Source organism: Paroedura picta, chromosome 11, assembly GCF_049243985.1.
Source record: "Paroedura picta isolate Pp20150507F chromosome 11, Ppicta_v3.0, whole genome shotgun sequence".
Taxonomy (NCBI): Eukaryota; Metazoa; Chordata; class Lepidosauria; order Squamata; family Gekkonidae; genus Paroedura; species Paroedura picta.
Genome location: NC_135379.1, coordinates 63,469,569 through 63,532,474, shown reverse-complemented (window position 1 = coordinate 63,532,474; position 62,906 = coordinate 63,469,569). Strand labels below are relative to the sequence as shown.

Sequence of the window (62,906 nt, the reverse complement as noted above, 5' to 3'; positions counted from 1 at the left end):
GCGGGAGGGAAGCTGTGAGCACTGTGCTCCTTTTGCTAGAACCAAACCAAGATTGGGCATTATGCACACGTTAAACAGAGTTGGTGGTGGTGAATGTTGTCCCTCTTAGTATCAAGATGTTTCCACCATGAGTTGTCCCATCTCACTAAAGCTTCTTAGAAGATTTCCAGATAAAGTTTTTTGTTTTGTTTTGATACTGTTGGGAGAATATATATTCACAAAGTAGACAAAAAGAGAACACATTTCCCCCTCCCATATTTGGAATGTGCAGCCCAATTTTCCAAGGACGAACTAATGTCACTTTTGGGCTGCAACCCTGGTCAAATGCCATGGGAAACTTCTGCTTCTCTTGTTCTCCGGTTGAGTTTGCCGTTCCCTTTGATGGTGAAGTCCTTCACACTGGTTGCTTACTGTCCTCTTGTGGCCACTGTAATATTGAAGACTGAATTGCAGGGAAATGTCCTACACATCCTCCTACAATCGAAGCCACACATCTGAGTAAACACAGACCACAGTGCAAGGCAGCAAGACCTGGGGCTGAATCGTAAATGCCTAAATTGTTGACCAGAGCAGGGGTAGTCAAACTGCGGCCCTCCAGATGTCCATGGACTACAATTCCCAGGAGCCCCTGCCAGCAAATGCTGGCAGGGGTTTCTGAGAATTGTAGTCCATGGACATCTGGAGGGCCGCAGTTTGACTACCCCTGGACCAGAGTAATTGTGCTCATGTGGTGTTGTGGTCAGAGTACTGGGGGATTCGGGTTCCAATCCCCACTCTTGCTGTAGAAGATTGCTGGGGGGGGGGGTAAAGGAGTCAGGCAAGTCAAACTCTTTCAGCCTAACTTGTGTCACAGAATCATTTCTTTTGAGAATAAAATAGAAGGGAGAGCGATTCCATAATACGCTTTGGGGTGTTTTTGGAAGAGAAAGGCAGCATAGAACAGTCTACATCAGGCTTTTTCAACCAGGGTTTCATGAAACGCACCCCCCCATCCTTTCCCTAGTGCCATGTGAGTCATGTTATTGCAGTGCTGAGTAATTGCAGTGGTTTATTTCTGGAAGATGGAGCAGTTGAATCTTTTGTGCTTTTCTCATTCAAAATATTCCATATTTCTTATCAGAGCTTTGGTCTTCCTTTGCACAAATCTGATTTTATAGTTTTTTCTGGCTCTAATTAAGAAGGGGGGAAAACATTAGTACAGGAGAATCTGGCATAACATTGTCTGAACTTTATGTACCTGATGGGTGACGTGATGTTCCCTCCATTTAATTTTTAGTGACCAAACTTCCTGATCATACAACAGAGTCCTAAGCAAAGTGATGCTCTTCCAAGCCCATGGATGCTACTGGAAGGGCATTGGTCTGCTTAGGGATGTACTGATATTCTCTTTATGAATTAGGTAAATACATCACCAGGATGGATCCTATATACACAAGAAGAGCCTTGCTGGATCAGACTAATTCATCTAATTTAACACCGTGACCAACTCAACTTTTCTGGAGAGCCCACAAGAAGAGTTGGTTTTCTCTACTAGCAGGACCTCTTCCGCATGACAGATTAGGCTGAGATCACCACGTCTGCGCGTGTAATTAATTTGTGCTTTCGCATGGAATCAGGCTGTCAGGAACCAGGCAGAAAAGTCAAGTCCTTGCAAAGCCAGTCCTCGAGACCACAGGGTTTGTGAAATCGAAAAGGAAGCTTAATTCTAACAACTAGTACAAAGGCATCTACAGGCAAAGTTCGGTGACCAATCTCCTTGGCAGAGACAAAGGATCAATAGCCCCTGAAGGGGTAATTATACAGAAGACCAAATAAGGGAGGGGGGAAAAGGGGCAAAGACAGTACACTGATTCTCAGCAGGGCCATCTGGTCCCTACTTTGATCTAAAACATTACTAGTGTTGAGACTTCACAGATTCTAGCAAGGTCATTGAGAGCAGGATGAGATAAGGTGTTCTGGCGGTTAGACGCTTTGGTATACAAAGGGAGGACAAGAACCAAAAGGCAATTGATGGCTTTATGACAACCACTCGGGACTCTCCGGGAGAACTCAGGTGAAACTTGGGTCAGGAACCGGGGTTCATGACACAGGCCTGGCCTGACTCAGGTCCTCAGTTGCCCTGCAGCAACTGAGATCCAGCAGTTGTGGATCTGCAAGCCATCAGTGTGTATGTTGGGGCATAGGGGGGAACACTCAGGCCATCTGCAGTGGAACATTGCTCCCACCCTCCCCACCCAGCATCACTTGTCATATACCCTCGCAACCTGAAAAAACAAACAAACATGTCTGATTGCGTTACAATGCAATTCCAAAGTATTGAAATAGCAACCCCCCCTCGCTAACTTTCCTTCTATTTTTTTCGTGGTTTAAGTGAGATCGGGGACAATCTGCATGTGTGTGTTTGTGGGAAAGGTGCAATAAAACAGTCCACTTCTTTTAACCCCTTGTTTGTGTTGTAATGGTTTTGTATTACAATGCAATCATTTTTTTAAATTGTCAGATTGGGGGGGGGGGGTGCCCAAATGGCACTAGAAAGGGTTTGGGGAGTTTTTGCCATGTGAATGATTTAGGAGTAAAAGAGATGGTCCCTTGACTAGACTGTCCCTTGACTATCCTGTGCATACACAAATCCTGGGGCAAATGGGGGAGAGCGGGCAAAAGGCTGCCATGTGCTTATCAGAGAAGATCTGGAGAGCTGGCCCACAGCAAAAAAACAGGCACCAGCATGGCATAATGCGTGAGTAAGCCCTCCATGTAGTAGAGGTCTAGGAGGCTTCCAATCGCCTTCCCTTCCTCTTGCCATAACAGGCAGGCTGAGAGAGCCCTGATGTTACTGAAGAAGAGTAAGAGTTGGTTCTTATATGCTACTTTTCTCTACCTGAAGTGGCTTCCAATCGCTTTCCCTTCCACTCCCCACAACAGACACCCTGTGAGGAAGGGGAGGCTGAGAGAGCCTTGATATTACTGAAGAAGAAGAAGAAGAGTTGGTTCTTAGATGCTGCTTTTCTCTACTTGAAGGAGTCTCAAAGTGGCTTACAGTCTCCTTCCCTTCCTCTCCCCACAACAGACACCCTGTGAGGGAGGGGAGGCTGAGAGAGCCCTGAGATTACTGAAGAAGAAGAAGAAAGAGTTGGTTCTTATATGCCGCTTTTCTCTACCCAAAGGAGTCTCAAAGCGGCTTCCAGTCGCCTTCCCTTTCCTCTCCCCGCAACAGACACCCTGTGAGGGAGGTGAGGCTGAGAAAGCCCTGAGATTACTGAAGAAGAAGAGTTGGTTGTTAGATGCCGCTTTTCTCTACTTGAAGGAGTCTCAAAGCAGCTTACAATTGCCTTCTGTTTCTTCTCCCCACAACAGAAACCCTTTGAAGGAGGTGAGGCTGATGATGATGTTATCGTTCAGTCGTGTCCGACCCTTGGTGATTCTATAGGTAAATCTTCGCCATGCATCCCTGTTTTTGACTGCTTCTTTTAATTGGTTCATAGTCCTCCCTGTATCGGCTTTGATCGTGTCGAACCAGCGGATCCTTTGGCGACCGCGTTTTGCCACTGACCATGCTGAGCATTAATTATTTTTCTAGCGAATTTGATTGCATGATGTGTCCAAAGTAAGTGAGCTTCAGCCATAATATCTTCCCTTCTAATTACATATTTGGTTTGCTCCTCTCTAAAATTATCTTGTTGGTAACTTTGGCTGTCCATGGTATTCACAGCATTTGTCTCCAACACCATAATTCAAAGGCATCTATTCTCCTCCTGTCTTCCTTCTTCAAGGTTCAGCTTTCGCATCCATAGGTTGTTAGGGGGAAGACAATGGCGTTGACTAGCCGGCACTTTGTATTAAGGCTGATATCCTTACTCTTCCATATTCGGTTCTTGCCCAACATTGTGTTCCAGCCCAGTGCTGTTCACCGTTTGATTTCACGGCTGCATCCACCACTTTGATTGATCATAGTCAAGAAAGATGAAATCATCGATATAGTCAATGTTCTTTTGTCAGTCGTGACTTTGGTGCTACTGCCAGTAGTTGTCATGATCTTGGTCTTTGTGATATTTAGGTATAGTCCCATCTTTTCACTTTCTTCTATTAGTCTCTTTATCAAGGTCTTCAGATCACCCTCCGATTCAGCAAGGAGTGCTGTATCATCTGCATAGCGGAGATTATTGATCTAGCTTCTTGTGATCAACACAGTCAAAGGCTAGAATAATCAATAATGCATAGATGGTCTTTTGATATTCATGAGTTTTTTCAGGAATCTGGCACAAATTTGCAACATGGTCTCGGATGCCGCAACCATGTTGAAAAGAAGCCTGGACATCTGGTAGCTGAGCATCAATGGTTGATTTGAGAAGGTTCTGGATGATCTTCAATAAGATTTTACTTGCTTGGGAGATCAGGGCTATAGTTTGATAGTTTGAGCAGATGCAAGCATCACCTTTCTTTAATAATGGGATTTAAAAAGACCTTTTCCAGTCTATTGGCCATGTGCCAGTTTCCCAGACTTTTTGGCATAATGCTGTGATTGCTGCTGGTGGAACAGATATGAGTAGTTCCACTGGAATGTTATCTATGCCAGGAGCCTTATTATTTGGGAGCTGTTTCAGAGCCCAGATCACTTCTTCTTCCAGTATAGGCAGTTCCAAATCATGTTGGGTGTTTTTGGCTGGTGACTGAGGCAGCTTGGTGTTTGCATAAAATTCTTCTGCATATTGTTGCCATTGATCCTTGATGTTGGTTTGGTCAGTCAAGTCTATTCCATTCTTGTCTTTGATGGTCACTTTACGAGCAGTGAAAGTGCTCCGAACTTGTTTCACCTGAGCAAAGAGCTTTCTGGTGTGGCCTCTAGTACACTCTTCTTCCAGTCGCTTGTATTGTTGCGCCAAATACGCTTCCTTATCTTGCCTGGCAGCACGTTGAAAATCTGCACTGAGCCTCCTGAATTCATTTCTCATGCTAGCAGCTTTTGCTACTCTCGTTTTTCAGCAATTTTGATGGTGTCAGTTGTTAACCAATTGCATCTTCTTTCCGGCTTTTTGTATAGTATATCTTCTGAAGCAGCTTCTATGATATTAGACTGAAATTCTTGCCACAATTCCTCAGGTAGCTTTTCAGTAGTATTAAACAGTTTGAATTTGTTCTTCACTTTTATGGCATACTAGTAAAAAAGCCCATTGTATCAAGAAGACAATGGGCGCTAGCAGGCGGGGACCAGAGCGAGGGGCAGGCGAGGGACAGAACGAGGGACAGGCTACCTGAAAGAGGAGGCGGGTGGCAGCTCCTCGGCATCTCGTGGTTTTTGGCGGGGAGTCCCAGGCGTGGTGCGCTGGGCTGCGGTGGCTCCTCTGCGTTTTTTTGTTCTTCTGCGGCTGGGGGGGGTGGGTTCTTTCTGCTGCTTCTCGGAGGCGCGCCGGCTGGAAGCGGCGAAAGGCTCCTCTGGGGCAGTGGTCCCCAACCTTTATTAGGCTGGGGACCGGCAGGGCATCGGGCCGCGCCCGCGCGGGCCACGCCCACGCTTCGGGCCGCGCCCGCGGGGCCGTGCCCGGCCGCACCCGGCCCTGATTCCCTCTCCCTGCAGTAAGAAGCTTCCCGGGCCGCAAGCTTGCGGCCTGGGAAGTTTTTTACTGCGGGGGGGGGCGGGGAGAGGGAGCCGCGGCCCGGCGCCATGGCCTTTGCCGCCCGGCTGGAAGCGGCGAAAGGCTCCTCTGGGTTTTTTTTTTCTTTCTGCTGGAAGCGACGAAAGGCTCCTCTGGGGGTTTGTTTTTCTTTCTGCTGCTTCTCGGCGGCGCGCCAGCTGGAAGCGACGAAAGGCTCCTCTGGGGTTTTTGGGGCTGGGAATCAGAGGGGCCAATCGGAAGGCGCTTTGCGCCTGCCGATTGGTCCCTCCGGTTGTCTGTCATGAGGAAGGGTCCAATCCGGACCCTTCCTCATCCCGGACACATCCCGCCCCAGAACCCCTTACTGTTTTATTTAGTCCGTGGCGCCCGCGGCGCCACGGGCGGTGTACAGATGTTGGCGGAATCTTGGTGACATCAAGCTTCTTTGGGGGTACATTTGTCTTGATATTATGTAATCTAACTTTCAATTTGGCCAGTAACAGTTTGAGGCTAAGAGAGCCCTAATATTACTGAAGAGTTGGTTCTTATATGCTGCTTCTCTCTACTCGAAGGAGTCTCAAAGCAGCTTCCAATCCCCTTCCCTTTACTCTCCCCACAGCAGACACCCTGTGAGGGAGGGGGGGGGGGCTGAGAGAGCCCTGAGATTACTGAAGAAGAAGAAGAGTTGGTTCTTAGATGCCGCATTTCTCTACCCGAAGGAGTCTCAAAGTAGCTTACAGTCGCCTTCCCTTTCCTCTCCCCACAACAGACACCCTGTGAGGGAGGTGAGGCTGAGAGAGCCCTGATTTTACTGAAGAAGAAGAAGAGTTGGTTCTTAGATGCCGCTTTTCTTTACCTGAGGGAGTCTCAAAGCGGCTTACAGTCCCCACAGCAGACACCCTGTGAGGGAGGTAAGGCTGAGAGAGCCCTGAGATGACTGAAGGAGAAGAAAAAGAGTTGGCTCTTATATGCCGCGTTTCCCTACCCAAAGGAGTCTCAAAGCAGTTTACAGTTGCCTTCTCTTTCCTCTCCCCTCAACAGACACCCTGTGAGGGAGGGGAGGCTGAGAGAGCCCTGATATTACTGAAGAAGAAGAGTTGGTTCTTATATGCCGCTTTTCCCTACCCGAAGGAGGCTCAAAGCGGCTTACATTCGCCTTCCCGTTCCTCTCCCCACAACAGACACCCTGTGGGGTGGGTGAGGCTGAGAGAGCCCTGAGATTACTGAAGAAGAAGAAGAGTTGGTTCTTATATGCCGCTTTTCCCTACCCGAAGGAGGCTCAAAGCGGCTTACATTCGCCTTCCCATTCTTCTCCCCACAACAGACGCCCTGTGGGGTGGGTGAGGCTGAGAGAGCGCTGATATCACTGCTCGGTCAGAACAGAGGAGCTGGTTCCTATGTGCCGCTTTTTCTCTACCCGGAGGAGTATCCAAGGGGCTTATATTTGCCTTGCCCATCTTCTCCCGACAACAGACCCCCTGTGAGGTGGGTGAGGCTGAGAGAGCCCTGCGATTCGTGCTTGGTGAGACCAGCTTGATCAGGGCTGTGAGTGGGCCAGGGTGCCGCAGCTCTCTGCATGTGGAGGAGGAGCGGGGCCTTGAGCCGGCCTCTCCAGATTCAAGCGCCGCACCAGGCTGGCTCCCGGCAGGGCGTCGAGGCTTTCCCCGTCCTTCCCGTGAGGCTGCCTCCCGCCTGTCCTTCCTTTCCTCCGGGCTCTGGCCGGGCGGGCGGCACTAGCGGGCCTACCCCCCCCCTTCTCCATGGCAGGTGGGCTTTCTCCCGGGGGGGGCGGCCTCTCGGGGGTCTCCTGCGGGGGGGGGGATGGGCGCGGGGCGGGGCGGGGGGCGTCGTCGGTGGTGGCGGCGGCGGCGCAGAGCGAGCGGGCGGGCGGGCCGGCGATGGCGGCGAGTGATGGGGGCTGGCTGCCGTGGCTGCTGCTGCTGCTGCTGCTCGTGGCCGGCCTCTCCTTCTCGGCGTCCTCGTCGTGGGCCGGGCGGGCGGAGGAGGGGGCGCGGGGGGCGCGGGGGGCGGCGGGGGGCGGGGGGCGCGAAGGCGGGGGGGGCCCCGCGGGGGAGGAGCCCCGCCCGCCCCCCCACGACTCCTCCTACGGCACCTTCGCGGGCGAGTTCTACGACCTGCGCTTCCTCTCCGACGACGGTGAGCCCGGCACGGGGGGAGGGGGGGGGAGGGGGATGCTGCTGCGGCCCCGCCGGACCCCCCCCCCCTCCGCATCCCTTGCCCCAGCCCTCGGCCAGCCCCGCCTGTCCCCATCCTGCTGCCCCCCGGTGGGGATGCAGGCGGAGGGTCCGACCCTGCGGGGTTGGTGGCGCCTCCTCCGCGCACCACTGACCGCCGTGCAGCCGGTCTCTGGGCATCCTCTTCTTCGGGGGGGAAAGGGGCAGCCCCCTCCCGCCAGCCCGCTCCGTCGCGTGGGAGGGAAGGGCCCGGGGCTCTCCGCGGAATCCGCGCTGGCCAGCTCCTCCAGGGCTTGGCTTTTCGCCTTGGCTAGGGCACAAGCTGTAGACTCTGGGAACTCCTCGACAAAAGTTAAAAGAGATCTGCTCTCTCTAGGGTTGGGCCACCTCCGTCGCTGTGGCTGCTGCCTCTGGCTTGTCCCCCGGCTGTTGTCGAAGCCTGTCCCTTTTCCTTGAATGCGCTGCCTACAGTCTCGCCTTCAATATTGCATTTCGTTATGTGCATGCCCTTGGCCGGGTTCTGGCTCTCAGGGCAACAGCATCATCGTCATCATCATCATCATCATCATCATCTCTACATCCTAAATGTCTATGCCACTGGACTCTAAATTTATTCTGATGCTTCAGACCAACATGGCTACTCACTTGAATCTATGCCATAGCCCAGGGGTAGTCAAACTGTGGCCCTCCAGATGTCCATGGACTACAATTCCCAGGAGCCCCTGCCAGCGAATGCCACAGCCTGTAACATTCTCTATGTTTGCAACATTTTATCAGGTTTCCATTTTCCATAAATATGTTTAGGACAGCCTTTCTTTTTACCATTGAGAAACCACTGCTGTGAATTTCCTGCAACATTGATTTGTTATGCCTTTGAACATAACATTTAGATTTATAAATAACCTTCAATGAGGAATATGGCTTCAATAAATAGCCTTCAATGAGGAATATGGCTTCCAATGATCAAGCAGGGAAAGTTTTGTAGATTTAGTTATTTATTTTACTTTATGGTCCACCTTTCTCACTGGGTCTCAAGAGGGGATACCCAGAGTGCGTTGGTACAGTTAACAGGAATGGGTGTGTTTATAAATAGCTTATACTAATACTTGTGTGTGGGCAGGCATTTTTATAGATTTCTGTAGGCTTATTTTTTTTAAGGTCAGTCACCTTCCCCAGAGATGCCTGTTTGATCAGAGTTTGTTGCGTGCCTCTGCCTCTGAGCAGTATTCTTCTGTCTAGATGACTCTAAAGGAAAACAAGAGTTCCTTGTTAACTGTAATATGCATGACCCTGCACAGATTTGATTCCCAAGAGGGGTACCATCTGTCATTTAAAAGTTGTGTCATGTTGCTTAATTATTTTTAATTTTTTTCTCCCTGAAAGGTTATCCATTCCCTACTGCCCCTCCAGTGGACCCCTTTGCAAAAATTAGAGTGGATGACTGCGGGAAAACAAAAGGATGCTTTAGGTTGGTATTAAATGATGGCACAAGTTTGTGTGTAAATTTGTAATGTCAATAGACTGAGAACTAACAGGGACTACCCATTAATGGTTTTATTAAACATTTTCCATTTGTGTGTGTGTATTTATGTTTGCTGCACTGCTCTCCAGAGCTCTGTGGCCTGCGATTTTACTGGAGATGTACCTTCTGCAGAATTCTTGCTTACAAGAGATCTGCAGAATTTAAACCAATTTTGTTAGGCATGTTGTGGTAGTCAAAAGGCTGCCCCGGATAAGTGGCTTTAGTTAGTAACAGAGTGACATTGTTATTTGTTGATTATTGTTATTAGAGATACCAATTATTCACTCCTTCAGGGGAAAAAAGTACATTTAAAAAGTTATGTATGTTCATGAATTGACCAAAACATGTCTGGCAAAATCCGGACATACTGAAAAAAAGCCGGCAGAAGTATTTAGGACTGCAAAACTGTATACATGATGTAGGACTAGAGAAGTAAGTTTTAAAAAATGTTGAAACCATTGGAAAACTTTTTTTTTCTTTACAGACAAAACCTAAAAGTTTTGGGGGGGAGGAATAGAAAAATATGCAATATTTATGTTAAGAATGTATACACTTGTGCAATATGTTAAGAATGTGTATATTTGTGAGGAAGTTCATGTATTTGAGCATGGAAATTCAGTTGAGAGTCATTAGGTAAAAATAAAAGAAGTGGGAATTAATAGTGGCATTATGGTGGGGGTCTGCTATAGACCACCAGGCCAGGCAGAGGACTTGGATGTGATGCTTCTAGGCCAGCTTACAATGTTCTCAGAGAGGTGGGACACAGTAGTCATGGCTGATTTCAGTTACCTAGATATCTGTTGGAAGACCAACTCTGCTACAAATGACAAGTCCAGTAAATTCTTGACTTGTTAACTGACAGCTTCATTTCCCAGAAGGTGGAGAGGGCAACAATTTTAGACTTGATTCTCACCAATACAGAGGAACTGGTTGATGAGAAAGTAGTGGGCACACTTAGTAGTAGTGACCATATGATTTTGGAATTTACAATCTTGAGGAAGAGAAAAAATGTACACAGAGCAACATATAGGCTGGACTTCAGGAAAGCAAATTTTAATAAACTTAAAGTTATGCTGGTAGAATCCAATGGTCAGAAAAACTTAAGGAGATGGGATAGATTCAAGTATTGTTTCATGTATTGTTGATTAGTTTAATGTAAACCGCCCTGAGCCTTCGGGGAGGGCAGTATATAAATCCAAATAAATAAATAAATAAATAAATAATAAGTAGGTAGCTGTGGTGGTCTGAAGTAGCACAATAAAATCAGAGTCCAGTAGCAACTTTAAGACCAACAAAGATTTATTCAAGGTGTGATAATATGACTGTAAGGTAATGGTAATGGAATGGAATTTTGAGGGCCATTCCGCACGACTTTAATGTAGCACTAGTCTTACATTTTGTTTTCGCCACTAAAACTACGTTCCGCATGACGTCATGAGCAATCTGCAACACTCCTGCAACACTAGTGCCAAAATCGCTTCGTTGTAGCGATTTCCGGGGAATTGGGAAAAGTGGATTCACCCTCAGAAAATCGCTACACTCTTGCCAACAACCTGCAACACTTGCGAAAAAGACCTGTGTGTTCTCAATGTAGCGGTTGCAACAGTCCCTTCCCCTGGCTCTCTCCTCCGAACCTCAGGCGAAGCGATCACCATTTTTTCCCTCGGATATTTGTTGCAACATGTGTGTATGTGTGTGTGTGTGTGTTTTAAAAAACCTGTGCTTAAAGGGAAAGGGGCTTTTCGGGAGCATGATAACAAACGCCCATTGGCTGTTCCGTTTGATTGACGGCCAGGGGCAGGACCAAGCACAGAAAAAATCGCTTCCTTTCTAGTGATTCCTGCGAGACCGGAAACCTGTGGGGAACGAATGAAACACTACTGGATTCCACTACAAATGCGTAACGCCGAGATGCCACTATTTAAAATAGCGTTTCCGCTTTGTGAAACCAATTGGCAACATTGGTCCTCGTGCGGAATGGCCCTGAGTTTAACTTCCTGGTCTTGGGATGAGATAATTGCCAGCAATTCCCTTTACAGGAATGTTTCACACTTGTATGGGCAAACAGCAAATGGTGGGGTGGGAGCCTTTGATCACTGACCTAGTTTTATTTTTCCTATGTTTTTGTGAACTACAACTCAATTCCAGGGGATTGATTGGCTGTTTTGCCAGAATTATCATATGGCTGTATTTGGATGTGTGACACAGTTTACTAATTTAACAAAATTAATTTTTTCTATATATTCCCACTGTCTTAGTCTGAGGAAGAGTGCTTGCACTCGAAAGCTCACACCTTGAATAAATATTTGTTGGTCTTAAAGGTGCTGTTGGACTCTGATTTTTATTAAGGGGATGGGAGTTTCTTAAAAGAGAAATACTGAAGGCATGATCACAAACAATTCTGTTGAGAAGGAAAAATGGGAGGAGCATAAGGAAGTCAGAGTGGCTCCATAAACAGCTTTCAAAATATTTAATAAAAAAGACTATTTAGAAAATGAGAGGTGGGCCTTATAACCAAGAATGAATATAAACAAATAACCCATGCTTGCAAGGAGAGTGTAAGAAAAGCTAAAGCTCAGTATGAGCTTAATCTAAAGAGAAATGCTGACCACAACAAAAAAGAGTTATTTAGTCATGTTCAAAGTACGAAAAAGAGTAAGGATATGTTAGGACCATTGCGGGGACAAGAAAATGAAAACCTAACAGGTGATGAAGAGGTTAATTACCCTTCCAAATGTTTTAATTTTTTTTAACAAGAAGCAACAACTCTGTTTTTGCTTTGTTTACCAGGGGAGGGGGAAAAATTCAAAGACTTCTCTTGTAAGATGAGTGGAAAAAATGCTCTTCATTCTCCCCCTTACTGGGGAAAATAAACAGCTGGAAACCTTTTAAACAATGGGTTTTCTAGCTGTGCCAGTAGGAGACATGCAGAGTTGTATCCTCAGTAGACAGAGTAATAATATAGGACTATCATAGCTTGAATACATTTCTGTAATATATGAATTCAAAGGCATTTCTGAAATCTGCCACGTGTTATTTTTATTACCTTGCTATGTTTAAGGGTGCATTCTCAAACATCAAACTATATGTTTCATTTTATGGATCTGAGCTGAATGAAAAGGTAAAAGATGTGCTGGAGAGTGGTCTTGCCACCCTAGCAATTAGAATTGTGGATGTCAGGGGGATTCATTTAAGGTCCATGTCATTAGCAAACTTTTCTGTTGGATTAGAAGCAGAGATGCGTTCAGCAAGAAAGCTCCCTCTTTATCTCTGAATTGCAGGCAGTGACTTTCCCACCCTTTCTCCTCTGTAGGTATGGCAAACCAGGATGTAGTGCAGAGACTTGTGACTATTTCCTCAGCTATCGCAGAATTGGAGCGGATATAGAGTTTGAACTGAGTGCTGAAACGGATGGCTGGGTGGCCGTGGGATTTTCCTCGGATAAGAAAATGGTAAGATGGTGTGAACTGTTCAAGTAAGCTGTTCATCTGTTGGATAGAAGAGATGACGTTACTCTGCTTCTGGAAGTGGATATTCTGCGTCCGGAAGTGGATCTTTCCCTGCTTTTGTATTGTTTTGTGTCACATGCCCTGTGACACCCCAAAAGCTAGTGCTATCCATCTAGGGTTCCTTACGTTGGACATGCCAAATGATATGCAGGGCTACAATAAGGAGGGGGTATTGGTTAGAAGAAGAAGAGTTGGTTCTTATATGCCGCTTTTCCCTACCCGAAGGAGGCTCAAAGTGGCTTACAGTCGCCTTCCCATTTCTCTCCCCACAACAGACACCCTGTGAGGTTGGTGAGGCTGACAGAGCCCTAATATCACTGCTCGGTCAGAACAGTTTTATCAGTGCCGTGGCGAGCCCAAGATCACCCAGCTGGTTGCATGTGGGGGAGCGCAGAATCAAACCCGGCATGCCAGATTAGAAGTCCGCACTCCTAACCACTTCACCAAACTGGTTAGAATCCATTTCCATCCTCTAGTGCATGCTGCTCCTGAAACTCTGCCATTCAAAGTTTTTTCCTTCCTTCTCAGTCTGACAATCTGATCCAAAACACCTATGTTCTCCCAAACATTTACTACCATTTTGTGTCAGGGATGTCACAGACTGTTTGTTCAGACTTCAGACTCCTCTTCAGGCATATAGTATTTATCTATATTCCAGCTTTAAGAACATAGGAGAAGCCATGTTGGATTAGGTCAATGGCTCATCCAAGTCCAAAACCAGGGGATCCACCAACAGGGCCAGAACTCCAGAAGCCTTCTCATTGTTGCCCCCCAGGCACCAACAATACAGGGTGTCACTGCCCCAGATAGGTTCCATCCATACATTGACTCGATACAGAGTCAGTGATGGACTTCTGCTGCACATGTGGATCCAGTCCCCTCTCTGTGTATAGTTGCCACCACTTCCTGTGGCAGTAAATTCCATGTGTTAATCACTCTGAGTGAAGAATTACTTCTTTTTATTTGCTGTAGGCCTACTGCTCATTCCTCCTTAGTGGGGTCCCAGAGTGACTTACATAGAACCATAGAGTGGGAAGGGGCCATCCAGCCCACCTAGTCCCACCCCCTGCTCTATGCAGGATCAGCCTGAAGCATCCAGGAGAAGGATCTGTCCAGCCGCTGCTTGAAGACCACCAGTGAGGGAGAGCTCCCCACCTCCTTAGGCAGCCCACTCCACTGCTCAGCTATTCTGACTGGGAATCCCCCCCCCCCCTATATCTAGCCAATATTGTTCTAGGTTGTTCTCATCTGCTCCGTAAAGCATATCAGGTTTATCATACCATTTGGTCCTCACAATAGTTCCATGCGGTAGGTTAGGCTAAAAATGTGTGAATGGCCAAAGACTATCAAGCAAGCATCCACAGCAGAGTAGAGATTCAGACCTGGTCCAACACTCTGACCCACAGAGTGGGTCAGCTTCTGTGACTGACAAACCGTGTGAGTCTCCTGGATTGGCTGGGCTTGGCATGAATAGTAGGAGCCTGGCCTGTTTTTGCCTGGGCAACAAACAGGTACATTCTGCATGTTGTGGTTAGGCCTCAGCACAGAATGCTGAAGCTGGGGATACTGAGCCACACCACACAACCATGCGGATTTTCCATTTGCTTGATGATCTGGCTGCCAGCTGGAGGGTGGACAGGTCACTCCCCCTCCAGCCATATCATTTGATCACTCCTAAAAAAAAATTCTTCAATTTGTTAATGGACAGCAGTCCTCCACAACTTATAACCCATCAGTTATATGCAGCCCAGCAGCTGTCTGTGGTGCCCCACCGCAGCTTTAATGACCCTCTCCTTTGGACTCTGCCTGGGACTAAAACAACAGCTCAAAGCCCACAGTACCTCTCTGGTGGTCTGCAGTCAGCTCAATGTATCACAGACCCTTATGATGCTTTGGCATAGTTCTCTCCTTGAGATGGAAAATTACTTGTCTCTAACGTAAAATTACAAATTATTCTTACCAGACAGTGTTACAAATATTAAGAACAGGGTTGTTGTTATTGGAGCTTTGGTTTCTGAAAGGTCAAATATTTCAAAATGCAGAATACTGGCACATTTGTTCAGCCATAGGGTCAAACTGGATGGGATGGGAGGCAGCCATGTTCATTTCCTCATTATCTCCCCACTGCTCCAGGTCAAGGCTGAGCTGGGAGAAAAGTGTCTGGGGCAAGTAGAGGTGTGAGAGGTGGAGACAGAGCAGCCTTCCCCACTCTGGTACTCAAGACTGCTTCTGCTACTTTTTACAGTACAGGACAGACATCCGAATAACTAATATAGGTGCCCCATCATGTCTGGTTTGGCTTTTAGAGAAGCCACCTGGAGAAAACCACCTGAAGTGCCTCTTTTTCCAGTCTTACATTTTATTATCTCAAGGACCCACATATGTAGAAGAATTATAGCAATATGCAGGATCTAAACAGGGGGATAATACTAAATGGTTAAGCCGTACACAGTGATGGCCTGCCTTTTCTACAACCTCTGAATATTTGTTTTTGCAGATAAAATTCATAGTTCAAGGTGAAAAATATTTGATCCATGCCAACACAAAGGGGGAATTAATGAAGAATATGCATGGGGATGGACTTCTAAGAAGCATGGTTATTGGTGTACATGTTCTACAGACTGTTTTATGTATGGTTCTCTGTTATAATGTAAACCGCCCTGAGCTTCCGGGGAGGGCGGTATAAAAGTATGATAAATAAATAAATAAATAAATAAATAAATAAATAAATAAATAAATAAATAAATAAACAAACAAACAAACAAACAAACAAACAAACAAATAAATAAATAAATAAATAAATAAAAGAGCCAAAGTGGTTAAGAGTGTCAGACTAAAATCTGGGAGAACCAGGTTTGAATCCCTACTCTGCTGTGGGAGCTCACTGGGTGACACTCTCAGCCTAACGTACCTCACGGAGATGTTGTGAGGAGAATATGGAGAAGAGAATAATGTAAGCCATTTAGGGTCCCCATTGGGGAGAAAGGTGGAGGTATCAATGAAAATCGTTATCCATGGTTCCTCTATATATTTGTGAAACAACCTGGGGGGGTGGGACTTGTCCGGCTGTCCAAGTAGAATAGTTGTAGCCCTGCCCCTACAGCTCCCTCCCTGAATGCTAGCCACATTCCTCTCAGATGCACCAGCAACAGAGAGAGACACAGAAAGCCCTGCCAGACAGAACACAAGCCCTCATTCCCTCTTATCGCTCCTGCTGCGAGGGAGGCAAAGAGAGTTACAGAGAGAGCTGCCCCAAGCTGCTGACAGAGACACAGAGAGGGCTGCCCCTGCTGCAACGGTGGGAGAGACAGACAGACAGAGCTGCCCCAAACTGCACACCAGCCCTCCTTCCCTCCTAAGAACGAGCCCTAATTACCTGCTATGCCTCCTGATGCGAGGCACACCAAGATACACAGAGAGAGGGAGAGGGAGAGAGAGAGACAGAGAGAGAGATCTGCACCTCCCGGTGTCCCCTGGGTCCTAGCACCCATTGTATTCCTGCTTGCAATGGGCTTTCTTGCTAGTAAGTAACTCCTCAAAGAGAGGAGTTAAACTTTAATTAGCCTAACAGCTTTGTGAAGGGATGGGGATGAACCAGACAAATGGGGTTCATGGTAGTTTGTACCTGAACAATGACCCAATTGAGAGTTGCGTTCAGAAACTGAACTAGTTTGTGGTTTTTGGACCCGCAGCCCCTTTGAAAAGGAGTGCAGCCCTTTTAAACAGGGTTTGCAGAAAGTGTGAAAAACCTGAGCAGTGAGGAGACTGCTCCCTGCTGCTCAGCTGTTTTTAGGTTATCAAGGTCATCGGGTCATCTTAAACTTTCAAGAGACTGCCCAAAAAAGCATGATATAGCCAAGCTCAGTTGTTTTTGCAGCTTTCATGAGAAACAGACAGCAGGGGTCTAAAGAGACTCAGAGTCCCTTTGAATCCCTGCTCTCTGATCTGTCCACGGAACTTATGGACATTCATGACAGGTCAACCACAAACAGTGCAAAATTCATGATAACTTATGTGTTATGGTTTGATTTGTGCCTACCCATAGCTACGTTTGGGTATGACAAAACACTTGTTTTCTCAAGTAGCGCTAATCCTGACTCAGTAACATCATTTAGGGTGGAGATGATGTCATGGCCTGTGTTCACGATGACAATGGAAGAGTCCGGATACACCACTTCTATAATGTAGGTCAATGGGCAAAAGAGATCGAAAGAAATCCTGCCAGAGATGAAGAGGGTATTTTTGAAAACAATCGTGTAACGTGCCGATTCAAGCGTCCTGTGAAGGTTCCCAGGGATGAAACTATTGTAGATCTTCACCTGAGTTGGTACTATTTATTTGCTTGGGGCTCAGCAATTCAAGGTAAGTTGATCTTTTTGGTTTCCATAATTACAGCACGGCATTGGTGGGGGAAAGTGCCATCAAGTTGCAGCCAACTGCTGACAACCATGTAGGATTTTCATGACAGGAGACGTTCAGAGGCGGCTTGGCATTGCCTGTCTCCGTAGCAACCCATGACTTCATTGGGGGTCTCCCATCCAAGTACCAACCAGGACCATCTCTCCTTAGCTTCTGAGATCTGATAAGATTGGGTTAGCCCGGGCCACGTAGATGAGGACTAGCCCCACTGTGTTACTGTAAACCAAACAGCTGTGAAATTGGCAGCTCTGGACACCCTTTTGTTTCAGGTTCAGTCAGGTCATTGGTTTTCTAATTGCATCCATAGAAACTATCTTAAATACAAATCCAATCAAATAATAGTTAAAGGCTAAAGTTTGTAACAGAGGCTGCTAAGAAAAGGCTAGAGGGGGTCACCCCAAGGGTCAGACCTGACTTGGTGTTTGCACAGGGGATACCTTTACCTTTAACGTGTACCCGTAGTTCACTGAAGGCAGTAGGACTGCATATGAATTGCGCCCTAGAATCCCACAGAATCCTGTGCAATGAATTGGAGTCCCAGAGCAGAGAGGGAGGTGTGTTCCTTTGGCAGCCACACTCAGATAGCCTCTCCCTGGTGACCCAAAAAGTTTGAAATTTATTGCTGTGCAGTAAATCCAGAGAGCTTGCAGAACATTCTCAGTTTCTGCTTACAGTTTTGCATTTGGAGCAGACAAGTAACAGTGACAATATAACCAGTTACTTGTGAATTGAAATAACAGACATGTTTTAAAAATCCATTTTGAACCCTGTCACATGTCCTTGTATTAAACACACATAAAGTGTTCAGGCAAGACCGTGGTGCCTCGTAGGAGCACATGGTAGGAGGAGAGGGGTGGGTTTTGTTTTTTGAATAGATTTGGCTGCCCATATTGAATGCTGGAAATAAATGACATGACTAATATCTTTTCTTCCTCCTCGTTATCCATTTAAGGTTCTATAACGCGGCATGACATAGACTCTCCCCCTGTCTCTGAGCGCGTGGTCAGTATTTACAAATACGAAGATATTTTTATGCCGTCTGCTGCCTACCAGACCTTCTCTTCCCCATTCTGCTTGCTTCTTATTGTCGCGCTGACATTTTATTTACTGATGGGAACCCCATGATGGCAGCTGCGGCGTGCGTAGCGAACCAGGAGGAGATGGCAGTCAGTGAGTGCTTGCCTTTGCTACTGTGGCTTGTAGGACTGGACATTGAGCTGTTGTTCAGCGTGGGTTCTGTGGGTGGCAGATCAGGAGCTGCGCTGCTGCTTGAGCCATAGGGATATGCCGGTGGGAAAAAGCAAGGGGCTGTTCTAATTTGACCCAACACTTTTATTAGATGTATATTGCTTGTTTCATGGCAAAACAGGATGTAATGGATTCATATTTTGAGTAACATATTGTTTTGCTTTCTGAGTTTGGATTGCCTTCAGTCAAGAGAGAAAAATAGGGGTAATATTTTGGTAAAATTAACATTTGTAATGTAGACTTGGGATGCCAGAATGGCAGCGGTTCTCTTCCCAAGCATTCTGGACCTAAAAAGCATTGTTGATAGGTGCAAATGGCCCCCAAACCAGCCCATTTCCTCTGCAGAGGAAAACGTCTGGAAATTGAAATAATCGGCTTTCCTGCAAATTACGGGCATAAACCGCTTTTCAGAAAATGACCGGCTAGCTCTCCTACTTTCACAAATACACCAAAGTAGTGCAATTGAAAAGCCTTTCCCTACATACATAATGTGAACAAGAAGAAATGATTGCTAACTTTCTAGTATTTAGAGCACATTTTTCTTATTTCCCCCCAAATAGCACTATATGAGATGTCCCCCAAAGTAGCACGTAAAAGGAACATATTTTCTGTAGCTGTATACTTTGATGCATAAAAATGAACCGGGTATGAGAAGGAAGAAAAACAATTTAGTTTGCATTTTCTCTTTGTCGGAGAAGGTAAATATAGTTCATGCTAGATAATTGAATCAGTGGTGAATATATGCTTGAAACGACTTTACGTTCTGTTCTTGGAAGTAGGAATAACATAATGCCTAAGTATATACAAATGAATCAGTATATTCTTAGGCAAAATAATGAATACACAAAAAATGTAAGGATGGCCATCAGAGTGTACGCTGTGAAATATGATGAGTAAACATAACATTTAACCCAAGTTTGCATTTTACTTTTATTAGGCTTATATAGTCCACAAAATCGTGATATGACTAAATTTGTCATAGTAAAACCTCAGTACATGTCAAGCATCATCTCCATGGAGAGTATTCAAATGATTCAGCTATGTTGCTGGCACAAATTGACTCTATGTGAAAAAGTATGCATTCACTACTAAACTGTATTCCAGGAGATATCATCATCATGACATTTCCTTCCTCTAGGATCGATCCAAACCCCTCCCCCCAATATATTTTAATTTTTAGATTTTTCTGTAAACCTGGTTGTTCCCCCAAGTTTGGAGAAAAATCTCCTTTCTGCCATTGTGAACCTGGTCCACAGATCTAAATATTCGCAGATGGGCCCTCCTATTGCTATTAGATACAGAAGGGTAAGTGAAGCTTTTCATGGAATAAATAATACTGTTTTTATGAAAGGCACAGGACATACTTGCTGTGAAGCAAACTCTCCCAAACTCTTTTTCCATTAAAAAAAAAAACATGCTTGTAACATGTAAATGTAGTTTGATCCAAAATGATAATCTGGAATTGCTCCATTTCTACAAAGCAACCCCCCCCCGACCCCCCACCCCCGGTGCTACACTTGAGCAAAGCAGCTGCCTGGGCTCAGTTGCCACACGAGCTCCACCTATTCGAGATGTTCCAACTGAGTGTGCAGTTCACATGTGATGCTGAACCCATGCTGAGTTGCACAGTCTCCCCCCCCCCCATCTAAACAGCAGCATCATGTTTCAGTCAGACCCCAGAGATGGCTCTTGAAGCATTTGCCTTGGATGTGACTCTGTGAAATGTTTTCTAGTACTTCACGACTGGTAATTGTGGTCATATCAGCTTTTTTGTATAACTTTTATCATCGTTGTTATATGTTATTAAGTATTTAGCACTACCAGGGTGCAGAGTGTTATGCAGAACAGAGAAATGGGCTTACAAACCTGATAGTAAAACGTTAAATTCTTTCTTTAAAGGAATGGTATCCAAAGGAGATTATTGTGTGAGACAAAAACTAATTTCTTTTTTTAAGAAACTGCTTTTGAAGAGTGGATATTTGAAACAGCAAAGTAAAGTAGGCTGATTCTAGAATACAAGTGGAAATGAATGATCTTTAAAAAAAAAAACTGATAAAAATAGTATTTGGCAGTGTTGCATAAGGAACACTTGGCAGGATTTCTAAAAGCCTGGGTATAAAGTAAGAATAAAGCCATGAACAAAAATAACCCTAATTGTTGCAGAATAATTTATTTCTCCATGTAGAAAAAGGCATTAGCAAAGGAAACAATTAAGAAAAAAGAGGCAAGCATTCTTTCTACTTGACAGTGGTGGAGACAAAGCCAGGAAGTAGATCTATACTTGTTTGTTCCAGTTTAGATGGAAGTACTCAGCTACACAAGGGGGCAGGTTTATATATACCTGTGTCAATACCTGTATGTTTTGCCAGGGATAAACAGCAGTTCCCTGAAGACTTTTCAGGGAATAAAAACTGTAGTGTGGCAGGGGAAATATAAGCCCCCCCCCCCCCCTGAATCATAGACCCAACTGGAATTGGGCTCCTGAATTCCTGACACCCCCCCCCCAAAAAAAAGAGTGTTTGGAACCCCGTTATCACATATAGATGAGCTCTTGTGTGATCAGATTCTTCAGTCAACATCAGACTATTGATCCTTCCACGTCATCCAGCTTGCCCACAGCTGTTTTCAACTTAACCCTTTTTACCATGGCTGCGTCTGTGAGAACTTCATCAAATACATTCTGCAAGTTTTTCACATTTCTAATCCTTGACTTGCTTTGAAGGTCACTGCTATCAAAATACTTGTTTTAGAAGATTTTGTTTTCTAAAACTGCCATGTACATATTCTGGTGACTAAGGTGTCTGCTTCACATCCACACACATATGGAACAGTGGCAATCAGCCCCACAGCTGTCACTCGGTGGAGAGAACAAGGTCTAGACAGCCAACTTTTGGGTAGAAAGCATCCTGATTTCAGAAGGGCCGTTATGCAGATTGTGTTCCATTTGCCCCACCAGAAGTGCTCTGGGGCCTCTCATTTTTGACATGTGTGAAAGACCAGTGTTATGTTTGTTTGTATTAGTTTTCTCATATTGACTGATAATCTGCTGTTCTGCAGAACCTGCCATTGCTATTCAGCTTTTGTGCCAGCTACAAACATAAATGTTCTATTTGTGACCAATTGCTCCCAATAAGCAGAACTTGTTGAAGAAAATCTCTTTATTGAGGAAACATCAATGCTAACATCTCTAAACCTTTGCTAAGACTAACACCTAGGAACCGTTACTTTTACTTAACCTCCAGCCCTCAGCTTCCCCCACCTACCCATTTGGGTGCAAAACTCTCCAGATGCCATCCCCCACAGCCAGGCTGGGAAGACACAACCAACGTCCCTGGCTGCAAGGTCCAGGAGAGATAACATGTTACCATACATCAGGCAGCATTACAGCCGGATTTCCCAGTACAAGCTACACCAAGGCACACCTAAAGCAATCATTTATACGGGATGAAAAGCAGACAGAAACAGCAAATGACAAAAGCTGGGATACATGGTTTTGACATGTTTTGAATCATTCATCCACCACCATCTTTCCATGTGTTGTACATACTTGGGGATGGCTTTTTCCATTTCCATTTCTTTGCTGTATCCCATCAGTCACTGTTAACAGACACCCTATACATTATTCCTCTTTTGTGGTGAGGCCAATAGCCCCCAAAGAAACGAACAGTCGAGCACACAAAATCTGCTCAAGGTCCCAGAGAAGTCAAATTGGCTTTAGCCAGGGCCCAGTGGAACACTGCTGAGCAAAATCAGTAAGACTTAGCTAGTCCAGCAGGCCGATGGTTAAGGCCTATAAAGACAACATCAATAACTGACCTCTCTTCCTGTCAACAAATATCTGTACACTATCCAGAAATTATTAACAATGCATTGTACCCCCACCCACCCGAGAGAAGGTGGTGACTTTTGACTGGTTTTAATGTGTTAATCAGACTGTTTTAAATGCTAAATTTATGGTTTTATTGATTTGTTGTGAGTTGCCCTGAGCCCTCAGGGAAGGGCAGCATGTAAACTGGAAAGGAAATAAATCAAACACAAACACAACCCATTTGTTAAAAATGGCATCTGGAAACATCTGGAGAATTCCACGGATACCAGTTCCCCTCACTCACACTCAAGCGAAGCAGAGGCTTCAGTGGAAACCAGCTCCCCACTACAAGACCCAGTGAGAATGAGCCTTGCCCACCTGCATGAAACCTGGGGGCAGGTGCCACATTGGGGAATGGTGTTCAGAAGAGCCATGGGTGACTCCCAGACCCACTGAATGCCACTGCTTTAAATGGTCTGCACCCCCTCCCGTTCAAATGGAAAAATGGTTGTCTTGAGGCCCTGTTGAGTTTGCCGCGGGTTTTGAAGGGAGGCTTGGCAGCTGGGAGGATCGTGGCATTTTGCATGGGGAATGCCATTCCCATTCCAAAAGGGGGAGAGGAAACCCATGGGGCCAGAACTGGAGGGATTCAGGTTGGGATTCCCACCCACTCGGGAAGCTTACAGGCACTGGGTGTGTGTCAGGATAAGAGGGAGAAGCTCTGATCAAACTACCACGGATGAATTCGAGGTACTGTGTCCGCTGTGCTTTCTTTGGGATGAGAAATACAGTTCTATTCTGGACTTTCGGGGATTAATTGTAGGCGCACAGGGCTGCATTTCTCAACAGCTTCGCTGCTGCTAAATGACTTCCGCACTTATTTATATCTCGCTGCTGCTCCAGGGCAACTCCAGTTATCCTTAGCAGTTTTTAGTACTTAGGTGGACTTGGCTTTCTTGAACGCCTCGCGAGGCTGAGGGGACATTGAGCGAAGCGAAATAAGGGTGTGAAGTGGCCCAGGGGTAGTCCAACTGCGGTCCTCCAGATGTCCACGGACTACAATTCCCAGGAGCCCCCTGCCAGCGAATGCTGGCAGGGGGCTCCTGGGAATTGTAGTCCGTGGACATCTGGAGGACCGCAGTTAGACTACCCCTGGCCGTTAAAATGCGCCCTAGAGTTTGAACCTTGAACGTGAGGCGGCGCACCGCTCTTAGGCAGGCGGCTTTCGACCAATCAGGGAAAGCCCTTAAAGGGGGGGGTAATGAACGCGCAAGAGGCAGGCGCCAAACAACTGGCTCTCCAGGCCTCCTCACAAGTGCCGTCCGGGCAGCCCCACTTCGGCCTTGGGAGACGAAGGAGCCCCTCTTCTCCCCTCCCGCGCGGCCGGCCGCTCCTTATATGGCGCTTGGGCTTCCCTGCCGCTGCCGTGAGGGCGGCCGGAAGGAGGGCCGGGCTTGGCGCGGACTACACTTCCCGGCAGCTCCCGCGCGCGGCCTCCTCCTCCTCCTCCTCCTCCTCCAGCTGCTGCTGCTGGGCCGCGGGGATGGCGGAGAGCGGGGCCGAGAGCGGGGCCGGGTGCGGGGGGGCGCGTGCGGGGCCGGGTCCGGAGCGTGCGGCGCTGCGTCGTCCGGGCGGGGCGGTGCTGGCGGCGGCGGGGCTGTGCGCGGGCGCGGGCGCGCTGGTGTGCCTGATGCTGGAGGCCTTCGTGCGGCCGCTGCTGTGGGCCGCGCTGTGCGGCACCGTCCTGCACCCCGTCAAGAGCGCGCTCACGGCCGCCGCCCGCGCCTGGCTGAGGCGCCTCCGCCGCGCGCGCGCGCCCCTCCTGCCCGCCGCCGCCCTCCTGCCCCTGCGCGCCGCCGCCGCCCTCGCCCGCCGCCTCCCGCCCGCGCCCGGCCACGCCCGCCGCGCCCGCGCCCTCCTCCCGCTCGCCCTCCTGCTCGCCGCGCCCGCCGCCGCCCGCGCCCTCGACGCCCGCCGCGCCCCCCTGCGCGCCGCCGCCGCCGCCCTCCGCGCCGCCCTCGACTGCTTCGCCGGGCCCTGGGTGAGCCACGGGCAGGGGGGACGCAGCCCTCTCGGGGTCCGGCCTGGAGAACCAGGCAAGGCCCCCCGAGGCCCAGAGGACGCCGCCTGCTTCAGGGGACCCAGGTTCAGGGGACCCACACCAGTGGTGTGAACTCCGGATTGCGTGTCTGATGCACACAGGCCTCTTTTTTTGGACGCCTTTGGGCCATCAACGCCAGAAGCAACCCGTTTGCTTACTGTGGTCCCAAAACGCCTGCCTCTTGGGACTGAAGATGCTCGTGCAAAGGCGTGTGGTGCAGGCGTGCGCTCCAAGAGAGAAATCACTTTCGGACATTTAAGGCTGGCCCTCATCTTGCCGCTAGGGACGTTTAGAGGGACCCCGCTGGCCTTCCTGCTGCTAGGGGCTCTGAGGATGGGTGTGACTGCACCCAAGGACTGGCCCTCCTGCCCCGATAGCCTCTAGCAAGCCTTCGGTGTTGCTGCTTCCAGCACAGTTGTCACACTCTTTTCCTTTGGCCTCAAAACACACTCCTCAACATTGTATCGTGCACCATTGTGAGGTTTTCTGGAGGCTCTACTGCAGGGGTAATCAAACGGCGGCCCTCCAGATGTCCATGGACCACAATTCCCAGAAGCCCCTGCCAGCGAATGCTGGCAGGGGCTTCTGGGAATTGTGGTCCATGGACATCTGGAGGGCCGCAGTTTGACTACCCCTGCTCTACTGTATTTACTGCACTTTCTTAGGAGTTCTTGCAAGCCGCACTTTCTGCAGATCACTCCGTGAGGTGGTGGTTGATCCACTGATATCTCCCCCCTGACCTGGAGGGCCCAGGCTGACCTGACTGTGTCAGATTTTAGAAGCTAAGCAGGGTTGGCCCTGGGCGGGAGAGCAAGGCTCCTACACAGTGGCAGGCAAAGAAACCACCTCTGAGCATCTTTTGCCTTAAAACCCCCAAGGGAGGTCACCATAAGACGGCTGCATTCTGACAGCATTTTTGCCACACGCCAGTGGTACCTTCAGAAAATTGCCATGTAGAGGTTGCTAAGCCCTTAAAAGAAAGAGGGGAAGAAATTAGGAATAGAACCTTCTTTGGTTAGGAACTGCACATATATTATTATCAACTCCCCCTATACTGTGACACTCAGTGAAGGATACAAGCAGGAAGATGATGCGTTTAGCATTAACGACATCATTTTGAGTACAAGGTTTTGAACTCTGCCATGGCATCACATGCCGATTTTTTTTTTTAAGTGTTACGTATTACCTTAAATTGAAAGACATTTTTTCCGTTTATTTTTTCTTTTGAATGAGATTCAGCCCAATTTTTGCCATGCTTTTGATCAGCAACAAAGTACGGCAGGCTGATTGCTAGTTGGTCAGATTGGCCTCTTTTGACCTGGAATGCGTGTTGATTGGTATTTTTTTTCTCTCTCCACCCCAGATATGGACCCTGATTGTGGGCTACCTGTTGATTGTAGTATTCAAGTGGAATTCAAGCACTGAACGCTATTTGAGAGCGATCTCCATTCCTGTCTGGATTATATTGCTCCTCCATTTGGGTGAGTCACTGCATAGCAGTATCTGCATAGAATCATAGAGTCCATACAGGCCATCTAGTCCAACCCCCTGCTCAACGCAGGATCAGCCCAAAGCTGATGCATCGGATATTTCTGTGGACCATCGAAAGAAATACCAGATTGGTTAAGAGTCTCTCAGAAAATATGTCTTTGTGCTGTGTGCGCGTGTGTGTTACATGCCATCAGGTCACTTCCGATTTACAGTGACCCTCTGAATCAATGTCTTCTGAAACGTCCTGTCAGTGGCCTACAAATTGAGGGCCTTGATGTCCATCTCATGGTGGGTCTTCCTCTTTTCCGGCGGCCATTGATTGATTGTATTATGCTTCTTTAGGGGTGGGGTAGTAATTATGTTATTGGCTGTAACTGAAAATTAGCACATTGGAACTATGCAATTAAGCCTCGTGTGCATTTTTTGCTCTTCTGTTCGGTAGATGAGGACAAACTTCTTACATTGAGTTAATGGGAAGGGGTTTTTTTTGTAAGGATATGTGGTAATTTGGAAGTAGCAGTGATTTGGCGGTGCTACCCTGAGAATGCTTTCCAGTAAGTCCCACTGAAAAGAGCTGCTTAGAGTTGTTTGGCTGAACATGGATTTTATTCCTGGAAATAATTCTTAAATCATTAAGAAGTTCTTAGAATACAGCACATTGCCTGAAAGTAACAATGGGGAGACATTGGACTTGGCTAAGAAGTTAGAGAATGGCTCCCCACCCCACCCAAGCCCAGTTGGGACCACATCATGCTGTAAAAAACCATAAATTGAATCTCGACAGGATTAGAAGCTTGTTCCCATCCCTTCCCCCTTCTTCTTGTAAATCCTCATTTGTTTTGCTTCCTCTGGTGGTTAATTTGATATCGGAACATTTTAAAATCCCGCATAAAAACCTGCATTTTAAATTTGCAGAGAGCTCTGCTGGACATAAACCAGTGTAATATTGAATCGACTGTTAGAAAGACCAAAACATGTGTACCACAGATACTCCTACCCACATACCCAAGAAACAGGAATTTACATCCCAGGAAAATGAGAATTCAGATTTCCTGAAAAGCTAAAATTCATTTAAATGTGCATTCAAAGTGAAAATAGCCATCAGTGAAAACAGACAGATGATGCCATGTTTGGACTGGGTCAGCTCTGTATAGAGAGTTTTTTTCAGGACAAGAGGCAATTTAGGAGTTCTGCAAGCAGTAACTGAGAATGCTTTAGAAATCGAGGAAGTAAGCATGTTTTATTTGAATGTTTGGTATTAAGTTTGTGACCCTTCAGCAGGATACTGTGACTACTCCATCTGCAGTAAGCTCTGTAAATATGATGATTCTTCCCAGTACTTCCTATATGTTTCATTTTAACGGAGCATATTAATGGAAAGACACTGATTTCTCCCACCCCTCCATTCCCCCAGCTTCTGCAGCAGGCTCCTGGAGGATTCCGGTGTTTCTGGTGATAGTTGTCTTGATGATTGTGGGCATGCTTCATGAAGAACCAAATGGGAAAGGCCCTTCAGGTAAGAGATAGGCTTCTCTCATACTTCCGTTTAAGGTGGTTTGTTGAGCGTCATGCGCAGTATGCTTTGGTGTGGCCTGTTCAGGTGTGCAGGCACCCTTGGCTTCCACCTGAAGTCGCTGCAGAGTCCTGAGGTGCTCTGGGGATCAGTAGATTGAATCATTTGTGAGGAGCAGCCGTTCTGGGATCCTGGGGTAGCTCCAAGTGCTCTGAGTCCATCAGTCCTAACCAGAGCTTCGCTCTGCACTTTTGAAAGTGTAGCCTTGCACTGACGGAGACCCCTGGTGTGTGCAACCCATTAGGGTCAACAGTGGTTCTGTAGCCCTTCCAAGCCCTGCCGCCTGAGGGCCTCCTGGCTGGAGGTGCTGAGGTTGGAGACTCTGGGGTGGTTCCAGTGAGGCAAGTGGCACCACAACTCCTGCTCAATCCCTGAAAATGGTTAACCTGGGAAAGGCTGGCTTGGAGGAGATGGCAGTGGAGCTCAGGACTTTGTTGTTCTCTGTATCTTAAGGGGAGCAGCCTTGCCCGTTGGCCTCTTGAAACCCTCCTCTTGTTTGAATCAGAATTTGCTAGAAATGGTTTCAGGTAAAGGAGTGTCGTGATACGTAAAGAGGCAGGTGAACTGCCTGCTGCAGACTCACCAGCAGGGAGGCTCTAGAATCTGAATCAGGATACCTTTATTGGCATAAAAGAGGCTCTAGGCTGGAGAAGAAAGGCAAGGCAGAGCAGAGCTGCGTTCTCCTTGTCTCCCCCGCTGTGCACCGAGGCCTCCTTCCTTCCTGTGGGCTTGGCTATGTCAGTACCGCAGGCGATGGGAGGACCAGTAGTGCCCAGACACCCTCCCTCTTGGTGCCTGGCTCCAAGGAGTTGGGTTTGCTTCTGAACCTGCAGCAGCCAGAGGAGAATGGCATCCCTGGCTGTGGCACTGGAACGCAGAAGTCAGTTTTGACTAAGTTCAGAAGTTGGCCCCACTATTTTAAAAGTAAAAATAACAGGCTCCCAACTTCCAGGTGGGGTCTGGAGATCTCCTGGAGTTGCAGCTGATCTCCAGGCTACAGGAATCAGTTCCTCTGGAGAAAATGGCATCATCTCCTGCCGAGACCCCTCCCCAGGTCCACCCCTCCCCACCCAAGGAATGCCAACCCCAGAAGGGCCAGCCCTAGCTGGAACGCATCCTGCGGAGCTGCTGTTCTCTTAGTGCTGCAGCTTTCTCCTGGGGCATGGAGAGCTCAGATTAGTGGAGGTTTCTTGTACCACAGGAGAAGGCTGCTGTTAGTGGAAAGGATCCAGTCACTCTTACGATCCAGTGGTGTTCTCAGATGAAATAGTGTCAGAACAGTCATAAACCACAGTCAACGAACTGCTCGTGTTTCGTATCTGACTGTACAGTCTTTCCGTGTAACAGTGGAGCTGGAGTATGATTTCTCCAGGAAAACAAGCAACACGAACCAACTATTAAACTACCACTGACTGCCTCCCTGGCTTTTTATTTACCATAGCCTTACACTTTTTTTTTAAGGGGCAGAATTTCCTGGTCAGATGCTTTCCATTGCCGTGTCCACGATCGCCATGGCGATATCGATTACAGGCTATGACTCCAGTAAGGAAGAGCAGCCGCCGCAGCCCCCAGGTGACTGAACACTCTGTAAGAAGGCGAGGCATTTTCCAGTCCTGTTTGCATGCTTTTGTTTGCTCTGGGGATTTACTGTTGTGGAATTGAGGAGGGTTCAGGGTTCTTCTTAGTTCCTGAACTACTTGAAAACAGTTTTACAATCTATGTTCTGGCTGTGCGTAGAATTTTCCCCCTTCTTCTGACTCATTTAAGCAGTTTTACTTTCTGTTGAAGGCCTAGCAAAGACGAGAGATTCAGGAACGGGTAAAGATAGAATGTAATAAATGGTATCGGCTAATAATCCCATGCTACTGTGCTGCAGTTGAAGTGACAGAAGGGCAATGGTAGCCAATCTGCTTTGCCTGCAGAAGGTCCCAGGTTCAATTCCCAACATTGCCAATTAAAAAAAACAGAAAGACCTCTGCCTGAGAGCGGGAGAGCCCATCTGAGTAGACAGGGCTGGGCTAATGGTGATCCAGCTTTGGTGATCCAGAGCACCCTTTGTCGGTGGCAAGGAAGCTCACAAAAAGCTCGGGCTGTAATGTAGTCTTGGGCTGTATCAACACAGGCATCACATCAAAATGATACAAAGTTAAAGTCCTGCTGTACACTGCGTTGTGTGTGTAGATCAATCGATAGATCAGGCTCCCAGTTGGGTGCAGTTCTGGAGGCCTCACTTCAAAACAGATATGAACATGAGGGGGTGCAGAGGAGAGTGACGAGGACAGTCTGGGGTTTGGGGACTGAGCCCTAGGAGGAATGGCTGAGGGATTTGGGGGTGTTCAGCCAGGAGAAGAGGAGGTTGATAGGAGACATGATGTCTCTCCTTAAGTATCTTAAAGGTCGATTAGAGTAGGGCAGGGAGTGGTTCCCATTGATAGGACCTGGCTAGATCTATTGGCTAGATCTCAGGAAAAAGATTTTTCATAGAGTAGTTCAGCAGGGATGGGTTGCCTATGGAGGTGGGGAGCTCCCCCTCACTGGCACTCTTCAAGCAGTGGCTGAACAGATACTTCTCATACATGCTTGAGGCTTGGCCTGAATGGCCCCTTTCAACTCTGTAATTCTATGTTAAATGCAGTTGGCAGGAAAGTTTATACCCAAAGTAACTAAAATCACAGTGAGCTGGAGTTGCTACAAAGAGGAGTCAGAAGGCCCACTTTTCCAGGACAGGATACATTGCAGAACATATAGAGGAAAACAAGATCCAGTTAAAAGAGTTAAATGATTACTTAGAGTGGGCAAGGACTCCTCCGAACTCTTGGTGCATTGAGTGGGTCTCCATTTCAGCCATGCTTTGCAGTGTGATGTGACACTCCTTGTTTTGGGAACTGGGCCTTCTGGCCTGTGTGAAGCAACCCCCCCCCCTGCATCATCTAGGGCAGTGGTCCCCAACCTTTTTATCGCCGGGGACCACTCAACGCCTTTTACTGAGGCCCGGTAGGGGGGGGTAGCTTACTCCTCTACTCTCAACCACTGCTCTAACGCTCTCTGATCGCTATGGTAATGTTTAAACATCCCTTCAAAATTAGATACAGACACACCACAACAATGAACATAAGGAACATTTTATTTTCATGGAAATTTTAACTCATGACAATGACAAATCAATGGGAACCCTGAGCTTGTTTCTCTGCAACAAGATAGTCCCACCTGGGAGTGATGGGAGACAATGACACCCGAAGTGTGTTGTAAAGGGCCGGGGGGGGGGAGATGAAGTAAAGGGCCGGGGGGGGGGGAGAAGGTGTCCTTCGGGGCCCACCTCCAATTAGTTCAAGGACCACATGTAGTCCGCGGCCCACAGGTTGGAGATTGCTAATCTAGGGGTTCATGGCCTTGGATAAAAACCTCTGTGCTCTCAAACAGCTTCTGCTGCAATAAATGTGTTAGGCTTTAAGATGCCCCAGGACCCTTTTATTACTCTATCTGTAAGCTCCACGCTAAGCTGTCATATCAAATGACTAATTATTTCAGGTAGTAATGGAGCATGGTGAAAAATATTGTTTCAAGTTCAGCCCCATTTAAAATTACTGACTGCCAGATCGAAAGAATAATATTTGAGGTACATTTCTGTTCATCATCCAGATGGATGATTTTATACTGGGCAGCTTACACACCAGTACATCTTCAGTTTGTGCCGGTAAGATTTGTTGAAAGGGATGATGTTCCTTATTCAAGGTGCTGCAGTCTTTTGGTTACCTCTGATTTAAGCCACTTTGAGACTCCTTCAAGTAATCAAAAGCAGGATACAAAAAACGGCTTTTGTCTTCTCAACTCCTGTTGAGCTTTTTTTCTTCTTCTGGCTTTTGAACAGGTGTTTGTTGAGGTGTTCCATAGTAATAAAGCATCCATAGCTTCAGTCTTTACACTTAGCAGGAAGAATGTGGATGAGATGCTAAATGGGTAACGGTTGGCTTGAAGAGTACGGGAAAGAGACAGAAGAGTGGGGAAGCCATCCTGATTAGGGTTGTGCAAGGGGGTCCCGATTCGGTTCGATTCTGGTTCGGATGAACGCGATTCGGACATCCCTAGTCCTGATTGCTGATGTTCTTTGAAGCCCTGAATTTTCTCAATGCTTATTAGTTCATCAGGAAATATTTCCCATGGAACATGTAAGAGAGGACACATTCTCTTTGTAGGGACCCCAGACAATGGCGATCCTGCTTCATCAGCTTCTTCCCCTTCACCATCCACTGCGAGCGGCAGGCAGAGACCAGAGATTGGAGCTCTTCTGACCAAGAAGAAGACCAGTGACGTCTATTTTGTGCTGCTGATGTGGGCCATTGTGATAGTCCAGCTCTGGTCCAATCTCTGGATAATTCAGTTGCTGCCCATCCCTGTCGCAGGTGATAATTCTTTTCTTTCTTGTTTTCTTAAGCAGAGCAGAAGTGTTTCAGATATTTGATGTTACGTGTGCTGCCTTGGTGACCCATATTGGAAGGAAAGGTGTATAAAAGTAAAATAAAATACACAACAAAGTTGCAGTTGATAATGAAGGCTTTTTTTTAAAAGTAAGGTTAAGGAGGATGAAGTGAGTCTTCAAAGCTTTGACTTGGACTATCTGGGAGAGAGCCAGAACTTCCCACTAGGGTTGTGTAGTTCGGTGCCATTCGGCTGCCTTGGTGAATCCCAAAGCGGCAAGTAGGAGGCCAGCACCATGGAGAGGAGTGGGGGGTGGCGTGCCAGCTGGCTGGTGTGCTGCCGCCGCCCCTCCTCTCAGCAGAACTGGCCACCTTGGGCTTCGGTGATTGCCGAGATGGCCAAAACGTGCTGCCCAACCCTACCACAGTGCATTTTGATTATTGTTAGGTTTCCTTTATGCGTTCTTCTGAGGAAGGTGCATTTCAAAGCGGGACAATATACCTAATGCCTGTCTTGCCTGTCGTCTTGATGAGGGGCTTACAGTGGCTTTTCTGTGGGGTGGCATTTGAGGGTGGTGAAAAGTCCCATCTGTCACAGCTGCCTTGTGGCAACCCCACAGGCTTCCAAGGTAAGAAACATTCAGAGGTGGTTTCTCTTGCTTGCCTCTGTGGGGTGCCCCTCACAGCAACAAGCATCCTGTGGTATTACCCACACCACTAACAGTCATGCCGCTAAGCCTAGACCTATCTCAGGATAAATGCTCTTTCATTCTTCTTCTTCCCACCACTCAAAACTATTCCCAATTTATCTTCTTTCTCTGAAGTTGAAACTGGCAAGTCACCAGCATGATGCGATAATTATGGTCTATTCTTTAGGCTTGTAGGGAAAATATTCCAGGGTGGAAATTCTGTGCATCAAGATGAGGCTTCATGCAGTAAATCAAGATGATGGAAAGGAGACGCAGATGAGTTTTGGTGGGGAACAACGTGGAAGGTTCTGTTACTGGCCATCTGTCTTCACAAGATCTAGAAGACAGGGATCAAAGGCCAGTTTCAAGAGGCCACAGCTGTATCTATAAAAGCAGTTCTGATCAGGTCTACTCAGAAGTAATTCCCAATATAGTCAATGGGGCCTGCTCTCAGGAAAGCATTTTTAGGGTTGTAGCCTGTCTGGCACACATGTGGATATTTGGCATGATACTTCAGTCTGTGCTAATGAACCACCAAGAGGGACTATCCCATAAAACTCATTTTTAAAGTTAAAAGGGCTGTTATCAGATCTCAGGACATCTATAGAGTATGCTGGGTGGCTATGAGCAGGGTTTTCCAGTGGCTCCTTGAAAGCCTGACCTTGGCCTTTTAAGATGCCTGGGTTAATCTGGGGTCACCTGGCCCCATCTGCAGGGTCCCCAGGTTGGTGACCGCGGTGGCATGTGGCGGCGGCCAGCCTTTGGAGAAGTGGCCCGAACCCCCTCCTCCCTCCCATGTGGACCCACATACCCTGGGGCTCCTGCACGCCATCCTGGCCAGCCCTTTGGCAGGTTAGTTGCGCGCGGACTTGGGGCGAAGAAGCAAGGCTGGCGGCGAAGGAGCCCACTGCCCGACCTACCCGCCCCAGCCCTCGACCAGTTCCCCGGTTCTTCCTGGAGGAGATGGGTGCGAGGAGGGGAGGGGATGAGCAGGCCGGGCAAAGGGTTTTATGCTGCTTTGGGCTCAGAGTCCCGAAAGTGATGCACATACTGCAACTGCTGGGATTTGTATAGAGCCTTTATTTTAAAAGCCTCTGCCAGGCCTAATATTTGGAAATTTTAAATTATCAATGGTATATTATAGGCTTTGGTCAAAGTAGATGAATTCTAATATATCCTGTCTGTTTGGTGTAGCGTTTGGAGCCAGTTTGGTGTTGTGGTTAGGAGCGCAGACTTCTAATCTGGCAAGGCGGGTTTGATTCCCTGCTCCCCCTCCACATGCAGCCAGCTGGGTGACCTTGGGCTCGCCACGGCACTGATAAAACTGTTCTGACCGGGCAGTGATATCAGGGCTCTCTCAGCCTCACCCACCCCACAGGGTGTCTGTTGTGGGGAGAGGAATGGGAAGGCGACTGTAAGCCGCTTTGAGCCTCCTTCGGGTAGGGAAAAGCGGCATATAAGAACCAACTCTTCTTCTTCTGTCGTGGTTCTGCGTCCTAAGGAATTAAATACTTTGAATTCCCAATGGGGAAGAGTTTAAGCATGTGTTTAGTTAGCTCTTCCACTGAAAGTGTGCGTTTGTAAAAAACCCAGCTGCGTATGTAAAAAAAAAAGGAATCCTTTTGTTTCAGGATAGAAAAACTCTTTTCAACCTATGGTGTGATTCAGCGTGGTTGAGGGAGGGGGAGGAGAAACGTCACCATTTTTTGCAGAACATTTCCCATTACACTTCCTTCTTCTCTCCTCGATTGCTGGCAGTATGGATAATCAAAAAACTTGTGGTCCACTTTGGAGTGCTGGACTTCCTGGTGATCCGCTGCAGCAGCTGGTGGCACATCCTTGAAGACTTTGTGAGAGAACGCCACGAGGCGCTTGCACCGCGGCCCATCAAGGGACTCGGGAGGGTTCTCCTCAATCTTGACAGCAAGGTATTTGAAGTGGTTTCTATTTATTGAATCAGCCCGCCCCACCCCTGCTGGACTGGTGAAGCCCCAACCGATTGCTCTTGTGGCAGGGCAAAATAAATAAATAACATTAATTAAAAAAAAAATTTCTTAACCTTGCAGGGTTCAAGGTGGCTGACAAGCATAGCTAAAATACATCAAATAAAAGATGATAGTATAAAGCTAACATTTTAAAATCACTGCTACTAAATTTAACTAAATGCTTTCCTAAACCAAACCATCTCCATCTGCTTCCTAAAGAAAGGCACACCTCCTCAGGGGTGGTGCTCAATTATTGTGGGGCTGCCATCAGAAAGGCCCTCTCTTCTATACCCATCAGATTGGTGGGGCAATCAGGAGGGCCTCTCCCTGTGATCTGAATTCCCAAGCAGGAACATATGGGGAAATCTGGCCCTGTTTCCAAGCTACGTAAGGCTTTCAATGGCCGGGGGGGGGGGGGGGGGGGAACGTGAGCATTCCTGTGTGCTCAGAATCCCCTGCTGTAGAAGTCAGGCAAATTTGGTCATAGGTAAGGCTGTTGTTGCCTTTAGCATTTGACCCCCAAGGCCAACATTATGTTCAACAGCAAGTTCTCTGTGTCTGTGGTACAGGGTTCCCTTGACAGAACTATAATCAGTTCCTTAAAACCAGGCATGGTTTAACCCCCTGCCTATAAAACGCTGTTGCTTAACACGATAACATGGAAATTGTTTCATTGCTTGTTCAGATAATGCTGGGGTATAAATAGGAGCTCACTTATTCTGGAATGTGTTTGTTCAAGGTTCTCGTTGACAACAAAGATCCTGCTGCTGCAGATGTTAATCAGAAATGCATTCTTAGCATTCAGAAAAATAGAAGGGCAGGAGAGAGTCTGAATAGGGAAGATTCAACTTAGTATTTGTCTTGCATCCTTGAGTGGCAAAAAACAAGATGATTTTGCTTAAAGATGAGCAATGCAGTAGACATCTTCTGGGGAGTCACCTTGTGGTAGGTAAGTAGCATTTGCACACAAGTAATCTTGATAGAGTATGAAGGTTGATGCTCCGTAGGATGCTGGTGGGCTTCTCACAGTTGCATTCGTTCCCTGGAAAGTGGGCACAGCGTTATAAACATTAAAACACACAGTAACACAGGCTAGCATGGTATCTCATGCTGACATTACTTCTTTTATTAGAAGGTATTTTAGCGGCATAATTGTATGCATATATACATTATGCACCTTTGCATACATATTAGTAACAAGCTTAGAACTAGATTCAAATGGGTAGCCATGTTGGTCTGAAGTAGCACAATAGAATCAGTCCAGTAGCACCTTTAAGACCAACAAAGATTTATTCAGGGCGTGAGCTTTCGAGTGCAAGCACTCTTCACCCTGAATAAATCTTTGTTGGTCTTAAAGGTGCTACTGGACTCTGATTCTATTAAGCTTAGAACTAGTAAGTTAACAGTCAGTATGAGGTAGAGGGAGAGAGAGAAAGAGGGGTCAGAAGCATTCCCTCTGTCCCTGTCAGATACCAGTTGTGCTATTCCTGCCAGCTTGTGGTTTTACATCTGGTGCATGTGCAGTAAACATTGCAGGAAGATGCACCCGTCTGGGACATTCTGCACAGTTGCTGTTGGCAGGAAGCACCGTGCCCTTTCATGGATGGCGCATGGCATAAATGCATTTGTGCTTGTGCCACAGAAAATGTTTGCGAAAGCTGCAGCCATTGAGCGGGTCTAGCTGAATACAGGCCTCATTGGAAGCCCAGCATGAAATGTGGGTCACCTGATTCGGAAGCCAGCTTGAAAAGTAAGCTGCAGAGTGCTTGGGGAGCAATCACAGCTGCTTTCAAGATGCTGCCATTAGCAGTCCCTGACACTTTTCCTTTCAGGCTCATCTCCCTTGTATCAGAGAAGATCGGTGTGCTTTCCTGTCCAGCCACGTGACTCAAGGCAGTCGGTGTCAGAGTGCTTTTTCAGATGTAAAACTTCCAGAATTGTTATAGGCATTGGGAAAATTTATTCCCATGGTGTCATTTGGGAAAAAGTGACGATTTTCAGAAAAGTTAAAAGTCTATGCAATACATGCTTTGTTATCAAACCTAAACTTATTTCACTGCTTTATCCACATAAATGTATAATTTAGAACCGAGTATATAAAACTTAATTATTTGACATATATATTTATGAAATGGATAGGTATAAGTTGCGTTAGTTTTCTCCAGGCACTTACCCAACTACCTGAGAAAGTACGATGTGGACTGCAGAACCGTGTCTGACCTACCACATGTAACTGTCACAGAAATTGGGGCGCAGGGGGAGAGAGAGAGAGGACACAAAATGTGTAGTCAGCAGCCTCCATCACAGAAGGACTGGCAGCGTATTAGGAGATTAAGTTATTACATTGGAAGCACTGAACTATCACCATCCTGCACCAAACATATTAGCTGTAGACAAACTACTCTGTCCTTGAAGATAACTTGTGTAAGTCTGTGCTAGATTTAGGAATTATTGTCTAATGCAGTGGCCTGCAACCCGCGGGCCGCGAAGGCCATGGCGCCGCGTCTCCCTCTCCCCGCCCCCCCCCCCCCCCGCAGTAAAAAAATTCACAAGCCGCAAGCTTGCAGCCCGGGAAGTTTCTTACTGCGGGAGGGGGGGGAGAGGGAATCAGGGCCGTGCCCGCGCATTGCGCATGTGCGGCCGAAATAGCGCATGCGCGGCACTTTCGCGCATGCGCGGGCGGGCAGTTGCCCTGCCGGTCCCCGGCCTCAAAAAGGTTGGGGACCACTGGTCTAATGCCTTATATCTTAAATAAAAATTATATTTTATATTGGTTGAATGAGTTAAAACGACATCTGAAAGCATTCCACTAATACAGTAATAATAAGAAAAATCCTTCATTTTTGGAGAACAAAAATCCTGTTTTCCAGGGTTTATTAAAAAAAACCCCACAGCTTTGCCTTTGGTGGTCTAAATACAGTTATACTGTTTCAAGACTTCTGCAGAATCAGAGCAGTAGTGTGCGTGACCTACTGGGCAGGAAGTCTGTATGGCAGGTGTAGCACCTGCCATACAGTAGCAAGTCGAACACAGATCTACCTCCTGCCATTTTACTCCGGGCCACAAGGGTGCTACACCTAAAATTCATGACAAAGGCCTTCCATGCTTTTAAACCAGCTCATTAGCAGAACCAGTTGGCCTCTTTTAAAGACTGATAAAGGGATTCCCAGTATGGGAAGGCATTTAACCCTTTCCTCCTATACCTCTTCCAAGATTTACCCCTCCCCCCAGCTGATGGAGAATGATATTAGATTTAATGCAGTGGTCCCCAACCTTTTTATCACCGGGGACCAGTCAACGCTTGAGAATTTTACTGAGGCGCAGGGGGGGTAGTCTTTTGCTGAGGGACGCCGCCGCCTGAGCCCCTGCTCCACTTCCTTTCCCTCTGGTGCCCCTGACTTCCCGCCGCCCACTGGGGAGCACTGCTAGCAGCAGCTACACAATGCCATGCTGAAGGGGAGCCCCAGCCATGGCGGCTGCTGGAGAGCACCAATGTTGAGCCAGCGGCAGAGTGGCAGGGCAGCCCCCGAGGCAGCAGCTGGGGAGGAAGAGCCGTGGCCCGGTACCAACTGATCCACGGACCGGTCCCGGTCCCCGGACCAGTTGGGGACCGCTGATTTAATGTATCCTGAACTACTCCCCCCCCCCCCCCATCCAGTGTCAACTGTAGGTTTGGTGTGATGTGCTAAATGGTGGAAGGCGCATGAAAGGGAAAGGGGAGAATAGCCTGTCCTCCCATGGTCCTTCCCCAGTTGGCTTAAAACAAATCAGTGGGAAGCTCTAATGGATCACTTGTGCCAGATCTGGTTTGGCCCTTGACATGGATTCCTTCAAGCACCAAAAGAGTCCGGGGGGGGGGGGAGATTCAGTTGGCCAAAGGGGACTTTGAGGGCTTGCTGGGCATCACGTCGTTTAGGGCTTGCGGATGAGAAACTGAGCCACAGTCCACATCAAAAATGGCCTGAAGCTTCATGATTTAATTTTTGGAGGCTTTTGCCTGCCGTGCTGGGCATTCACCCAATCTTGTGGTACTTAGTCACAGAATTGCTCACATGGTAACGTTTCTATCTTCTCATCCGATGCATTTGGCTCCTGGGTCCATTGAGCACGCTGCCTTGCAGTCGGTCTCCAAGTGAAGATCTCTCAGACAGGTGGTTCTGATGTGTTGAGGGATCATGTGACTTCCTTTTTTCCCTTTCTTTCTTGGCACAGATGATTGTGTGGCTGGAGAAAATGCTGGATAAAATCATTAGCATTCTTATTATATTTGTGCTCGTGATAGGAACCTTCCTGCTTGCCCTGCTCCTCACCGCCAAGGTACAGTGTCCAATTATTCCTGCCCACAGACATTATTAATGTTTCGTTGCCGTTCTTTGTCTCCACTGGCTGTTGGAGTATGGGGTTGGGGCTTGGTCATTGTGGGGTTGGAAAGTGCCACCAAGGTGGGGCAGATTTACGGAGACCCAGTAGGGTTTTCAGGGCAAGAGACTCACACAGGTGTGTTGCCCCTGCCTGCCTGCCTGCCTCTGGGGAGCAACCCTGGACTTCCTAGGTGGTCTCCCATCCAGGACTGACCCCACTTAGCTTCCAAGTGTGACAAGATCAAGCCTCTGTGAGCTTTCCAGATCAGTGTAAATGCCCATAAATAGCGTCTGTTGACATATCCTAGAAATAGACCTTGAAAAAGCAGGTAGGGAAGTTGCTGCTAACTCATGGTGACTTCGAGGGCCATAGTGTGTGTTCAACACAAGAGACAAGTAGAAGAGGTTGAGCCCCTGCCTTCCCCCACCCCGGTCTGCTCATGGTGGTCTCCCTTCTAAATACGGACCATGGCCAACTCTGTTTCGCTCCCAAGTTCTGACGAGCTTGGGCTAAGTAAATAAGGTGTCGCAAGCAGCGTGTCATGCTGGAACTCTAAAGAAGGGTGTTGGTATGAAAATACAAAGTGCTGAAAGAAATAAATGCGTTGAGTAGCTGACGAGAGGGGGGGTGTTTTGTGTGATGTAGAGCAGCAGTTGTGCGTGTGATAGTCTCTGATACCTCCAGGCAAGGCTCTTGGGCTACACATTCTGATACTGTGCTTGGCAGATTTAACTATTCCTGTGGGCCGTTGTTACTTTCATAATGGAGTTGTTCTGTACGTAAGACACGTGGAGCGTTTCAGGCTAATTTTTTTCTTTTTCAAAATATGTCCGGCGCTGTGCCTCTCACTTCTCACTTCAAGCACTGCTCCAAATAATTGAGTTGGGTAACACAAATTAATTGTGGGTTAATATAATTAAACTGTTGCCTTGCCAATGCATAAGTACAGTATATAATATATATTTTTAGTTTAAAAAAAACCCCTTCAGACCTTTTTTTATAAGAAGTAGTATGGTTGGAATCCCACCCTCCCTCTCCCTTCTCTCCTCTTCCTCTTATTTTCCTGTCTCTCCTCCCAAAATAAAACTTTGATTCTTCCCCCAGCTGTTTCACAGCTGGCTTAATCTGCAATGCGTGCTTGGACTTAAGTGGTCTAAAGTGGCGCAAGAGAGCACAGATGGTAATTATTTATCTCTAATTAATTGCCACTCTAGATATTGTATTTCTGTTAGTGTAGGACGTATAAGAGCCTCTTGTGGCGCAGAGTGGTAAGGCAGCGATATGCTGTCTGAATCTGTCTGCCCATGAGGTTGGGAGTTCAATCCCAGCAGCCGGCTCAAGGTTGACTCAGCCTTCCATCCTTCCGAGGTCGGTAAAATGAGTACCCAGCTTGCTTGCTGGGGGGTAAACGGTCATGACTGGGGAAGGCACTGGCAAACCACCCCGTATTGAGTCTGCCATGAAAACGCTGGAGGGCGTCACCCCAAGAGTCAGGCATGACCCGGTGCTTGCACAGGGGATACCTTTACCTTTACCTTTAGGACGTACCGTTTAGGGTCATGTGGTGTTAACTTCTTTCCTTTAAAATTTCCCCCCTCTCTCTTTATTGAACTTAGATGCATCAAGAAAGTGTGCATATGATTGAAGTCACAAGCAGCTTGATCAATGAAACCGTAGCTAATCACCCTGAATGGGCCAAGTAAGAACACTGCAGTAATGTGACAGAAGTCAGAAGGACAGTCCTGTGAATCCTGTACCCAATTGTGTGTGAAGGTTTTCGTTACAGTCGTAGCAGGGGGCCCCAAATATGCTCGGGGCTTCTGTTCTAGATGCAAAAGGAGACCTAAGCGTAGGCTTATGGGTGATCAAGTTAAGCGTGACTTAAGTAATAAGTAATTCCCTTAACTCAGAAGCTGCCTACAGGCTGTTCCCTGTTAAAAGTCTTGGCCAATAAAATGGCCTCACAGCAGCTCCTGAAAATGTCTGAAGGTTTTCTCAGAGAGCCCCCAAGGGAGGGCAGCAGTGGAGAATGCATGGACTCTGGTTGGTGCTGGGGGGGCTACCTTAAGCAGAAGACAGCCCGGAGGTTGCCACTGCCACAGGCCCACTTTAGCTGCCAGCGTTCTCATCTGCCCCACTGTGCTCTGCTGCTTGAAGCTTATCCTCTCCCCCCTTCCCCCAGGAGCATGGAGCACCTCCCCTTCCCGATTTTAGGATCGCTTCTCTCTTTTTTGTATGAGGTCCACATCATAATTTCCTTGTTTCCTCCCATCACTCTTTGCGTATCTGGCAGGGACAGAATTAAAGTCATAAAAGCTTGGAGGAGATGGACTCTTGAATTCTCAGTTAGATGGAGAATTCTCTTCCGTTCTAAAGTGAGTGAGAAGGGGGTTTGCTTTCTAAAACTCAACCCCGAGAAAGCATCTAGAATGTGTCGAGAATTCACATTATATTTGACTCTTAGAGAAATAACTTATGCTCTTTCTTCGGAACAGAGCCAAGTTATATTTTATTACTGATGATCCAAATCTTCTGTTTCTCAGAATGTTATACGTATATTTATCTACCGTGACATGAAGTATTTGATACCGTTGTATTTTTTTTTTCCAAACAAAAAACAAAACTAGCTGGCTTCCAGAAGCTGAGGTGGTTCAGAAGGCTCTGAATTCGGCTGCCAATAATGTCTATCAGTACGGTCGAGAATGGATAACACACAAGGTATGATTTTGATAATCCAGGGCAGAGTCTGCCCTTACTTCGTTTATTCCATTGTCAGTCCTGTTGAATTCAGATCGCTTTGAACTCGGGTCTTCCTCTCCTCCCCCTCCCCATTGAAACAGGAAAGTCTTCTGCACGTGGTTAGGGAGAGGGGGGGGAGGCAAATAGAGACTCTTTCTCTGTTTTCTTGAAGGGGGGGAGAGGATCCAAGAAATCAGAGGAGGGAGGAAAAAATCCTTTCTTTTATTGAAAGGGGGAGGGGGTAAGAGGATCGAAGAAGGCAGGAAAAAAAATCCAAGGCCGACAGAAGTTGAGAGAACTTAGGGGCTTCTCCTTTAAGGCAGGCTTGTCACATGACCACCTGTAGCCAATCACGGGTTCTCTACCACGGAGGAGAGCCCTGAATATATTCAGGATTAGCAGCAGTCTGAGATATCCCACAATAAAGGTAGGGTCACTCCGGATCAATCCTTCTGGCTGCAGAAGGAAATTAAAACCGCTCCAAATCCAAACGGAAATCGCATTCTGTGTAGAGGGCAGGGACTGAATCGATCTCGGGTTGCAATAAAAGCCCCGTGCAGTTTACACCCAGGATTGGAAGTCATACTGTAAACTGAATGTTCTTGGGTAGGATCAGCACAGAAAGCAATGAAAATGGTCTTTTGAGCATCTTTCAATGTTCCAAGAATTGGTGACTAATTGAAGGCATCCTGCAAGTCTCCGAACAAAACACTGCAGTGGTGGCTAATGATGTCAGTTTACTGTTTAGATTTAATTTATTTTCAGACCATTTCCTCTTAAATAACATTATTAACAACACCAGATCACTCCCCAGATGCTTAGCAGGCCAGCACACCAAAAATGTCGGCTTCCTCCAGCCTTTAAGTATTGCCTGCAGTAGAAAATGTGGGATTTGAATGTTCCTCTGAAGCCTGAATAGATGCAACTAAGCCTACCGCCGCAGTGCCTCCCAACACACGCAAGAAGTCTATTCTTCTATGCGATGACGGCAGCAAGACGAGTGCTGGCTAGAAAATGGAAAACACAGGAGCCCCCGTCAATAGAAGACTGGCTGAGCAAACTGGCGGATCTCGCCAAGATGGCTAAACTGACATTAACTGGTAATGGAAAATCAGAAGAAGCCTTCCAGGAACAATGGAGTCCTTACCTGAACTATTTAAAAAAGTAAAATAGATGGGGAAAGGAGGGGGTTCTAATATGCTTAGATTCTAAACAATTATATGTATCTACTCTAGTTCTATCTTTTCTGGAAAAATAAAAATCTATAAAAAAAATAAATAAATATTGCCTGCAGTGAAGAAAATGAGTGGAGAGACATCTAAGGGGGCCTTTTCCATATTCAGCCAACTCAAATCCTGCCAGGATGACCACTTAAAATAGCTGCCTTTCAGCTCTTCCTTTTGTCTCTTGCAGCTCCATAAAATATTAGGAGAAAAGGTGAACAACACAGCTGTGATTGAGAAGCAAGTTCTGGTGCTCTGGGACAGATTGTATCACTCCTGGTTTGTGAAAGTAAGCATCCTGGGCTTCTTCAAGGGTATTTAGTAAGGCTTACGTGAATGATAACTATAGAAGACGATAAGAGATCTGAGTGCTGACTAGGAGTGTTGGGCAGGTCCCGTACTCAGGTAGATAGCGGGGCTTCCATGTAACTCGTTATCTTGTACATGCATGAGGAAATGGGTGGAGGGACAGGGCCCATGGGTGGCGTCACATTTCACCCCAGATAGCAAATCCGGGATAGCAACTTAAGAGTCACTGTCTGGTGGGCTCTTTAGCCCAGGGTGGTGTCTGAAGAAAAATGGCAGTTTTTAAAGGTTTCACATATCTGAAGGATGAAGTGAAACAACAGCAAAAAAACCTTGTTTAAGGCTTCATTAATTGGAGAAGGGCCCTGACCTGGATGGCGCAGGCTAGCTAAGCAGTGTCAGGCCCTGGCTAGTATTTGGATGGTAGACCACCAAGAAGGCCAAGGATTACTCCATGGAAGCAGGCAACGTCAAACCCCTTGCCCTGACCTGGATCGGCCAGGCTAAACGGATCTCTTTAGATGTTGCAAACTTAGAGTATTTGGATGGGATCTCATCAGGGCAGTCCAGGCTGAATAGTTCTTGGGGTTGGCATAAGTCAAGACATAAGTCCTTTCTCTGAATAGTTCTTGGGGTTGGCATAAGTCAGTCCTTTCCTTTACCACCACCAAGTGCAGAAGGATGTCATTTTCTCCTTACGGCCTGTGAAACCTTTAAAGCAGGGGTAGTCAAACTGCGGCCCTCCAGATGTCCATGGACTACAATTCCCAGGAGCCCCCTGCCAGCGAATGCTGGCAGGGGGCTCCTGGGAATTGTAGTCCATGGACATCTGGAGGGCCGCAGTTTGACTACCCCTGCTTTAAGCCTTTAAAAAACCTCACCTTGGCCTTTCAGAAGCCAAACCAGTTGAAGAGCTTCAATGAAATCGCTAATGCGTATTCACTAGTTTAGAGGGGTGAGGGTGTCCCTCATGTACACTCCCGCGTGTTCGTTAACATTCAGTCTGTGAAATCCTCTTTTGTTCATCAGAACGCAACCCATTCAGGAAGACCCAAAGGCCACAAGCCGCATGTGGGCCGTCAGAACAGCTGGCCGGGAGAGATGCTGGATTGGCAAGATGTAGCCTCTTTTGTTCATGAGAACATCGAGACGTTTCTGTCGGTATGTAAAAAAAATTATAGTGAAACATTAAAAATTGCCTCTTTATATAAAATGACAAGAGCCTCTTGTGGCGCAGGGTGGTGAGGCAGCAGAAATGCTGTTTGAAGCTGTCTGCCCATGAGGCTGGGAGTTCAATCCCAGCAGCCGGCTCAAGGTTGACTCAGCCTTCCATCCTTCCGAGGTCGGTAAAATGAGTACCCAGCTTGCTGGGGGGTAAATGGTAATGACTGGGGAAGGCACTGGCAAACCACCCCGTATTGAGTCTGCCATGAAAACACTAGAGGGCGTCACCCCAAGGGTCAGACATGTCTCGGTGCTTGCACAGGGGATACCTTGACCTTTTTTATAAAATGACAGCCAGATTTAAGGTCAGTAGCACCTGAGAAATCAACAAGCATTTCTGGATATAAGCTTTCCAGAACTCCCATGCGGATCTCGCTGTTCTACTGCAGACCAATACAGCTGCCCTCTGAAATTGGCTCCATAAAATGACTTCTCGGTTTCCTCACTGAAGCTGCACTTTCTGTAATACTTCTAACACGGAGGCCTTTCTCTGTAGTGCCTTTTAGGTCATACTAGATTGAGGTAGGCGAAGCTGCTGCTGGGAGTAGGCAGAAAGGCACTTTGTTTTCAAGAACCTCGAAGTGTGTTTCATTCATTCATTTTGGCGGGTTCAAGGTTTGTGAAGCAATGTTTGCAAATTGAAGAGCTGCCATGAACTCCCATGAATTTTAAGGCAGTTCGCAAAGAGCAGAAAGCAGGGGGTTTGACTTGGAGCTACTTAACTCCCTGCTTTCCACTCCTCACCACTTTTAGTGGGGAGAGGAAAGCAGCGATCATGAACCAATGCAAACCAACTTCCCAGTTTGTATTGGTCCAGGATTCAGGAACAAACCATGATCTGCAGTTCTTGCCCATCCCTAGCCAATTTAACTCTGATTCTACACTGCCATTCTCTTCTGCAAATCTTAGCCTAAGCCTTAAATAAAATATGCCCTAGCATTTTGTGCCGTTTATGCCCTGCTAGCTTTCGCATGACTCCTTCTAAACCTTCTGCCCCTTTTTGTCATAAAAAAAAAATCCCTGTGCATCTTTGTGCTCCCATGAAGGCTCTTCCTGCACTGACTATACTGTTGTGGGCTCCTTGCCTTTTTAAAACTGCAGCCCGCTATTTTGTTCACGATGGCACAACTTTTATTTTTATTTAATTACGAAAACGTTTATATCCTACCTTTCTTCTTGGTTCAAGGGGGTGTTCAATAATAAACACATTTCCCATCAAAATGGGACAGAGGCCTGCTGTTTGAGTGAACTCAGGAGTCAGTTCTTGTAGCGCTTCCTTGGAGATCTTCAAGCAGAAAGGGATAAGCTTCACCTCTTCAGGGAGACCCTGCCACAGAGCTAGAGCCGTAACTGGAAACTTAGGCAGTTTTGTTCTGAAAGCATTTTGTCGTATAGACGAAGCACACAGTTCCACCACCTCTGGAGGTTTAGTCTGTTGACCACATACCCTGGATGATTCAGTGATAAACACTGCAGATCCCTGTCAAGCAAGATTTCCAGGGTGTAAGCTTTCAGGAGTCCGAACGCCCTTCATCAGGTACCTGATGAAGCAAGTTTGGACTCTCAAAAAGCTTATACCATAGAAATTTTGGTGGTCTTTCTAGGGTGCTTTTGGCCTTTAATCTTGCTGTTTTACTGCAGACCCACACAGCTGCCCACCTAAACCAATCCTAATTACTTATTTATGTTTGTGCTGAAGAATGCTCATTAGGTTTTATCATTGTACGTTTACCCCATAGTGGTGTTTGAGCATATCTTCAATCAGTTCGCGTTGCGCCATGAAGAAATCAGTGTGACTTTCCAGGTTTGCTGATACTACCAAGACAGGAACTCGTTCTCCTCCTGAGGAATGCATCTTGCGCTCCTTGAGCACTGTGTATTATGTGTGTGCTTTAAAAGTTTGGCCAACCTGCTTTCTTTTCAGCATTTTTTTTTGGTTCTTTTCCAGATCCTGGAATCCCTGTGGGTCGTGATGGGTCATAACGTGAACCTTCTTTTCACCACGGTTACAACTTTAGTGACTGTCCTCTTCTACAGTGGCACGGCTCTGCTCAATTTCGTGCTTTCACTGGTCAGCACGGCTCTGCTTCCTTGTTTATGCTGTACAGTTCTGTCAACCTGTGGGCTCGGTCAGGGAAGTGAAGGAAAGGAATTCAGAATGTGTGTTTGTATGTGTGAAATTTGTGTATTCTATTACACTTTGAAAGCTGGGACCCCTGTAATAAGGCAAAAGCAATCTTACTAACTGATCTGTGTTGGACCTTAAGAATAGGACTGTTTTTGGAGATGAATCTGCTAATGAACTTCCTCCCCCTATTCCCACGGTTTGGCTCATGAGTTAGAACAGTGGTCCCCAACCTGCGGGCCGCGGCCCGGCGCCGGGCCGCAAAGGCCATGGCGCCGGGCCGCGGCTCCCTCTCCCCCCCCCGCAGTAAAAAACTTCCCAGGCCGCAAGCTTGCGGCCCGGGAAGCTACTTACTGCGAGAGGGCGGGGAGAGGGAATCAGGGCCGGGCCGCGCCCGCGCGGCCCGCGGGCGCGGCCAGGCGCGGATCGCGGGCGCGGCCCGATTCGCGGGTGCGGCCTGCGGGCGCGGCCCAACCCGCGGGTGCGGCCTGTGGGCGCGGCCGGGTGCGGCCCGATCCGCGGGCGCGGCCGGGCGCGGCTCGTGGGCGTGGCCTGCGCGGTCCCTGCGGGCGCGGCCCAATGCCCTGCCGGTCCCCAGCCTAATAAAGGTTGGGGACCACTGAGTTAGAAGACCCTCTTTCTCCTGAAGCTTTTAAGGCTGCAGTAGACACAGTGTGGTGGGGATGTTGTGATGAGGAGGAGGAGGATTATATTTATTCCCCGCCACTCCCGGAACCAGCTCGTGCTGGGTTACAAAGTAATAAAACCCCAATTAAAACATAAAATCTGAACATGACGGGGAATAGTGACCTTGACATGTGGTTAAGGTCAACTCCCGAGAGAGTGGAAGCCCTTACTCATTGATCCGAGATTACATTTGCATGTTGCTCTGTAGGGATTGGTGCTGTTCATATTTTCAGGGCCTTTTCCTCTCCCTTGCAGGTCATTTTCCTGACTACTCTGTTCTACCTCTTAAGCTCCAGCGACGAATACTACAAGCCGGTGAAATGGGTGATCAACTTGACCCCCTTGTCGCAGCCTGGCGCTACCTCCAATATTGTGGGGCAGTCAGTGGAGGAGGCCATCAGGTACCCTGGTGCATTCCCACGACTCGTGGAAACTTGTTCTGTGTTGCGGGGTGAAGAGAGGGCTATATAAGGGTTCGCCTGGCCTTGACCCTTTTCGGCCCTGGCCCCAACCTGATGGAATGAGCTCCCACAAGAGCTGAGGGCCCTGCAGGATTTGTCAGCTTTCCACAGGGCCTGTAAGACGGGAGCTCTTCCGCCAGGCGTATGGTTGAGGGCAAGGCAGAGTCCCGGGACATTGAACAAGGACCCCCCCCCCCCAAGCTTACGAATTCTGCTCCCACTCTCTCAGAAAGACAACTTACCCACTGGGCTGAACAAGATGGGATGGTGTGAGATGTGTGACCTTTGTTATTGGGTTTGATAAACTGGGAAGGTTTTATTGGGGTTATATGTTTTTATTGTTTGATTAGAATTAAAGCCCGTTGTAGCAGGTACAGTGGTCCCTAGCAGGGGGGGGGGAGGGGGGGAAATAGCAAAGAGAGAGGGAGGTAAAAAGGAAGAGAGTGATTAAGATAGAGAGAGCTTGGCACTGGGAAGAGGAAGGGGAGAGTTTGTCCAGTCTGTAAGGGCATGGGGTTGAATGTGTGTGTTGTGTGGGAGGTTGTGGTGGCAAATGAGGCCATGGGAGAGGAGATATGGGTGTCAAGAACCTGTGGTGTGGAATGTCCATTGAGTGTGGGAGAGGACTGACCTTTGGGAATTGTGGCATAGTGGTTACAGATGAGCTTTCCAGAGCCATGTCTTCAGATATGTGAAGAACTTTGTTAGACCTGGGAATGGCCCACAGGCACCCAGCAGGCCTCAGGTGTTGCTAAGCAGGTTAAAATTGCTTTCCCTTCCTCTCCCAATAACAGTCACCCTGTCAGGGAAGTGGGGCTGAGAGCACTGAGAGAACTGGGCCCACAGTCACCCAGCAGGTCTCAGATTTCTCTAAGCAGTTTAAAATCGCCTTCCCTTCCTCTCCCCATAGCAGTCATCCTGTCAGGGAAGTAAGACTGAGAGCTCTGTGAGAACTGAGAATGACCCTCAGTCACCCAGCAGGCCTCAGTTGTCTCTAAGCCTTCCCTGTGGGGGTGAGAGCTCTGAGAGAATGGGGTCCACAGAGCCCCCAGTCCCCCAGCCGGCCTCAGTTGTCTCTGAGCAGTAACCAGTTTAAAATTGCCCTCCCTTCCTCTCCCCATAACAGTCATCCTGTCAGGGAAGTGGGGCTGAGAACTTTGGGAATGGCCCACAGGCACCCAGCAGGCCTCAGGTGTCTCTCAGCAGTTTAAAATTGCCTTTGATTCCTCTCCCCCATAATAGGCACACTGTGAGGGAGGCGGGTGTAGGGGCTGGCCCAGTCCCTGATTGGCCCGTGTTCACTCACAGACGCCTGGGACATGCTCCTCCCACAGGGCTGTTTCACAAATATATAGAGGAACCATGGGTACGATGATATATTTGTGAAACAGCCCTGTGGGAGGAGCATATATAAAATTCTCTTTAGTGACAAAGGTCAGACAAAGTACCTACTGTCTGCGAATCTGGATTGGGTGCTCAAAGGCAGCGCTTGCTGCTGCTGAGTCTGTGACGGGAAGACTGGATGGGAGACCAGTGGGTGTGAACATGATCCTGGGGTACTTGTGTGTAAGCTAATTAGGAGCGGACAGTGTGATGCGGTGGTAAAGAAGGCGACTGCAGTCTGTATCAGCAGAGGCATCGCATCAAAATCGCAGGATGTCACAGTACTGCTGCATACTGGACATATATTTACCATGGATGCTTAGGGCTAATCCTGCGTTGAGCAGGGAGTTGGACTTGATGGCCTGGATGGCCCCTTCCAACTCTGTGATTCTAAGAATATGGACATACCGTATCAACAACCCCCCCCCCTGAACTGTTGAAGTTTTGTTGCTTCTTTGCTCAGTAATCTCAGCAATTTTATAGCGCACCGAGGACTGGAACTAAGCAGGATGGGTGTCGGCTAGTTCTTGGATGGGAGACCACCAAGGAAGTCTGGGATTGCCATGCGGAGGCAGGCCGGGGCAAACCTCCACTATAGTCTCTGCCCTGACCTGGATGGTCCAGTCTAGGCCGATCTCAGCAGATCTCAGAAGCTAAGTATTGGGATGAGAGAGCCCACCAAGGGAGGCCAGGGTTGCTGTCAAGGGGCAGGTTATGGCAAGCCTCCTCTGTTAGTCTCTTGCCTGGAGAATCACGGGGGTGGGGTGGGGTGTTGTAAGTGGGCTGCAACTTGGCAGCACTTTCCACCCTCCGTTGTGTGCAGCTAACAAGTGTCCCTGAGTCAGGGGCCCAGAGCTGATTCCTTGAGAAGCTGTCCCACTGTGGCGCTAGGTCTTGTAATCTGCTCACCGACTGCTAGGCCTCTGAGACCTTGTATGGAACTGGCGGAGACAATGGGCGTTAATTGGAAGGTGGAAGCCAGCTATAGAGGAGGAGGAGGAGAAGGAACAGATTTGCAAGTCAAGGTAGGCCAATGAGGGCCCACGAAGCAGAGCAGTAGGAGGTGGCACAGGAGCGGAAGATGCGGGTTAGCTCAGACCCGTCCAGATTTGGGCTTTCAGCCCCACGCTCCAGCTCCCCCCTGGGCTCCACCCTGCAGGTTACCTGGGTCTGTCCTGCTGTATGCCAAAACACCCACTTTCCACTTTATTCACCTCCACTTTTTGTCACCATCGTCATCATCATCATCTCTGTTGTTATATTTCTATGCCGCCTTTCCCCACATGGGCCCCATACGTCCCCTTCTGGGCCATTCTGCTGGATGTTTTACGCCTCGCTTTGTCCCTGGCTGTGCCAAGCAGTTCTACTCTTATTGAGTTGCCGGGGTGTGGGGGGAAACAGGGAATTATTTTAGGCCCTTATGGATTTTGCTTAGTGGGAAGAGGGGCAGACAGTGTCAGCCCCCTATTCTTCCCCTGACCTCCTTCTTTATCGGTTTCTCTTGTCCTTTGCTTTCAGTCTGGCTCTGGCTCAGAGTCTGGGCAGTCTAGCATGATTTCGCTTCAAGGGGTTTTACATGGGAAGGGAACGGAGGCGAAAGAAATTAGCCACGGAAGCTGAGCAGGAGCCATTATCTGGCCTCCCAGTGGTTTGTTCTGGGTTTTTAGGAAGGCCTCAAAACTTCCTGCAGCTTCCTGTAGCTGCTCCCTCCTCAGCATTAGAAACTAAGAAAATTATATGATTTACTTCATTGATACCCCACCTTTCTCCCTGGGGGGAATCGAACTCAGATCTCCCAGACACTCTTAACCACTACACCGTGCTGGGTCGTGCCAGACCCACTCATGTGGACAAATGAAACCTGTATTCAAGGTGTGCATGTGTGCGCCTGTATACATACACTGTTCCCATCCACCAAGCCATTAGCTAACATAGACAAGCAGATTCTGTCCCCCGAAGTGTGCCTTATTGAAGCTCGGGTCAAACTTAGATCTGATTGAGGACTGGGGTGGGTGGGAGGCTATGCACTCTCTGTCCTTACCCATTTCCTCCACTCTGCTGCCCTCTGTCTGGCTTCAGCATTTTGTGTGGACTATCAGCAGATCAAGTTTAAATGAAAGCAGATCCATTCCTAAACTGGAGAGCCCAGCATTGTTTAAGCTTGCGTCACCATGGGCCATTTGAAACACCAAAGCGAAGGGAAACCAAGTTTGAGTCCCGTGGCACCGTTAAGACCAACCAAGTTTTAATCAGGGGATAATCTTTTGTGTGCATGGCCACTTCCTCGGACACCAAGCCCGGTATGAAAGAGGCAAAAGCTGCATGCGTTTCCACAGTCCCCTTCCAGGTTCCTTACATGCTACTTTCTGGTGTCGATCCCTCTGTGCTGCCAAGAGAGGAAGCTTGCGTGCATGTTGACGCAAACCGAGAAATGCGCATGATTGTGCCGCGGACTTACTTACCTTGTTCCTGCCAAGTGTTTTTAGATTAGGGCTGGGTTGGGCGTTTGCCCTGCATGGCTTCTGGTGGGCCCTTGGGGGTCTGGTTGGCCGGCCGATTTCTGGAAACGTTCTCTTGACAGCAGCTGCCACCCCAGCACAGAGATCTTCTCTCGGTGACTGAAGGTAAGCTGTGGCAGCCGTCTTCTGGCCTCCTCCTTCTCCTCCTGTGACGGCCCTTTTGGGGATGCTGCACCCACCAAACTCCGGCAGAATCCCCTAGCTGCCCGCAAGCAGAAGGAAGTTGGGGGCCGCTGCCGGAGGTGTTTGCCGTTTGGTGTCTAAAAATGGCTGCGAGTTGCTCGTGCTGTCTTTCGGGAGTGTTTTACTAGCATCGTGGCTGGAGAACAGGGAGGGGACCGATCCGCTTTTGACTGAACACCTTTGGTTCAGGAGGCAACCGTGCTTCTGTGTGGCGACCTTTATGTTTGCAAAACCCCGGCATTCTGGATAGTTTTGCTCTTAAAGCTAACTGGGCAGCACCTAACCCATCTCGTTCCGCGGCACGAATGGAGCAGAGATCCTTGAGTCGGTGCATCTCTGTCGGCTGCATGCTCGCCTTTTGCTTGAACCGCTGCCCTCCCCCTCGGTGGCATGTCCTTCTCTTCCCGAATGCTCCAGAACCCTCCTCCCCTGAAGCTTCCATTCTGCTTGCTCTGGTGGAGATATTGCACATTACTAAGTTGCATGTTGTCACGGCCGGAGTGCAATTTAGTGTGTGCGATATTTTCACGTGAGTGCATGCACACGGGTATGGCTGTGCCTTAAAGTTACTGCAGGCTGGATCGGGATGGATTAGCTATGGAAGAGCCTGCATCCATACCAGTATCACCCCCCCCCATGCAAAACTCCCCCAAAAGTTAAAATAATAGATAATCCTAATAATAACTTCAAAAAGTAGTTTCTGAAACAGCGTCAGAGTCATTATACTAACCCATAGTTCCCCACAGATGCTAGAGGGGTGAATGCAAGCTTAATTTTAATTACCAAAATCAATTAGGATTACTTTTTATAATTGGATCAGGCCCCTGCAGTCTCGGAATAAACAGTGGAACATGATGATGATGATGGAAAGAACCAGAGATACATTCGACAGAGGGAACAACTTGGCTTCCAGTATATGAAGGGTTAAAACGCCCAATATGCTCAGGAGCCCCTTGTGGGTGCTTGACTGCAATGTTAGCCCTGTTTTTTTGGTCATCTTGAATGATGTCGAGAATTCACTTGCAGTTGGATGTTCTTCTCAGTGCCTAGAGTGGTGCCCACAGCATTTCATGTTGTCTCAAGATATGTTGTGTGTGTGTGTGTGTGTCCATATTGATAAGCAAAAGTTCTGACACTAGAACATGAGAGTTCTGACTTAGCCATGAATGAGCGAAGCCCTGACCTGGATAGACCTGGTTAGTCTGATCTCAGCAGCAAAGTGGGGTCAGCTTTGGATGGGAGACCAGCAAGGAATTCCAGAGGCAGGCAGGGGCAACCCCCCCCCCCCAATGACTCCTGCCTTGGAAAACTCACCAGGGTCGCCATCCATCCACAGCCTTTTACAGACACACACAAGATAGAACCTCGCCCATTTTTTTGTGAAAAGGTCCTTGACATTTCCCTGATGAAATCGACTTTTCAGATAGTATCCCAAAGGGCCTTGCAGCTTAAGGGATCTTAGCCTTGTTCTTAGAGACAATAAATCAGTCTTGGGAGACACTCACTTCTGATTTACTCCATTAAAGAAATTCTCTTCACTTAGAAATCTAAGGTAGAACTTTGTCTCCTCCCATTACAGGCTAGCTTTCTGGGTGGAGTGCAATTGAGTGGAGCCACAGGCATCCTCCTGTAGCCCAAACTCAGTGAGGCCGTCCTTGAGACCACAAGTTCGTAGAAGGCAAGGTTCTCTCTCCGAATGAAACTCCCCTTCCCATGCAGCCTATTTAAGTGTTGACTACCGTAAAGGTTTCGCTTTGTTATACCAAAGCATATAGGAGTTCGTGTATCAGCAGAGCTTCTTTTTTCGAACTCCACATCTGAATGGTTTTGTGAGGATAGCCAGCAGCAGTACGACGTTCGTCACAAACATCTACCCAGCTTCCTTGAACATTTCGCTGAAATTGCAAAACATTTAGCTGCTGCACTTAGCTGGTGTCCTAGTTTTCTCCTTTTCCTCAAAACTGAGCCAAGAGAAGTTTTTAAATTGCTTTGTATCATGAAGGACTGAAATATTTCCCGATGCAACATGAATGCCAAACGATGCTGATTATGTGAGAAGCTGCAGAGGTACTGGCTATGGAGTGCTTAGATTTCACAAAATGCCATAGGGCTGTTCAGATGCGTCAGTTACCAAAAAAGCAGGTATGATCAGAGCTGGAGGAGACCTCAAACAAGAGGAGAAAATGGATAGAGAAACAGAAAATGGATACGAGAACTTATGGAAGAAGGAAGGGTCACGTCCTTCAAATGTCAAAAAGTTTAGACTATCCAGGTGTGCGTGAGGCATTGCTTGTAAAGCGTGTTATAGTATAAAATTGCCAACTCTGGTTTGGCAAAATCCTCAAGATGTTGGGTGTGGAACCGTGGGAGGGCAGGGTTGGGAAGGAGAGGGGCCTTGTAGGGCAGAATGCCCTAGAGTCCACCCTCCAAAGCAGGGGTAGTCAAACTGCGGCCCTCCAGATGTCCATGGACCACAATTCCCAGAAGCCCCTGCCAGCATTTGCTGGCAGGGGCTTCTGGGAATTGTGGTCCATGGACATCTGGAGGGCCGCAGTTTGACTACCCCTGCTCCAAAGCAACCCTTTTCTCCAGGGGAAGCCCCCTTGGTCCTCTGGAGAGGGTCTTCAAGTGCTACCTGGAGGTTGGTGGCCTAAGTTGTGGTGTTGTGTCTGAGCCCCAGTCAGCCAACCTTTTTTCTTCTTTCTGAGTGTATGTTAAACTGACTCTGAATTCAAATTCAGCAGAGCAATGATCAGTCACTGCATTTGGGCTGTATTCAGAGATTACAGTATCCGGACCACCATGCGGGTATCCTGCTGCTACATTAGGAATCCCTAGTTCTTGTGTCCAGGATGCAAACTGACACTAACATTAGTAGCGATTTGCTTAGATCCTTAAGGATCTAAGTCTGCTTATTTGTTTACAGCACATGTGAAAGTCAGCCAGTAGGTTTTATTAGAGTTTCTTTCACCTTTCTAGAGGAGTATTTGATGCGTCCCTCAAGATGGCGGCGTTCTATGGACTGTACACCTGGCTGACGCATACCGTCTTCGGAATTAACATTGTCTTCATACCCTCAGGTAAGAACTGAAGGCTGCAATGCTGGAGGTGTTTTGCCAAAGTGTTCACTTTTGGTAGCGGATGTTTTAACACAGGAGGTCCTGCAGCTCCTCGGAGTTCTGTTTACCATTCTGGAAATGCATTTGCATTATGCTTAACACATAAAAATGTTCCTTCCTAGCCTGAGAATCTGGAATAAGTGGGATAAAATGAATAATAAATAGAACTCTTAGGAATTCCTAAAGCAACAGCCTGAGAAACATTAATTTTAAAAAGCCTTTAGTTCAGGGGTAGTCAAACTGCGGCCCTCCAGATGCATTCGCTGGCAGGGGCTCCTGGGAATTGTAGTCCATGGACATCTGGAGGGCCGCAGTTTGACTACCCCTGCTTTAGTTCTACCGAAGTAGACGTTGGTTACATTCCCACCATGTTTATGCTAGAAAAAAAAAACGATGTTCTTTTGTGTGTGTTTAAAAACTGCTTCCTAACAAGGTGGCTTGATATAAATGAAGGTCAGCCACATCACCCAAAGGTAAGATGTAAATTATTGATGTAAATAGATTTTTCTCTCATTTAGATGCTTCCTAAATGTTGCCATAACCATAAGAAACATGCAGATTTAAAACTGATTTTTATACAGTGTCTCGAGAATTGAGACGCCGCATGTTTAATATTTAACAGTATTAGTACGGCATTAGAAAATAGAAAGCCCTGGCCTCGGTTTGCCTGATCTTGTCAGATCTTAGAAGCTAAACACAAGTCAGCCCTGGCTAATATTTGGATGGGAGACCCCCAAGGAAGGCCAGGGTCCAGAGGCAGACAAATGTCTCTTGTCTTGAAACCCCCAAGGAATTGGTAGCGAAAGAAAGGCAGTATATGGTGTCATTTTAGGTAACTGGATGTTCATGTCCTCCAGACTGCAATGTGAGGAGTGTTTGTGTGGTGGTGGTGGTGGTGGGGGGGGGGGATGTCTCTTCTACAGCCTGTAGCCACGATGGGTTTTTACTGAGAGATGCTGGCTAAAATCTTCTTCCCCGTGACCCTTTCTGATTTTGTCGACTTCTTTTTCTTGGTCACATAATTGTCCTTTCCCACCATCTCAGTAAGACCTGTTGGGAAGTCTAGAGTGGAAGGGCATCTCTCCGCCTCCACCTAGTTCTCTAGCCACAACATAAATTCCTGATTTGTTGAGTTGTATGACAATTCCTCCCAGGTTCCTACTTCCTCAGAGGGTCACAGGTTCTGTTAGAAGGCCATGAAGACATCAGAACAATGAAAACAGTTTCAGCAATATTAATTCATCTTGCGGGAACACAAGATCAATAAAACTTTCTAGTGAGCCACACAGAAGCCTTTGAAAGAAAGCTACTAGCTCATGGTCACCTTCTCCACATTATTTGTCTCCATTGTTGGCTCCTGACCCAGTGTGCTCAGAGTTCAAGATGTCCACTTTGAAATATTCTTGCTTTTAAAGCTCTCCAAGACATTAGGAAAACAGTCTGTTCATTCAAATGATCCTGTCGGTTTAAATGCAGCTGTGTGCTTAGAAAAGAGCATAGATTCTTGCAGGAATTCATTTCTAGGGTCATAGCTGTGTCTTACATTTCTAACTGCCTGTCTTGTCCCTCCTTAGCTCTGGCAGCGATACTTGGGGTCGTCCCCTTTTTGGGGACGTACTGGGCAGCTGTACCTGCAGTGCTAGACCTCTGGCTTGTACAAGGAGAAGGATGTCAAGCTTTGCTCCTCTTGGTGTGTCATCTCTTGCCAACGTATTTTGTAGACACAGCGATTTATTCAGATATATCAGGGTAAATATTTCAATATAGTATTCAGTCTGTATTGGGAAAGACCTCACTGAAATATTAATAATGCCTCTGAGACTAATCATACCATTTTATTTATCAACCATTTATCTATCAATACAGGACGGGTTAGGTGAAATGGTGCACACATTGTGTTATATTTTCAGGGGCCTGAACCAGTGTGCGTGCCCATTGCATGAACCAGGCATAACTGGTCAGCCAGTCAGCTGATACTGGCTAGGATGGGTTATGTTGTTGTTGTTAGGTGCGAAGTCATGTCCGACCCATCGCGACCCCGTGGACAATGATCCTCCAGGCCTTCCTGTCCTCTACCATTCCCCGGAGTCCATTTAAGTTTGCACTTAAGACTGCTTCAGTGACTCCATCATTCTCTGTCGTCCCCTTCTTCTTTTGCCCTCAGTCGCTCCCAGCATTAGGCTCTTCTCCAGGGAGTCCTTACTTCTCATGAGGTGGCCAAAGTATTTGAGCTTCATCTTCAGGATCTGGCCTTCTAAGGAGCAGTCTGGGCTGATCTCCTCTAGGACTGACTGGTTTGTTCGCCTTGCAGTCCAAGGGACTCGCAAGAGTCTTCTCCAGCACCAGAGTTCAAAAGCCTCAATTCTTTGACGCTCGGCCTTCCTTATGGTCCAACTTTCACAGCCATACATTGCAACTGGGAAGACCATATCCTTGACTAGATGCACTTTAGTGCGTTTATTCAAGGATGGGTTATATGAAGTGTTTTTAGGAGGTTTCTAGTCAAAGCATTTTAGTCAGAGTACTTGGTGTGCAGAGCTTCTTCCAAAGAGGCCCATTAGCTCACTGACACAGCGCTCTCACCAAAGCAGGTACAAGTTTATTTTATTTATTATTTCTAATATTTATATACCGCCCTCCCCTCTCCTGCGGCTCAGGGCAGTTTACATGGAACAGGGAAGATGGACCAACACAGTATAACTCGGTAACGTTGAATAGAGGTGATACCAGAACAACAGTGGTTCTGATACATTCAGTAACTGATTGAATGACATTAACATGTTAACAATCCCATGGTGGGTCACTTCAGGATGTTTACTTCACGGAGAGGAGTTCTGGGGGGGGGGGGCAGTAGATGTTGTCGGTTCGGTCGACCTCAACCAAATGCCTGGCGGAAAAGCTCCCTGCGGAACTGTTCTAGCTCCAGCAGTTACAACAAGACGTTAATGTAAGAATAATACCGAGAGCAGCTTTTTCAGTTGAATGCTTATTTTTTTCATGGCTGTTCATGCTGGTGCTAAGCGTGTTGGGAAATACTCCCTGCTTGAGTGCTCCAGGGAAATGCTCAGCTTTATGTTCTAAATCGCCTGCAAGAAGAGAAGCCGGCTTGGCAGGAATTTGAACACTGCAGCATTCTCATTCGGTGTGTTGTGTTTGCAGAGGAGGACATCCGTACTTAACGGGGCTGGCCGTGGCGGGTGGCGCCTATTACCTCGGTCTCGAAGGGGCCATCATCGGGCCCATTCTCCTCTGCATTCTTGTGGTTGCCTCTAACATCTACAGTGCGATGCTTGTAAGCCCCACAACCTCCTCGCCTGCCCCGTCACAAATGCCTTGGCCTTTGCAAATATACAGGTAAGTCGCTTACGTCATCTCTCCAAATTACCACCACCTTCAAAATGTGTATTGTGACTTCGCAGCCATTCTCGTCCTATGGGTCGGGGCCTTTGGTAGAGGCAGTGGGGCACTGCTGGGGGAGGGAGCAGGTGCCAAGCAGAGCTGGATGCAGTTTCTTCGAAGCAGCAGAGGTTTAGCATCTCAGCCACCCAAACTATTATGGGAACCGCAAAAGTGTAATAACCATCTATAGACCTGTGCTCTCCGGGGGTGGCCGAACTGTGGCTCTCCAGATGTCCATGGACTACAATTCCCATGAGCCCCTGTCAGCATTGCTTTTGATTTCAGGGACACCTTTAAGACCAGCAAAGTTTTAATTGGGGGTGGAAGTTTCTATGTGGCATCTGAAGAAGTACGCATGTGCACAAAAGCTTATCCCCAGACTGCCTCTTGGTTGGTCTTAAAGGTGCCCCTGGAGATGTAATCGTCGTCTCTCTGTTTTTGTGAATGGAGGTTTGGTTGCCTCAATTGCCTTCATCTCTTGTAGGCAACCGAGGGAGACTCCCGAAGAACTGAAGGTCACCACAGAATGACGGGCCCAGCATTCCCTTCTCTTCCTGTTTCTTTTGGGCACCCGGAGCTCTGGGGAGCGGAGGCCATGGGTCTTGCCTCCAGCTGTGTCCAGCAGCAGCGGTGGGAGCAACATTCACTTATAAGCACCATTCACTGGAAGAATGATGTCGCCTGAGGTCATTCCGCGCTTTGACTTGGCCAAGCAAACATGTCTGCTCTGCATACTTTGCTTGATACGCAAGCTGACCTAGGATTTTTTTTTGGGGGGGGGGGGGGGCTGGCTTGCCAAACTGTATGATCCCCTCAAAATCTTTTGGTTTGTCTGCTGAAACATTCTGATTTGGTATTGACACTTTTGATTCTGCACATAAACAGATTTTGAGAGTTAGAATTCCCCCTCTCTTGCTCTTGGAATACTCGCTTTGTCACAAAGCAATCCATTGTTATTATTTTTAACAGTTGTTACGCCTTTAAAGCCCAGCCTCTGCCCAAGCTTGTCTTTAGCGAGTTTACTGGCTGCCGTTTGAGACCAGCAACACTTCCTGCTTGTCTGTGGCCAGATAGATAAATTGAGTTACATGCAGTACTCTTTGGGAAAGTGCTTCCTTACACCCTTGGTTGCTTTGTCATATAGTTTTAGTTTGCCAAAACTAAGTCTGTATGAGAATATATATCTGCTTTCCCGTGCTGCTGAACCACCCTAGCCAGAATAGGCTTGGACCTTCTTGGTGACCACATCAGCCCTGTGGGGGTCTCCCGGCCTGGCTGGAGATCTTGCTCCTTGGCCAGCCAGCATCCCCCAGGATGCATCCTCTTCAGCCCCCCACGGCCCCTGTTTATGCAGTTCCGCTGTAAGTCGTTTTCTTTCACTAAATGCCAGTCAGTTTGTTGCCATGGTATCCCGGGTCTTGGACCCTCTGCTTCTGTGCTGAGGCCACCCAGCCCTGTGAGGCTGGTCCTGAAAACCCACCTAAGCCTTTTGTATGCACCTTAAAAACTTGGGCTTGCCCAAAGACACAAGCCAAAGGCCCTCGCTGAACCCTAACCCAAGGACTAGGGTTGCCAACAGATGTGGAGAAAGATGTCTTCTGGTTCTCTGTAGTTTTGAGTTTTTCTTGAGGTTTATGGGTAAGTCCAGAGGAGAAGCCCCCTCCCCCTTACAGGAATTGCAAAATTTGACGACCCTGCCTGCTGGAAGGAGGAGTTTGTATCCGCTGGTGGAGACTGCCCTGCCGAGAAGGAAAATTCAAGGCACGTGAGAAGAACTCTTTCATTCTCACGCATTAAGCACCTCTAAAAGGACCAGAAAGAGCCTCTTGTGGCGCAGCTGGCAAACCACCCCGTATTGAGTCTGCCATGAAAATGCTAGAGGGCATCACCCCTAGGGTCAGACATGACTCGGTGCTTGCACAGGGGATACCTTTACCTTTAAAAGGACTGGAGCATATTTCTCCAGGCCTGTTGGCAACTTAAACAAGACAGTGGCTGCTTTGGCCACCTTGAGAACTCAATACCTCTTTCATAAAACAATATTATGTGTTCTCAGTTTATTTTCACTTAAACCATATTTGTTTGTTAAATTGCATTGTGATTCCTTTTAAAGATGCTTTGAGTCCCTGTTAAAGATTCTCCCTGACATAAATTAATTCAGACCTTAATGCAGCAAAGGCAAAACGGACAGTGCAAATTTGTGCCGATATACCAGGGTGTTTAAATCTCCGGGCGCTGGATGGTTACGGCCAGATCTTCCAGTTGTTAAAAAGGAGGAGGATGGTGCTTTCTTCGAGCATGTACAGAGGGTAATAAATCAGTGGGAAGAGGCAGATTCTCTGGGCCAAACGACTCTGTCAGATTTTTAAAGAGTGGAAAGGGCTCGATCCAAAAAACAGTATTCCTGGAGTCTCCTGAGCTTTTTGCCACTTGGCTACTTGAAGAACCTGGTCCATTTTCAAAGGGGAAAATGTTCGGAGCACAACTTCGGAGCTGTGTCACTGAGGGAAAACAAGGACTGGGAAGGAGAGGAAGGCACAGGACCGTGTTCTGACAAAGCCCCAACTTCGGAATTCTCCAGACATTTTCAGTTTGAGACTTTTGCAGTATTTCTTCATGTGGGCAACCGCTGTGCTTCCTTTTCCTCCGCTTCACAGTTTTATAACTTCTGTAAAACATCTTGACTCATGCTTCTTTGGCCGTGGCAGTGGAGACTAACCCGTTTCCCTGCTGCAGAGTTTGGCACAAGCTCAAAGGAGGCCAGAGCGTGAGAACCTGCCTAAAGGGCTTGCAGTCGAAATACATTTTTGGCCTTTTCGAAGCAAAAGAGTCGCAGAAGTAGGCTGGCTGCTGCCTGAGCTTTCGAGAGACGGCTTGATCTTTCTGCCCAACGGAAGGGTCCTGAGCGGGGTCCGTTTTCCGGACTTCAAAATGCTGAAATCAATACGTTGAACATTTTGTGGAAGTTTTAAAAAATTAGTTATTAACAGTTATAGCCTTATTTGCAGTTCTTCCTAATGGAAGCATCCCTTTTCATTTGAAATAAGCGTCATGCAGGTGTATTCTTCCACCTGTGCAAACGGACGAGAGAAACTGAAAGACTTCCTGGTTAGCATTTTGGCGGCAGGTGTCGATTGAGGGTTGCTTCCTGTGAGGTGCCACTTCTGAGTAGGGAAATGCTGCATGACTCTGGAGAGTGAAAGAAATGCCCTTGTGAGTCGTGCATGCGGTGAGAAGCAGGGTTGGTGGCAGGTCCCAGCCGCACCCATGCGCTGAAGTGATCTTCCCACAAGAATCGTTGATCCTGAAGAGACCCTGGTTTTCCTGAACCACAAATTGTGTTAATAGCAACATAGACATGTTTATCCTTTAAAACCGTGGAAGAGTCTGTAGAAGCAGTTTCTTATTTAGCCCAAGAACTACTCAGTACATGTGTCGTGTGTACAAAATCTCACTGTTGTGCCCATTTTTGCACGAATGACTTGAGCTGCTCTTAGGGAGACGTGTTGGCGAACGGGGGGTACAGCGTGTGCCCTGGATGGCACCCCTTGCATTTCTTGTAGAATGCCCCAGGACATTTATTTATTGCGTTCAGTTTTCACTCCTTTATAAATATGCTTGATATTTTTCTAAATAAAGTTCACCTTTGATCTTCTGGCTTGAGCTGGTCTGCCATTGATAGTGCAGCTTTGTTTTCTATGTTGACTTGATTTCTCTTTTTAAATAAAAATTTGGATCTTCAAACAAAACAGTACTGTGGTTCAGCTGGAAAGCTTTGGAAATGATTGTCAGCACCCTGTTTTGTTATTTTTTCCCCTAAATGGTCCGGGTCTTTGCCTCTGTTTTCTCTTTCCTGAACGTGCGTGCCCCTACGCATGCGACACCCACATGTCCCAGGTCCTAGCAGTATACCTGTTCCCCTTACACAAGTGGCTTTCAATAAGCGTTACGAAACTGTATTGAAACACCCTTATAATTCATGTAAAACAGGCCTTCTGCAATATTATTATTTTGATTTTGATTTATTATCCACCACTCCTGTAGATGGCTCCTGGTGGGGTACAGTTGTCCACAATAAAACCCTGATAAAGCCCATTAAAACCCATGGACATAAAAACATACTACCACAAAAAGCCAACAAAGTCACAGAGAACATGGCGGAATAACTCAACTGTCAACTTCCAATCTCCCAGTAATATCTAATAGAGGGGGTGGGAAGAGGGGCCCAGATGAAATATAGCCAAGCCGCTGCTCAGCGCTGGGGGGGCCGTGACAGATCTTCCTTGCTGCGACAGCCTCAACCAAAGACCTGGCAGAAGAGCTCTGTTTTGCAGGTCCTGCTGAATGTCAAAAGCTCCTGCAGGGCCCATAGCTGTCCTGGGAGCGCATTCCACCAGCTTGAGGCCAGGATCGAAAAAGCCCTGGCCGTGGTCAAAGACATCTGTAAACCGCTGGAAACAGTATAAATAATTGGTTACGGCCTAAGTGGGAGGAGAAAGGAGCGGGGCCAGTCCAGGATAGGAGAATGCGCTGATTGGCCCCTCGCCTGGACTGACAAGAATTCCAGCCAGTCGGGTGAGAGGCCAATCGGAAGGTGCAAAGCTGGCAGGAGGCTACAGAGTGCGCTCCC

The 62,906-nt window shown here is 47.6% G+C and overlaps 2 protein-coding genes across 2 annotated transcripts; both read left to right on the top strand.

Moving 5' to 3' along the window:
- The first annotated feature begins 7,489 nt into the window (after positions 1-7,489).
- On the top strand, positions 7,490-20,632 carry FRRS1L (ferric chelate reductase 1 like). The gene is made up of 5 exons (XM_077302967.1): positions 7,490-7,748; positions 9,170-9,254; positions 12,622-12,760; positions 16,933-17,179; positions 18,189-20,632. The coding sequence occupies exons 1-5, from the start codon at positions 7,490-7,492 to the stop codon at positions 18,359-18,361; spliced, it is 903 nt and encodes a 300-aa protein (XP_077159082.1). The 3' UTR covers positions 18,362-20,632.
- Positions 20,633-23,800: 3,168 nt separating this feature from the next.
- TMEM245 (transmembrane protein 245) lies at positions 23,801-62,025 on the top strand. Its single transcript, XM_077302783.1, has 17 exons — positions 23,801-24,333; positions 25,757-25,874; positions 27,299-27,400; positions 28,919-29,029; positions 31,651-31,857; positions 34,320-34,489; positions 38,759-38,863; positions 40,525-40,607; positions 41,536-41,626; positions 43,061-43,159; positions 44,206-44,337; positions 46,349-46,471; positions 47,468-47,613; positions 54,738-54,838; positions 56,452-56,626; positions 58,037-58,231; positions 58,761-62,025. Exons 1-17 carry the CDS (start codon positions 23,836-23,838, stop codon positions 58,804-58,806), a joined length of 2,502 nt encoding a protein of 833 aa, XP_077158898.1. The 5' UTR covers positions 23,801-23,835; the 3' UTR covers positions 58,807-62,025.
- The last annotated feature ends 881 nt before the right edge of the window (positions 62,026-62,906 follow it).

Bases quoted from the DNA above. Each gene is read 5' to 3' on its own strand.
- TMEM245 (XM_077302783.1), top strand. From the start codon at position 23,836: ATGGCGGAGAGCGGGGCCGAGAGCGGGGCCGGGTGCGGGGGGGCGCGT. The intron at 38,864-40,524 runs GTACAGTGTCCA...TATTGAACTTAG, and splicing joins CCCTGCTCCTCACCGCCAAG to ATGCATCAAGAAAGTGTGCA. The intron at 41,627-43,060 runs GTATGATTTTGA...TGTCTCTTGCAG, and splicing joins GAGAATGGATAACACACAAG to CTCCATAAAATATTAGGAGA.
- FRRS1L (XM_077302967.1), top strand. From the start codon at position 7,490: ATGGCGGCGAGTGATGGGGGCTGGCTGCCGTGGCTGCTGCTGCTGCTG. The intron at 9,255-12,621 runs GTTGGTATTAAA...TCTCCTCTGTAG, and splicing joins AAAACAAAAGGATGCTTTAG to GTATGGCAAACCAGGATGTA. The intron at 12,761-16,932 runs GTAAGATGGTGT...AACATCATTTAG, and splicing joins TTTCCTCGGATAAGAAAATG to GGTGGAGATGATGTCATGGC.